Below are 69,005 nucleotides of genomic sequence, written 5' to 3'. Positions count from 1 at the left end.
TAAGGCGTCTAATAACTCACTTCGCTCCTTCCGATTTGAGAACATCACCTGTAATTAATGATATGTTGCTCACAGAAATAAGGTAGGTTTTTTTTTTTATACCTATGAGGAATTATTATATGTTATGAAACTATGCAAGATTTGTCCATAGTCAAATTAAATGGAAGTTAAATAAATGCGGAATGATAGATTGTTAACGAAGTTCGGCCAATAATGTCAACTCTCTCCATTGCTGCACATCTCTTTAATAAAAAAGGGAGATATATGTGTTTACAACTACTCCCAAGAATTTTTTTTAAAATTCTTTCACCGAGTTTTCCTCCAACTATCTATTGATACTAGTTGTGTTTTGCTTCTGATTGACTTCTTCCTTCCAAAATGCACATCTATTTATAGAGGCAATGAACCGTGAGAGTTGATAATTCATGCACTCCTTCATACTAATTAGTCGTATATTTCTTAAGAAAATTTATTAGTATAATTAATGTCTCTATGTTGGGGTTAATATTACCCATATGCATTGGGTCATAGACACTATTCACCAACATTATTTTATTACTAGTCTATTCACCAACATTATTACTAGTTAATGGAGTATACGACTAGTTGGTGAACACTAGTTTTCACCAACATAACTTACCACTATTCACCAACATGAGGATACCACTATTCGACTAGTAGTTAAGATATGAGGAATTACTTCATCTAATTATATATCTCAGTTTATTTAGCGAAACATGTTAGCCTTTTCCTTTATAGGCAAAAATACGTACTTAGTAGTATTCTATAGGGATAATGGTTAAACTTAAATGCATTTAGTTTTCTTAATTTATGTTACAACATTTCTTGAATTGGGAAATGATATGTATCCCGAGAGGTTTTATGCCGACAAATTCACGACCATATTAAATTTGCATTCCATCAATTCCTTTCCTTTTTTTTTTTTCTTTTCAGCAAGTGTATTCCAAACAAATCCGTAATCTAACGGTTGAAAGGATTTCAGGATACTTTCGGGAAGATTTTCTTCCCTTTAAATAGCAGCGCTCTTCTTGAAATACATTGATGTTGAATAGATTACCTACAATTTATCAATTGAAAATCTAGGCTTCACCCTTATTTAAGGGTGTTTATAAAATAACAACGTTAAATTTGGATTGATAAATTGACATTTGTTTATATTTGAGTCAAACAAATATACACTCCTTCTCTTCTTACATGCATGTTTCAGTTTAACAATGTGTATTATTTATATCACTTACTTTAATTATATTTTTTTACTTAAATATAAATACAAATGTTAGTATATGAAATATTATTTGATTGGCTAAAAAAAAAATCAAAATATCAAATTTTAATCATTTTTTACCACAAATAACTAAAAATTGTAATGATCAAATTTATGTATTGATACGTGTGTGAAGTGATTAATTGTGACCTATATTTAGGAATATAGAAAACACTATATCTTTTTGTTTAGACAAATGTTAACTTGTGCCTTTAAGAGCACATGTTAAGTAACTCATTATAGAAATATACATCATCTGGTTACTAATATAAGGAAAAAAACTATATTTTATGTTCATTCATTTAATGATGTATGTGGTCTATAATAAAGATCATGTGCATCATTAAATCGATGAACCTAAAATGTAGTTTTTTGCTTATATTAGTGACTGGAGGGTGTACGTATTAAAAGTCTTACATTCAACTTATTAAAAGTTAAACTATCATGTTTTCCAATGTAAAATTGCACTTTTTAGATTTTTTTAACACGTGTCATTAGGTCACAAGTTAGCATGACCCTTTTATTTATAAGCATGTCTAAAAGAGTGCAACACAACTTTCCATACAATATTTTTACCTTTTATAGTTATTGCTGTTTAATAAGAATAATACAACTAAAATATCATTTTCTGTATTTTATTTTGACACTTATTCAATATATATAAAATTATCAAAAGATATGTTGTTATGAAAAAGATGGAGTACTAATAAGAAGATGATAAGTTTTTGTAGGAGAACTAATCATTAAGCTATCCGGTCCTTAATTTAAACCCACAAATAAAATCTATCTCTAGTATAAAAAATCTATCTCTTGTTATAGAAAATTGATTAATAATGGGTTTGTGTTTTTATGACAAAATAATGGCTGTGTTAAAAAACAACAACATACAAACCTTAAGAAAGTCCTTGATGAGACGGTTGGGAAACGGAATGTTTTTGTAGAAACCAACAGAAAGAAGTGTCTTCACTCCTTCAACAGAAGATGGCATTAACATTTCCGAACAAGAAGAGAATCCAGCATCTTCAACTGCCTTACTAATCATAGACTCTTTTACAGCCAAAACTGCACCACTTACTACCACGGCTTCAACCAACTCACTATACATCTCAGCCATTTTAAACGCCACCATTCCACCATAACTGAATCCAACCACAACACATTTCTCCACCCCGAGTTTCTTTAACCCCACAGCCAAGCACTCGGCTTGAAAAGCCAGTGACCGGTCCGACTTATCGGTAGTTGAGCCACCGAAGAAAATTAAGTCCGGTACATAAACGGCGTATTTTTTGGCTAAAGGGTTGATTTGGTACTGCCAAGTAGCAAGTCCATCACCGCAGAAGCCATGGAGGAGAACCACTACTGGCTTCGTGGGTTTGGATATGGGTTTGGGTTTTAGTTTGGACTTGGAAATGGTGTTAGAAGGAACCCAAAATCTCATAACTGTTCCTGGTTCTATCTCTACTGTGTGGAGCTTTAAACCTGCCATCTTCACTACCCAACTAACCAATGTCCAAATTACGTTCACCGTGTTCACCATGTTTGATTATATTTGTTTGTGTCTATTGTGATTGCACTGGCTTTCTCTTTTGTATTAATGTTTTAAGCAATGAAGTATGTGCATGCCACTTGCTATAGTAGTAAATAGTGTGCTACGAATTATTTGTATCTAGCTACCAACTAACACATTTGAGTAAATGGAATGCATGAATGCGACGTCATGCCCGTATGGATGAGGCATTGGTAAGTGTGTTGATCATAAAAATATAATATCCCACTTGAAATGGTTAGAAAACCCATACTTCCAATGATTCAATTTTTTTATTTTTTCTTTCGCACCGGTTTCCAATCAACCAACGGTCGACGGCTAATCTGACTTGTAAGTAGAGATATGTGCACTGACCAAACGTTGTTTGTCCTGAGAATCGAACTCGATATTCCTCGGGTACGTCCTTAGAATGATCTTCTTGCCACCAGAGCCTAACCAACTTGGTTAAATTGCTTTTTTTTTTTCATTATAGAGAAAACTTACACCCGAAGGTTTCACGTATTTAATACTTTTTCTGGTCTTTATTATAAAAAAAATCAAAAAATATTAAAATCAATACAATCATTAATTAGTGAATTTTTTTAAATACTTTTACAAGAGTCATGCTAACAAGTGTTTTGGGACACTAGTTAAGGAATACAAAAGTACTCCCTCCATTTCAAAATGAATGTCGTTTAAGATTTTTACACACATATTAAAAAAATGCATTAATTAAAATAAAGAGATATGTTATTTTACCATATTATCCTAATCAACTATTAGTTCGTTTTTCATTAAAGAAAAAATAATACTTTGAAAGTAGTGTATATAATATGGGTCTTGCTAACCAGTGCCCTAAGGGCAATGGTTAAAGATCCCATTAATAGAAACTTTATCTTGAAAATACAAGTCTTTAATTTTTTCTTAGCAATCATTACGCCACTTTTCAATGGAAACTTACTTATTTAAGTACTTTAACCAATGTCCCAAGGGCAATGGTTAGCATTCTCCATATAATATTAATTAAAGGGTAGAATTGAAAAGAAAAAGTTATTACTTCCTCCGTTCCTATATATAACCACCCATATGACAAAAAAATTGTCCCTAAATATAAACCCCTTTTCAAATTACTAGACGCATTTATTATTTTTTTCCTAAACATATCCCTAATTAATACTGCTAACTTATCTTGAAATATGAAAAGTCAAATTTAACACACATACAAACAAATGATAATTTGGAAATTAAAAGTGCACTCATTTTAAAACAATTATTTTTGCTAAAATGACACTCATTTTGAAACGGAAGGAGTATAAAATTTTACATTCAAAAGAATATTTTTTACACTTTTAAAAGTTTGACAATACAAGTTCCAGGAATTTTCTTTTTTACAAATATACCCTTATAAAAAATTGTCAAACATTAAATACACCCGCTAATATTAAAAACAAAAACATTAAATAATTGATAGAAAAGTTTTTTAAGTAATAACTGCAATTCAAAAGTAGCGATATTTTCTTATAATTATGACCAAAATTTCTTTTGAAAATTTTCTCATATCTAGTTTCTCGGTGGGAGTACTAAGGTCATGCTAAACAATTTTCTTAATGAGACTTGTGAGTGATTCCAAAAGAAAAAATATATTTGATGTGTTTTAGGTAGAAAAAAAGTTGCTTTTAAATATGGAGTCTTTGTAAAGAGTGTCATAAGAGCATTTTTAAGGAATTTAAATTAAGAAACGGAAATGCTTCTTATAGCAAAAATCTATCTCACGAAGTTTTATCCTCAAGAGTTGCACTTCATATTAGCTATTGGAGCATAACCCTTATTTTCTATCCCACCATCCGTTTTGTCCGACAAATGAGAATCAAACGTCGGAAGTACCTCGTGATTACTTCGCTATGTTATAAACCATATTATAGCACTACTCGTTAAAAAATTACTCACTTCGTTTCTTTTTAACCGTCACTTTTAAAGAAAAAAATTTGTTTTTATTTAACTGTCACTGTCAAAATTCAATGCAAAATTCAATGTTGTTTTACCAACATTATCCTTATATATTTATTGCGGAGAGAGAAACATATGAAATGAAATATTAAATTAATAAGGCTATTATAGTAAAAGCAAAAACAATTGTATCAAAAGTAGTACTACCTCCGTCCCTAATTATATGGCCCTTTTGAAAAAAGTAACGGGAATTAAGATAGTGGATATTTGTATTAAATATGTTTGTAATTACTATTGTTTTTACAATTTTATCCTTTAAAAAATAGGGTTGGGTTATATTTTCAACATTCTATTTATTGCTGATTGAAGAAAAAGATGTATAATAAATAGGGGCATGTATGTAAAGAAATAATTAATGTAGTTGAAAATAAAAAAGGGGTCTTATAAAAAGGGACAAAATTTTTTTTTCAAAAGGATCTTATAATTAGAGACGGAGGTAGTATCATTTATTGATTGTCTTGATTTATGTAAAATTTGAAAAAATGACAATTAAAAAGGAACGGATGTAGTATTTATTAAGTCAAATACTTCAATTTCTCAAACATTAAATATATAGATTTCATAAAAAATTATTATTTTAGGTTCTTAAAGAGCGTCATTCGTTAGAATTTCCTTTAAATTTTAATGTGTTGACTACACAATTCGATAAAATTTCCATTTTGAAGCATTTCCTTAAATATTATACTCATTTCATTCACTATTATAAACAAAAATTCACTTTTTAGATTCATTATTATAGACCAAATATATTATTTATTCAATAAATCTAAAAGATAAATTGTTGCTTATAATTGTGCATAAGGGAGTACTAAGTAGACAATTTTAACAATGCAAATTATTTTGAAGTGCCAAGTTAAATGAATTATGTGCTCAACATCCACGAAGTGCGAAGCTTCACTAAAAAGGTCGGATCAACCACTAGCATAAACTATAAATTAAATGTGTAAATCATCTATACTATATATAAAGAAAATAGAATGATTTTGAATTGAAATTTTTGTTATTCCAATTATACCTTTAAGTAATTTTTTTCTATAATAATGTTTTATTGTTGGTGTTATTAAAAAGATAAGAACATTCTGTCAAAAAAAAAAGAATTTTTATTATATTTATTATAATATTGATGTCATTGAAAATGATAAATATGGATTGTTGAGTTTGTTACATTTAAAAATCATAAATATCTATACTTATAATTTTAATCTATATCAAATATTTTATATAAAATATCATTTGTAATTTACACGCAAAATTTCTATAAAATATTATTGAAAATTTATACGCATTGACGCAATAAAAAGAGCAGAAAGATGGATATTCAGGTGTCCGTCTTTCCGCTTGTATTGTTTAAAAAAAATTATAATATGTTATAAACACAAAGTTAATAACCAAAAACTAAATTACATCCGCTCCAAAATAAAACTAAGATGGATACTCAAGTCAATATGAAAACAAAGAGTGTGAGGCATTGAAATAATAGAAATGGTGTACATTGCTTTTGTAATGAATGAGGCCTTTCTAGGCATTGGTAAGAAGTCGTCTGGAAGTTAGTGAAGGTCTGTTTCGATCGATGATTCTTCAATATTGGGCTCAAGTGATCGATGAAGAATGAAATCTATGGTTTAGTCATTGAAGCGTTGTACATGATGTTTCATATCAACGACTATCGGCTTGGATCCCCACATGTTCGAGCCTTGTGTAACGAGGATTCTTATCCTTGGGCTAATCCATAACATAAACCAAAGACTTGATGGCCACAAAGCCTCGAAATTCTGCTCTTCTCCCAATACGTTTGCTCGCTCTCAGCCAAACTTTCGAAAATATTCATGCGTGAGTTAACTCGCGCATGTGTTAATCCAATGCAAGTTAATTCACACTGCGTGGCACACACTGAAACCCAGCGTGAATGTTCATGGATTGATACGTGGAAGAAAGATGCAATGGAAGCATGTATACGTGTGTGAATGTGTTAGCTAAAGACGCAATATTTCGATCCACATAATATGAAACGTAGACCATTGTTATTATTATGCAATGGCTAAAGATGCAATTGAAGCATTTTGCAGCTGTTTTGACATATGCGGTGCCCGCTTTTTCTCAAGAAAAAAATGGAATATGGGTGAAAGAAACTTCACACTGGGTTTTAGTTTTCAGTGTGTGTTTTCAGCATGAGTTAACTCACGCATAGACATTTTTGGAGGTTTGATTGGGAATGAGGAAAATGTGTTAGGAGAAGAGCAGAATTCAAAGCCTCGTATAAACATTTGAATTCTTCTCTTCTCCCAGCAAGTTTCACTCCCACCCAGCCAAACTGACTAAAATACATTTGCGTTAGTTAATTAACGCAAGTATAAAATTAACATGAATTAAAATTTTGTTTGTTTTACACATGCGTGACTTAAGTCACGCCACATGAGTTAACTCACGTAGGTGTTATACCCCGGGTGAGTTAACTCTATTGAAACACCTAACAGTTTTTTTTAATGTTAGTATTTTCTTCATTGTTATTATTCAAACTCTATATTTAATTCTTTAATCTAATAATCTCTTAACTCAACTTAATAAGATTAATAATCTCTTAGAAGAGAGCTATGAAGTCCGGATACAATATGATACGGGTATGTGGATACACGAAATTTTTAAAATTCAGGATACGATACGGTTAATATATGTTAAAAAATATTTATACTAAAATTTATATGCATGTAAAATACTTGAAAATACTCTTCAATACTATATAATCATAAAAGTCACAATTTATAAAAAATAATATGTGTGGTCAAAATAAAAAAATGTAAATTTTTTGTATAAATCATTATATTTTCATTCATATGTTAGAATATCAATAAATGCATCAATAAAAGAACTTAAAACGAAGTTTGTTTCATGTTGATTGATTAAATCTCCTCTCTCTTACTTTCATCCACCAAAAACATAATTTTTAATTGGCTAATCGAAAAACAGTTATAGTGATTCATATCTTAAATTGAATCATATACATATCCGTTGAATTTTCACAACACATCCTCACTTTATTAACTATATTTATTTCTGAGATACATCTCGGTGAAGTAAGTATTTGAATTTGTGTGACGAGTATCTTATAAATATCCGATAAAATATATATTTTAAATCAAAGTAATTAATTTTGATACTCCGTAGGTACGTACCGCGAGTATACGCGACGTATCAGTATATCTATACCTATCTAGTACGTCTTGATTTTAGAGTATTTGAGCTTCATTGGATGAGAGTGTATGAATTATTACTAGTACACTCCGAAAAAATGATCAAAAGAAACCACAAGTAGTTAGCAGATCACAGTTGCAACTTGCAAGTTTCTGAATTACTACTACTACGTCTATTTATGCTTAAAAAAAATATATTGATAGTCGTTGGCAGTTGACAATCACAGCTTATGTTTCACATGATCACATCAATCAAATAGGCATTAAAATAAAAATAAAATAAAACGCATAAGTACTACTCCCTCTATTTTAAAATAAGTGTCACTTTAGTCAAAAAAATTGTTTTAAAATGAATGTCACTTTATATTTTCAAAACAACTTTAATTTTTTTTCTTCAAACTTTACCTCAATAAATACTCCAACTCTGACGGATGCTGAGTTTCTTTCGAATGAATTAATTGACTACATTGTTAATCCAATTAATATAGGGACAATTATTGATGGATATGACTTTTTTCAGTTTCGTGGAACTCAGTGTTTTTCAATAACTATTGCATTTTTTATTTTTAAATGTCGTGAAACTCAAGTTTTATTCAAATAAAATTATTGTTTTTTTTTTTTTTTTTTTGCATATGGATTGAATTCAATATGTATTAGTTTTAAAATATTTTTTATTTTATTCATACTTGAGCTCCTGTTAAAAAAAAATTGTTAACTTCGTCACTGATTTAAAGCGATGTATCTTATCTTGAAATTAAAAGATAATAACAAAAATGGCATTGAAATAATAATTGGTAGAAACTCAATTATGAAAGTTTAGTTGTTGTAACTAAGGTGATACTAAAATACTGAGGTTGGAGGAGGAGGTAAAAATTATGGATTTGAAATGTGAAGATCATTTCAAGTATAGAGGTCCAAAAAAAGTAAGCGTTGTTTGGAGTGTTGGAGATGGAGATATTTTTAAAAGGGTTTTGTTAACCGGTGCCTCCGAGGCACGGATTATGGAATTCAAAAGTAAAAAAATCTTACGGCTTAGTGTGGCTATAGCCACACCAATTTTTTTTACATATGAAGGATGTAATATTAATAAATGTTAACGAAACCTTACGGCTTATTTTATTCTAATTAGCAATTATTAAGGTTACAAATGAATTCGGGACAGTAAAACCAGCTCAAATAAAACTACTAGGGCTATTATTTTGGATGAAATAAAACATAATATTTAATTTTATTGAATAAAGAGTTAATTAAGTTTTTAGTCCCTATAAATATTCACAGTTTTGTTTTTAGTCCCTACAAAATAAAATCACACTTTTTAGTCCCTGTGACATTTTCCTTAAGCATTTTAGGGACCAAAAATGTTGATGAAAATTTTTAACAGGGATTAAAAATACTGACGAAAATTTTTGACAGGGATTAAAAATACAACGTTTTTTTAATTGTGAAGTAAACCAAAACAACTGCAAGTGAATATTTAAGTAGTGTGATCGCAAGGTCTATGTTTCTGACACGCACGCACGCGCGCACTTGTACATATAAAAGCTTATGGACTCGTAAACTCATCATAGACTCGAGTCTATAAAAGTTTGCACGAGTCTACCACCAATCTATCAAGTTTTACTAGAGCTGTCAAAACGGACTATCCGATCCGTTTAGGATCGGCCCTAACGGACTTTGGGCTTTATTGGGTCTGGCCAAAAATCCGGGTTGAAACACGGTTAGAGCACGTACATGGTACATATGAATAATAAATTTACACTACAATTTATGTGCAACGAACTGCTACTTTCATATGTACCAAAAGATAACAATTCCAAATCATAATTTTTCTTTGATTCTTCAATTATGCTTTTACTGAACTCTATGAGAATGTATCATATTATGTAGTTCAATGTGTTTTAACACCAAAATCAAGAAAACCAAATCATAATAATCATGAACTAGTGGAGGAAAGAAGAAGCGTGAGTGACAACGGTGAGAAGAAGAGCCTGGTAAAAAGAAGATGGGAGAAGAAAATGATGTATATTTTCGAAGGAAATTATGTATATTAAACTGGTAAAAGAAATGAAAGAGATAAGAGAACTAGATTATCATAGTATTAAACTGAAACAAAAATATGCAAATAAATGAGCAAAATGGTCATGCGATACCTACCTACCGAACTGTTTGGTATTTATATACCGAATGTGTTACAAAGGCTAATTTAGTAATTTTGGGGGGCTTAAGGAGATTTAGGAGGGCCTAAAGAGTAACTACCTGAAAAATACTACCAGAGTTCGGCCCTAAACGTGTCGGCCCGTATTAAAAATTACTTCTTTTTTTAAATAGTATTATAAAATACTTATGTCAAATTTATTATAGATAAATTTTTTTTGGTAGTGTTATAAATAATATTTTTAATGTTTAAATAATGTCTAGCATAAAAAAAAAATTATAAACATTTTTCGTACAAACGTCGCAAACCAAAATCGCGAGAAAAACAATTTAAAATAAATTATGTACGTTATGGTTATAGATATTTATATACTCGATTTTTAAAATTATAAGTAATGAAACAAGTAAATATAATTTTATATTACTTTTATATTTGTGTGTTAATTCATTAAATTTTCACTTTTATTTTTTACTGTAGTAATCAACTAAGTAAAAAAATTATTTAAAAAATATATATAATATATAGAATTTTTTTTGTTATGCGGGTTAACGGGCTACCCGCGGCCCATGCTGTAACAGCCCAATTTTCGCTAGATTTATTTTTAATTATTTTATTGTGTGTTTATTTGTGCTTGTGTGTGAATATTCATCATTGGGTGCATTTTCATGGGTTTCCGTGTTAGAAGGGTAATTTAGTCATTTTGGACTCAGAGGTATTTTGGTCATTTTGAATGTAAGAATAAATTGGTGATTTTTGAAGAGAATTACTTTTAGTGTTTAGGGGGAACCATTATTTTACTAAGTTACTGGAGTAGTAATTAGTATTTTACCGTTTAAGTGACCATTGGTGATATTTTACCGTTAGGTAACCGTTAATAGTATTTTATCGTTGTGAGTGTAGAAACATTTTGGAATTGAGTTGGAGTGGGTTAAGTCCACTAAGCTTTAGGGTTAAGCCCATTAAGAGAATAGACTATATAAGGGTTGTCTTAAGTGAAGATATCACACAATTTTTATTACATAGATATTTTGAGAGGGGTAGAGAGAGAAAGTGGGAGAAAGAAGAAAAAAGGTTAGAGAGAAGAGGAACTTGAAGATTCAAAGATTAGAAGAGAGCTAGGAGCTAAAGTGAAGCTAGAGCCAGGGAATTGATCTAACTAAGGTAAGGGGGTTAGAATTCATCATAATCATTTTTGGTGTAAATTTTCATTTGTTGTATGAATAAGTGCTTAATTGAGTAATTGATTAATTGTTCATAATTGTTAGAATTCGTACTCCAATTATGAAGTTATATTTGAATGGATGAAATTGGTGATAATTGATTTGTTGTTGGTGAAATTTCATGTTCAAAGTATGAGAAAGTGATATATGTTGAAATATGCTCAAATTGTTGAATTATGCTATGTTGTTGTTGAATTGTGATAAGATTCATGTTCAATTGATGTTGTTGTTGCTAAGTGATGTTGTTGATGATAATTTATCGCTTGGGTGTGCATAATTCATGAATTGTTGGTGAGAGATGAGGTGTTGTTGGTGACTTTGAAAAATGGGTTGAATTGGTTCAAATGTCAAATGTTTTCATGTTGTTGTGTCTTTGTGGATCATTTTAGCTATATTGACCTGAAAACAATCTCTGGAAACACATTTGGGCTTTGGGAGATCAAAATTGGGGATTTTGGGTAAAAAGGGGTTGAAACCCGTAATATTTTTCTGCAGAATTATGACTGTTCGCTTAAGCGAACGCTAAGCGAACAGCCACAGTGGGTTCTGTGACTGGTTCGCTTAAGCGAATCGGAACCGGAAGCGAACAAGCTTCTGGAACTTGTTCGCTTAAGCGAACAAGGCCGTCGCTTAAGCGAACGAGCCCAATTTCAGCCACTTTTGAACTTTGTTCCGGGTCTTAGGGGGCCAATCTGAGCTTTGTAAAATGATTCTTTCAACATGTTTAACTACTATTTGAACCCCTAAACCTACTGGAACATGCTTAGCTTACCTAAACTTGAAATTTTCCATTTTGGTTTGAACTTGTACATTTTTGGGAAACTCAGATTTTGGTTGATTGAACTTTTATGAAATGAATGGGATTACAAGTTAAGCCTACAACTCATATAGACTTATGTAAGGCTTGTAACGTTAGTCAAACATCTTAATCATGATAAACGTGAATTTCGGGTGGGAATGTGGAAAATGTTAACTTGGGTTTTATCATACGATCTTAAGCTATTCTTTGAATTAATGTTTAATAGTTTGTAAGTGGCTTAAGCTCTTGGTTACATGGTTGATTAAGATTGTTTGGTGAGTTTTCAAACTTTATATTATTACCTTACTTGAGGGTTATAAATGTTGGCCGTTTGCCACTTGATATGGTTCATCGGGAATGAGTCTTTTCAAATGAAATATCTTATGACCTTTGGTGACTAGTTTTATATAACTACATAGAGATGTGTGAATTATTTGTTATATGGAGATATGATATTTATCATGTGATGTTGAATGATGTTGATGATTGTGGTGATAATGTGATGTTGACTCTTAATTGAATTATGGCTTTGTGTGGACGTAATTTCTTGATAATGCAAATGTTATGGAGATGATCAATATAATTGGAAGTTGTCCTTTATATTGTTGTGAAAATTGAGGTGGTTGCATTGTTGAGTTCTTACAGTATGTCCATGCATCATAGTCATGTTGAGTCTTGTAGTTGTAAAGGGGTTGAGCTATTTTACTTCGGAGATTATGTAAGATGGGTGTGAAATCTTACATACGATGTTTTTGTTGCATCGAAGGTGACGACCTTGAGGTGATTCGGTACCACATGCATTTACGTGTCATGATTAGGGACATATCATTTGTTGCATGAGTCCTAATTGTGGAATGATTGACATACTTGTGGTTGTGAGTGATTGGTTGTGATATTTGGATTTATCATTATGTATTATTATTATCATTGATTAAGTACATGATATTTGAATTGAATTATTCATGCTTAGCTGTTATCTGGATTATGATGATGTAATACTTACCCCCAGTGGTTTTGACCGCCTACCTGTCTGTATAGATGGGTAGACGATGTGCAGGATTAGTTGCTCTGGTGAGTTGATTGTTGCTTGGTGGATATCGGGAGCTATCTCTGGTATCAGTTTAGTTGACTCTATGATGGTTCTGATCTAGGCGTCTGTTAGATTTCCTAGAGTTATTTGTTTGGATTTTATTCATGTTGGAGATTTACCGGTTGTTGGGATTTGGAGATTCATCTATGTTGATGTATTATTTGGTTCATGACATGTATATTCGAAGTATTCTGGTTTATATCCGCTGCGACTATTGAGATTATATGCATGCATGATGAATTTGAATTTTGTATGATGATGTATCATCTATTTCTTGAATAAATGTATTATTCGCATGTTTTATTGCTTTAATAGAAATAGGTTGTTACACATGCGGGCTAGCCATAACGGATACCTGGCTTTTTAGGGCCGGACTAAAAAGTCCTATTAAAATTTGGGCTCAATATTTAAGGCCCAAGCTCTACAATTATTCGGGCTTATCGGGCCGGTCCATTCGGGTTGGCCCGTTTTGACAGCTCTAATTTAGACTATTGAAAGATATGTTTGATGATCAGGATATGATAGAGATATGATGTGATATGGAGCTAGAGAGAGAACCATTTATAATGAGAGATGAGTGGGTGAAATAATGACCCTTGGATTAAATCAAATGGTTGTAATTAAATTCTCTTTTTACTGACTCACGTGACCCACTTTTCTCAACTTAACAAATGGTTGTAATGAGAGATGAGAAGGTGCATGTTATGTTTGTTAGAGGTAGAGAGAAAGAAATCAGGATTGCAAAAGGGGTTTAGGTTGGTGATACTATGAAATAATTGTTTTACTTAAGGGTGTGTTTGATTTGCAAAACAGTAAGTACTAGACATAACAGTACAAGACAGTACATCACAACACAAGGTAGAATAGTATAGGACAAATTTTTATGGAATTGAATAATTTTTTGTTTTATACGATTTTTGGGGGACGAAATGCTATTTTGGATATTTAGACAACTTATACGTGGGACAAAAAGTTGTGTTGTGGTTTAATGAAGGACAAAAATATGAGTTTTTGTCATGTCCCTTGCATCCAGTTTGTTCTGCACCTGAAACAATTTTACTAATCAAACACTGGACAACTGAAGTTGTTTTGTCCTGTCCTTAATTTTTTAGCAAATCAAATACACCCGAAGTGTTTCATTATACTATAATGTGTATTTATACAATGATGTTGTCTTAGGTAAAATATCTCTAACTTGGGCGTCAAGTATCTTAGGCATCAAATATCTCTAACTAATATACAATATACTAATAATTTATACAATGAATATTTTATATTCTAATAGTTTAAAGAGTTCCCCCGAGGCAATCTTTAGTAAGACTCATATAACTAAATGTCAAAATTGCCTTGTAATCGTACTCTTTTTTTTAACCTTTTTCGTTTGTGTGTAATCTTTTCTCATAAAAAAATTTGTGATCTTCTCCAATTTGATTCACCCAAACTTAGGTATTAGATTGAATCGATCGCAAAAACTATAATTGTTTAATCCTGTGTCACCATTTGAATTTGACAGGTGCTCTGTTTGCTTCTACAATGAGTTGGAGTTTTTGAAGGAGTGAAAAGGAGGATGAACGGATTTGGGCTTACAAAGGAAGGTATTTGTGTCTTTTTGGAAATGGGGTAAATAACCTAGCAAATAATTTAATTCAAAATAACCTATCAAATAGTTTGATCCAATTTCTTACACATCATCAATATTTTACACGTGAAAATTACTAACTTATACACCCTCCGGTCATTAATATAAGCAAAAGTTTGATTTTTAGGTTCATTCATTAAATGACGTATGTAGTCTTAGACTACATACGTCATTTAATGAATGAACCTAAAAATCAAACTTTTGCTTATATTAATGACCGGAGGGTGTACATTATACAGAGACATATACATCAACAATCTATCAACCATTTTGTGTATAAGTAAGCATAGGGGACTAGACTAATATGGTAGTCGATCCCTATGACTGTAAGAATTATTTTAGACCTTTCTTTATGTGATGGACTATTTGGGGTCGTCATGAAGTTTTTCTTTTTGTTGGGGACTTAATTAGGATTTAGGGGTGCTACTCTAAAAAGTTACACAATTTGTTGATTTTGTTTTGTTAATACGTAAGACATGCTAATTTTGATGCTTAACTACATGGTAGTTGGTACTCTAAAAAGATAATACCGGTAATGATGTTAGGTTTTTACAATGAAAAAGTGACCTGAGTTTGCAGGTATAGTGCAACACTAACTTCATTGGATGATTAGATTCTACGCTCGGTATTCTAAAAAAGACATTTCAGTTTTACTGTTTCTGAACCCCACAGTGTTCAGTTCAGAGACAACAGTGATTCTAAACAATGGCATTGGATTTGGACCATCAGATTTGCTTCAAACCAATTAAATCCAATCCACCATCAGTACTGTACATACCTATCTGTATTCGTGTATATGAACGTGTGTGGTGTGGAATTCAGCAAAAATATATATAAATAAAAACAACAAATATGTATAGTATTTCATGCACACTATAGACTTGCAATTGAGATAGTGTATATGCAAGTCTTTGTGAAAAAAAAAGTAGGTTGTTATACATCTAACTGAAAGAGAAAGTTAATTAAAGTAGTCGATAAAAAATAAAAAGACAAACTAAGAATATAGAATTATCTCACATTCTCACTCCATCAAAGGAAGCAAATAAAATGAAAAAAAAAAAAAAAAAAACATCATGTGACGATACCATAGAACCATCGCAATCAAAAACATCTTCTACATATCATTATCATTGGTCTTGACCGTCCTAGCTGCTTTACTAAATCTATTACTATTATAACATTATTATTAATATTTTTCATGAACGAGGCTTGTTCTATCAGAGTCTCCAAGAGAGAAATGGAATGCCATTTTCAGAATCATGATTGGTTTCATCAATGAAACGGAACTCGTTAGTAATTGCCGGAGAGAAACACTGCATCTTCTGGTTCTGTGGTTGTACGTACCATGAGTTGTTGTTGTTGTTGTGATGGTGGTGGTGGTTATACATCGAAGCTGACTCCATTACGCCAATAGATGGCGCTGTCGCTGTGCCAGCGGCAGAAGTTGCTCTTCTCTCTTCCTTCTTGAATCTGATCCCACATGCATTGCATAATGACTGTAATTCCATTCAAATTGAAACTATCAAAAGATTGAAATAAAGTTATATATAGTTATATTATATTTAGAGTATTTTTTTTACCTTTGGGCCTCGAGGGCCGTTCCTCCAAAGCGGTGTGGAGGTGGTGTCACAGTTTGCACATCTACGAGCAAGAAGAGAATCATTGTTGTTATTATTGGTACTTGCACGTGTTGCCTTTGTTTGAGACTGAGTACTGTTGTACTGTTTAGGTGTTAACAAATCCCAACAGAAATTTTTGACAGAACGACGTTCATGATGTCGGGTTCTTTTCTCTTCATCTTCAGTGAAACGAGTGGATGGTGTTCCAAGTGAAAGAGTACAATCAACAGAAGAAGATGAAGAATTAGGAGTGAAGCAATATGTTTCAGGTTCATGATCATAAGGTGTAGAGGAGGAGAATAACATTGAGAATGAGTTGTTTTGTCCATGAAACATACCACATGAACAGTGTCCCATCACGTGTTGCCCTTGAGATGAACGATGCATCATTCTTTGTGAAAAAGAGTAATGGAAAATGAATGATTTGAAGGGGTTTTTTAGAGTAGAGAAGAGTGAATTGTTGTCTTGTAGTGTTTGAAGATAATAAAATGTCGAAATACTAGTCAGCACCTGCAGTCCACGTTGTCGTGAATTGCAAATGGAGACATGTACATACAAATACAAAATATATATAGTAAAGGAGATAAAATTATAAAGCATAAGAGAGAGAGGGACCCAATGCAATAAATGAAATGAAGGGTAAGTCAGGGAGTGAGTGTGTAATGTAAGCAAGTGTTTGAGTTTCTATTATATCTCTGCAGAATTACTACTGTTTATGACACCCTTCATGTATCATTTTGATTTCTTCTTGAATAATGCATAGTTTCAATTTATACTAGTAGAAAGATCATAAAGATAAAGAAAGAGAAAGAGAGGGTTGTGTTGTGTTGTGTTGTGTTGTATGATGGGTTGGTCAAAAGAGCCCACGTGACTAGAGGGAACGGTCTTCAAGGGATCTATCTATCTGCAAGGTTTTTCTCCGATCACGAGGCTTTATTAGTGTCTCAAAAACCTCTGTCCGTATCCGTATCTCTGCCTCACTCTGTCACTGCCACCCTCCCAAGGAAAATGGAATAGTTTTCCCTCCATTCCCTAACCTTATTCTCACGCTCCTATCTCATACATTCACTCTCACGCTCTAATCCCAATAATGCTTATTTACATTACATATACTCTATGTTATGCCTCATTTTGATTAAGAGTTAATGTTATTTGAACAAGGGTGATTCTAATTAGTGTCTTGCCGCAAGGAAGCCAAAAAGAAGTAAATTTTAAGTTGAAAATAATATTTTAAAAGAGTTGATTATACAAGTTTTAATGCAATACAATTATATTTGTTTTTTTTAACCGGTGTTTCAGAACACTAGCTAGTTAACATTTCTCATATTTTATAGGTGACAATTAGGGTACCCATGGAAGAATGGTGGGTAATTTACCCAAACCAATACACATTAGCCACATAAGCACATTTTTAAGTGGTATCCATGAACTATCTTGACCCCACCAACAAATTGCTCATTTTCATTGGTTGGTGAGTAAATTACCCACCATTCTTCAAAGGCAATCTAGAAAAAACCTATTTTAAAATGACAAATAAGACAACTAAATATTTAAATGTGATACTTAATCAAACCAAATCGACTCATCCAAAAGTGTTTAAATGAGATGGCACATGTCTCGTTTAGTTTAACCAAGGTGTTGAGTTCGAATTCAATCTTAGGCATGTAATATCGTTAAAACTCTAGAGGAGAGATTTTCGCTCATTTAAATTCCACAAAACTCGATGGATTATTTTCTGCAGTTGTGCGTATGAAAAATATCCAATTTATAAGAGAGAAAAAAACTATATTGACGGTTTTTTTTTCCTTCTAAAACCTATAACTCACACTTCTGCTCACATAAAATATAAGGTTTTTAGTAGACTTAATGTTTTTTACAAAGAGTTTTCTTTTGATATATACCATAGAGATATAAGGATTTTATTATGCTTTATTTTATTATTTTTTACAATGAGCTTTCATTTGATAAGCAGAGTTGAACTTGATTTATGCATGCGATTCAGACTCTCTGTATAAACAAAAAACGACACATAGCATTGAAATGATAAGAAATGTTATCAGCACACATTTTAACATATATTTTTTAACATGCTTGTTCAAAAAAAAAAATAATTTTTAACACACTCTCTTTAATTGGTTATAATTCACATAGGACCCACCAAATTTATACAAGACCCACATAATTTAGTAGGACCCATGTGAACTTTAACCCATCAAAAAGAGTGTGTGTTGAAATATATTCCATATGTTTTAAAATGAATGTCGTTTAAGGTTTTTATACACATATTAATAAATGCATTAAAAAAAGAGATGTTATTTTAACAAATTATCCTAATCAATTATTGGTTTGTTTGTCTTTAAAGAAAAAATAATACTTTGAAAGTAATGTATATAATATTGATTGAATGATACAATTGAAAAAAAAAGTTATTATTGCATTGAAAACATAAAGTGATATTCATTTTGAAACAATTTTTTTAATTAAAACGACACTCATTTTAAAATGGAGGGAAATATAGAATTAGCATGATAGTGAACTTTCACACCAACAAAATGATAGTGATGAGGGTGCCAAAATAATTGTGATGGCTTGCATGGATGTGTTTTCCCAAAACTGCAATGACTTACTGTAATTCTTCCAAATTCACCATTAGTCACATAACATGCATGAAAAAATATTTGTGTTTGCAACACACATGATTAACGAGAGTGTGGGATATGCCAAATTAATGGCCAATGGGAAGTATCTTTTATGTACATGAGACATACATATTTCAACATAACAATGACCACTCCTCAAACATCCCCTCCGTTAGTAGTTATAATAGACCATCGCATCCAATCCAGCAGCAACAAACAATCACAACAACAACCAGTTGTTTCTTCTACCTATGGCCACTCGTACAATGGGAATCACGTGAATGAATCTAAGCCAAGTTCGTCATGATAGTAACCTCGTGCCTGGAATCTAAAACCCATCACAACTTTGCTTTTTTGGAGCAGTTGCTTATGCGAGAACAGTGTCATGCCAGTACGTAGTAGTATAATACAAGAATGCTTTTAAAAGTTAGTTCATAAATTCTAAACTGAAAACTCAATGTCATTCTTGACAAATATCTAGAGTGAAAACTCAACGTGATTCTTGACGATAATATGTGCCTAAAGAAATTAAATTAGATGTAGGAAAGAAAATTGGTATTCTTGGGGCAGGGTACAATAATGCATATTCTCATATCCGCGTTTATAAAAAAATCTTGTACCCGAGCTCATATTATTCTCATGGGCAACAAATTTACTGTTAGTCCCCGTAACTTATGGGCATCTAAGCACTCGTACTCGTGTCATTACCTGCAATTTAACAACAAAAGGACAATAAATAACAAAAACTAACAGAACTTAATTAAAATATGATCTAAAATCTCATCAATCAATTTATAGAATATTATACATCGTAGTATTTAGCCAAATAAAAAGTATCAAAAATATATATATAAAAAAATACATATTAAATTAAATATCAAAAACTAAGGATTTATTAACTAATTTTAGTATTACATAAAATTATAATTGTAGTATATATAATCTGCAGGCATGGGTCAGGTTGAACACTAGAATGTATGTACCCACATTCATACTCTTTCAAATTTACCGGTAATTACTCAAGTTCATATCCATACCCAACAATGTGGATATTTATCCGTCCATCGTGAGTTTTTTTTCGGGTACCCATTAAACTTGTTCAATTGTCATCCTAATTTTCTCAAGTTTTCTCCATTGAAATCTCAACCATCAAATATGAGAGAGAAAATGAGTGTTAAATTATAAAGAAAAGTGGTTAGTGATTTTTAATGGTGGATATTAAAAATGGAGAAAACTTGAAAAAGTTTTCAATGAAGAGGATCCAAATCCGACAATGTTAATCAGGACGAAGTTATTCCCATTTTTTTAAAGACTAAAAATTAAATATACTGTCTCTCAAAAAAAAATTAATTATACACTTCCTTAATGACTAACTTTGATTTCACGTTCTTGTTTTCTTCTTAAAGTCCACAATAGGTCTTCGCTCTAATTTTAATTACAATCACATTAGTAGATTTTTTAATGTAACATTTATTTTGACCTCAATCCACATTTGGAGTCTTGTATAAATCCCTCGCGATTTTATCTTTTGTAAACGATGTGTCGATGGATTTTTGAGTGTGAATGTTACTTATAAATTAGGGAAATATTAAGCTGTGCTTTCGGACACTTTTTAAGCACTTTAAATAATAAGTTTTTAATGAAAAGTTGTGTATTGAATATATTGGAAATTGTAATAGTTGATTTTTTAAAAGAATAATTTTTAAATATGGTATGCTTAAAGAGTGTCCCGGGGGCACTCGTTAAAAAGACCCTATAAATTATCATTAGTTTTGATTCTTAAGTAATATGAGACGTCTTTTATGTGTTTAAATAATAGCCCACGATCGAGGTCAAGTGGCTAAAGGGTTTCTCAGCTCTCTGTGTTGTTTAGATCTTCATTTCTCACAAACAATCGTTAATGATTCATGTTAGATTTGAGGGATCGGCCGGAGTACATTCATACGAAAACATCAATTTCATCTAACAAGACGGTGACCGGAGAGTCCTGTGGGATCTCAACCACTCATTTTAGTTTACTAGACTCTATATAATTTATTGAAAAGCAATTTAATTGTTGAGATTGTCACTAGACCAAGTACACTGAAAAAGGTACCGGAGAGAATCCTTATTCGAAGAAAGAATAAGCTTCACTAAATACCGTCAATCTAATCCCATGATCTAGATTAATTGTCTACAAAATATATAGATACTTTGTACGAATAACATTATTAATTAAAACAAACTAGTAACTCCAAAAACATTTTCAAAACAAAATAATTATAACTCTTTTTTTTTTAAGAAAAAATAAGGGTGTTGCTAACCAATACTCTAATAACAATGATTAACGAACATGGAAATATAAATTTTATCTTAAAAATATAAGATGTTATTTTTAATGAAATAATCATTACACAATTTTTTTCATAAAAACTTATTTATTTTACATGTTTCTGTGAGGACATTCTCCAAAACATAATTATAACTCTTATTGGCCAAGTGTAATAATAATTTAATAAAATTATAGATAGATGATGAGATTTTGATAGATCTTGGATGGCAGTAAGAAAAAGATACAAAGAGAGAAAGTGAAAAAGGTATCTGAGATGGGATACTCTGCAATGATCAAAGCAACGTTGCTTCAAATACTTGGATTACTGAGGAGGAGTGTCATGTCCACTAGAGAGAGAGAGAGAGAGGTTTCTTTGGGTCAAAGATAGTAGTAGAATAGAACAAAGAAAATAACAAAAGTGTAGCTAAACTATAGAGTTTTTTAAAAAGAAAATCAGAGAGAGAGAGAAGTACTATACCCCACCACATAATCAATCATAACCAAGCCCAAACAAAAGAAAGTCCTCTGGAATATCGATAATTCGATGGAAAGATTCAAAAACATTCATTCACGGAGAAGAGTAAAGAATCAGATCGTATTGAGATTGATGAAAAAACACAGTTCGACAAACGGGACGACCACCGCTTTTCAAAAGATGCTCTCTATTCCCTTTGTAAACTACGATGATCAAATTTAAACTAGTACAATTCATTACCCCAAGAAACCAATTCACGTTACATTACATTATCAACACTTTTTTTATTAGGTTAAGGTTCATATGTATCTCATTGTTTTGCAAATGGGTCTCATAAATGATCCTACAATTTACTTCCTCCATCCCAGTGTATAATACCATTTTACCGAGAATTAAGAAAGTTGATATTTATATTAAAGTTGTTTGTAATTTTAAATCGGTCTTATAATTAAGGAAGGAGGTAATACATGATAAATCTTATAAGAATCCGTATTAGGAATAAAATAACAAATTATTAGAAAGCTAATGTAATAACCTATAAATTAGCTAGGACGGCTACATTCACAGCTAATCCTTGTGTGTTAGGGTCGAAAAAGAAATCTAATACAAATCTTTAAGACTAATAATTTGTGGGAACTATATTGTCTGAAAATGTGAAGTTAGGGTCTCTGCATTTCTCAAAGAAATGAATGATTCTATATGAAGAGATGTACACATATACAAACTTATAAATATTTAAATATAAATTGATGATAATGAAACTCACTTGATAGCGAGATTTAACTTATTTTTACATATATCTCTCTTTAAATTAAATTCTTTTATAAGAAATCAAAGTTTGTTTGTTTAATTTATTTAGTTTAAATCATAATATCCATTTGATTAAATCTCTTTAAATATTCAATCAAAAATGATTTTAAGTTCTCCCTATGTTTGGAGTATTTCTCAATCTAGGATTTGCTTAAAATATAATATCCATTTGATTTTCATTGGATTCAAAAGATACTAGTACTAATGTACAAACCGAAAACGAGGGTGAGCGTGCATGATGCCACTACTAGTCACCGCCTCACAATATGTAATGCTCTTGTTAATCATCATGTTACGTGGCTCGTTGGATTTTGTGGGACTCACCTTATATAGTGTTCCATTTTCCCAATGTATTAGGCCACATAGCCAAAATAATTGCCAAAATCGTATCTAACTCCTAATCCGATGAAAATCTTAAAATCAATCATTTCAATAATCAACAATGGTAGTACTCATGGAGTATGTGTACGTTTTAAATACCGATCATGCTAACAAGTGTCTTAGGATATGCGTATGTGTACCGTTTTTATAGAAAGTTTGTATAGATATTAAACTAGATATATGAGTCTCTCTAAAATATAGTGTAAAATATGAGTCACTCAATTTAGCCGAGTCAACTGATTTTAACAAAATTGTGATTGAGGCGATGTCTTCCTGATTCAAGTGCACCAAACTGGTTGAATAAGTTGACAAGAACGACAATAGATCTAATTTTTTGTTGAACCGATGTCAGTCTCGTTTAGTTTTTAAAACATTGAGCTAGCACTCTCCCTGGAATAAAATACAACAAAATATGATTCGAAAAATCAAATGTTAGTGAATATGTTCAAGCGAGGCGGGAGTATCGGTGAAGAAATGGACGCCAGTGAACTTCTTGATGAACGCCCTAGATGAAAGATCGACATTTAGACCAACAGATGTTATCGTGTACATATTGATAGGAGGAAAACATGCATTTGTAGACTTGACTGTTTCACCACTTGTGATATTAGAGATTGGCGCTTTTATGGTGGAACATACAACCGTCAATGTCGTGTCAAGCAAAGTGGTCAAACAAAAGACGTATTATGACATTCAATATGTTTCTATACCATTTGCGTTTTGACACTTTTGGTTTTCTAGCACCAGAGGTTGTTGGTCTTTTACATAAAGTTCAAAGGATTATGCATAACAATATCATGTCTTTGTAAATGAATGTTCTGTTTACGATGATTGATTTTGTCATGTGATGAGAAAGATAGATATAAAAGTCATGACAAAAATAATTTTAAGTTCTACACACACACAAAATTGCTCTTGTCTACCTCTCCTTTAACATAGGGAGAAGAAGGAGAAAGAAAAATCAAAGGATCCAAATTCTATAATATCATCAACCAAAGTGCTACACAAAAATAACATATACCAAGATGCCACGTGGGTATCGTGGAAGGATTTCTTATACTGCATGCATGCAAATGTATTCAACATATTTTTATTAGAAATGTCATGTGGAGTAGTATAAAACAAACAACACAATTATTACTAAAATAAACTTTGGGAACGAATAAAATTGCATTCCTCAAAAGCAACAACATACAACTGGAATGTTTGTCTTAGTAGGGGTTAGGGATATTTTTATTTTTCCTTTTGGGTTCAAATTAGATCCCATCGAGACCATACACCTTTTTAGCTTGGTAAATTGGGATTTTAGTGGTCCAGTTATTATGTTGTTGACGGGGATATTCTTCTTTGGCACAGCCATTCAGTATAAGGCTTTCAAAGTATACCAACATTGAAGAATAAGAATAACAGAAGTTAAAAAAAAAAAAAAAAAAAAAAAAAACAAAAAAAAAGTAGTAAACCAAGGGGGAGGCAAGGACCAACATTTTAGAAAAGGGATGAGAAGAAACCTCTAATAGGGGCATCCTACCTAAAAAGTTTGCTTATTGTCCGTACCATAACATCTGAGATCACAATCTGTAACCTCTAATTGTCTCCCTCCTCTGGTGTGATCTAAACTTTTTGGTCAAAGGTTTTTAAACATTGTATATAGTAATATATATGTGCCTTAAAAGAACATTTCTTTATCTTTTCCGGTTTTTAAGTTGTTATTATATTGCCATTTGTCGTTCATGTTAATTGGAGTGATTATGTTTAAAGACTTATACAAATAAGTCTTTTTTTTAGCTTGAGTACTTTGGTTCAGGTGAGTATATATCTTTGAGCAATAATTGATTTTTTGTTTGACTAAGTATGTGTTTTGTATGGCGGTGGTAAAAATTGATTTTGATAGAATTGAGTTTGAGAGAATTGATTTTGGTTAAAAGTGAGTTAGATATGAATTGATATATGTTTTGACACACTCACTTGAAATTGATTCTTATAAGTTGATGTTGTTTGGATAGTTTGAATTAAAATTGATTTTGAAAGTATAATGACTAAATTATCCTTTTAATGTTATTAAAAATAAATATCTCATTTTCATTTTAGATAATTATTTGAACTTATCATATTTGAATTTTTATTGCTTCACAAATTCATTTTAAAATAATTAATTTATAACATTTATTTTTAATATTATTTTTATCAATTGACTAATTTTTAATATACTATAAGAATCAAAAGGTGTAAAGAAAATTGCAGCGTATGTAAAAAAACATAATAGTAAAATAACACTACCATTAAAGAAAAAAACATTGGCCCAACCCATAGTAAAAAAAATCTAAGAAAATAAGATTATGTGCTCTCTTTCATTTCTCCAGCATCACTCTGATTTCTCCAGAACCCTCTTCTCCAGTGTTTCTTCCATTACACTTTCATTTCGATTTCTTTCCAAATCTCTCAATATTATTTTCCCACTCTACCATCTCTCCATGACCCAATTCTTGCAAGATGGCCTCAAGCTTATAGAGGGGAAAGACAGATCTGTATGGTTGTGGGTTTTGTAAGGAGTGATAGATCTGGGTAAATTGGAGAAGAGGTTAAGGGTAATTAGGTAAAATATGTTTGTTATTGAAAATTATTGATTGGAATCAATTGTGCTTTGCCGCAGAAGCTCCAATCTATAGCTTTTCACAGACTCGCGTTTGGAAGCAAAACCACGTTTTGGAGAATTGATTCTGCAGCTATCCAAACATAAAAAAAAGAGGATGAAACCGCGTTTGAGTGTCAGACTCGCGTTTGGGGGCCATCAAACGCGGAACCAAACAGACACTAAAAAACAGCTTTTAATCATTCAAATTGGATTACGTTGAATACAAACACAAATTCAATACCGTTAAAGACGAGAAATTATGAATTTGCAAGCGAACCCGTAGTATCTATATGTTAATAACATAAAACAACAAAATGCATAACAAAATCAATGAGACTGAAATGCTTATGTTTCTGGATCTGTAAATTGTTGACGTTTAAATCGTTGATTGTATATCTGCAATTGATCAAGGTTGATATTTCAATTTAAACCAAACAACGAAGCTTTAAGACGAAAAACAAAACAACACTATACTCAAACGACGAATTCATGAAGAAAAATCCAAGAAAAAAAATTAAAACTTAATTTACGTAAAACTACTTATTTAAATTAAAAGAGGTTAGAAGTTTAATCATATGTATGATTTGAGATCAAAAAAGAACCAATGTCACACTATCTCAAGTGAATAAAGAAAAAGGAAGTGAAAACTTATAGAGAATGCAGAAGTTCTAAGAAACTAGGATCGGGTGAAAGAGAGAAGTAAGTATTTTTTTGTGGTGGTCGGGTTTGAACTCCAAACCTTGCATATATTATGCATTATTCATATCAACTGAGTTAAACTCACGAAGACATAGAGAAGTAAGTATAGTTAAATAATAACCGGCCCCCCTGTTAGCTAATTTTGAACGTAAAATCAAATATACTCCCAAGGCAAAGCAATAATAAATGAAGTTTTAAATAAGTAAGGGTAAACCATTTTGAATGTTGAATGGGTGAGATATTGTCATTATAGTGTTGGAATGTATAGAGATTTTAAATACATTTGTAAATGTCTCTTTTAAGGTATTAGATATTTTGGTCCTCAAATATGTTTTTGGGTGATCAAATTAATTCTCCATTATATCTTTCATTGGTAACTTACTCCATTAATAAAAGACGAGTTAGGGGTGTGTTTGCAATTTTGATATAATTAAGGACTATATGGACAGCATTTCATACATTCGAAGATCAAATATTTTGTTAACTTATAATTAATGAGTTAAGTAATTTGTATCTAAAAAATCATCACCATGAAAATTTTATCTTTGTAAAAATAAATAATTACACTGCATTATTTTTAGGTTTATTTGCACTAATTTGGTCCACGCTTACGATAATGGCCTCCTAATTCTAAGATTGAACTTTTTTTATTTCTCAAGTGTCATATTTGTTGTTAAAACAGATTGTGATTTTTGGTCTTAATTATATTTAGAAAATAATTATAGTGCTCGATTTCTTAATTTGTTTAAAATATATATATATATATATATATATATATATATATATATATATATATATATATAATATTTGTTAAAAAAAGTTTAAAAATAGTTAGTTTAAAATGAGAAAGTTTAGCTAAAGGAGAATATGAAACGACTTTATGATGATGAGATTTTTTTTTTTTAGGCAAACATCACATGAATATTCATATACACAAAAACAAAATCATGAGTTTGAGCTTAGGTAACGATGAAAAAATGTCAAGTCTAACAGTTTAGATAATGTCACTTGAGTCAGGTCTTACAAATTTTTCCCTTTTCTTCTATAATGCAGAATTACTATTAGATTATTTTCGGTTCTAAACAAATATTAACATTCAAATTTTATTATATTGAAGTATATGACATGTTTTTTTCTCCCTTCAATTGCTTTTTGGGATCAAATTGCTTCGATTGTCGGAGATTTTATTAAGAGTTGTGTTATTTCTAGCAAAGGAAAACATAGTGAATCCTATCACAAAAGTTTAGAGTCAATAAATTTTCTTTTCAATGGAATACATGGATGGCTTTGATCAGGCCGACCCAACAGGTTGAGAGGTCTAAAACAATTTTTATTATAAGACCTTGCAAACCTTTTGCAATAAGAAAATTACATAAGTTTTATGAAAATAAATAAAATAAATTTTAGATTCATTGGAGTCAAAGAGTTAAACCTTGAACAAAGAAATGTGAGGACTTCTCTTTTACCAACTCAACTTACGAAACATTCATTCATAAATTTTCATATTATATATTTATAAGCAACTTAAAATATTTTGAGGCCTTTTTTCAACCAAAATTTTTGAAGTCTAAAGCTCTTGCTCAGGTCACGTGGTCCTTGTGCCGGCCCTGGCTTTGATTGTGAAAGAGTTAATGTTGAAGTTATAATTGTTCCCTCTTGAGATTGTCGTGAACAAGTCTCTCGTAGCATTTTTCTTTCATTAATTAGAAGCAATCAATTATAGTGGTGTTGTTAGATTGACATTTTTTTGAACAAAAGGAAATAAATATTTGTTGAAGAAGTCAAATTAGTCCATAAAAATCAGTACCGAAAAGAATCGAACTTGAAAACTTGGTTCGAAAGTTTTGGAGGGGAAGGGAGGGAATATTTTAAATTTGACGTGTTTGGTTCAATTTTTGGAAGGGACTCGGAGGGGAGCAAAATCCTTTCAAGACCCACTTTTTGCTTCCCCAAATTGAAGTTTTTATGAGGGGAGAGGATCTCTTTAAAAAATTTATTGCATTGTCAAAATTATCCTTAGATTGATTTTAAATCTTAATATTATCCATGTAACAACTTTTATTAATTATGTTGTATTATCCATATAACAACTTTTATTTACATATATTATCCTTGTAACAACTTTTATTATTGTTGGAATATTTTTCTTCAAAAATTATTGTTAGGATTTTTTTTTTTTTGAAATAAGGTTATGCTATCTTTGTAACAACTTTTCGTCGGTCTATGAAATCGTAAAAACAAGCATTTTCGTATATATAATTTAGTTTAAGGGTAAAACGGTAAATTAATTTTAAAATCTCTCCCTTCTCCTTTTGAACCAAACGTATTTTTAATTAAAATCTCTCTCATCCCCCCTCCCCACTTTTGAACCAAACATATATTTAATAAAAATATCGCTCATCCCCCTCCTCCCCTTTCTCTCCCCTCCATTAAAATCTCGTCTATCCTCTCCCCTCAGTTGAACTAAACGAACTCTAAGAGTAACATACTCCATGGTCCCAAACCAACACCATTAGACCAATCCAAATAGGTTATGACGGATTTGTACTATTCTTTAAAAAAAAAATGGTGGATTCGTACCAAAATGGTGGCCTTAGTTTTTCTTAGGCAATGATGGCTTTATATTTAGAAAATTGTTCTTTCTATTGCTTGAAAACACATGAAAATTATATATATAATCTCAACGGTAGTTAACTACTGTTCAGTTTCCTTTATTTCCTTTGTATCCAAACGATAATTAGCTACCGCTAAGATTAAATGTGTAATTTCCATATATCTTTAAGAAAAACCGAAGTGAAAACAACAATGATCGTATAAAGAAATTTTACCGGTATATTGGGCTTGTCTCTTTACATGTAATCAAACTCGTGAGCTAATTGCTCTTAGCTCAAATGGATTAGGCTTGGGGCAAGCCTATCAACACCCCTATTTTGCTAAAACGCCCTGTTCTCTTTTCTTATATTATTTTTTAAATAATGTCATAAATACATTATATAGCATCATTTCAACATACTCTCTTTTATTTATTGAAATTTATGTCATTATGTGGAACCCATCATATTATATGGGTCACTTGAATATGGTAGATCCGTATGAATTTTATGGAATAAAAAGAGAGTGTATTGAAACATCTAGATTAGAAAATGTGTAGTTAGCATTTATCTTTTGTTAAATTTATTTTCGGTCTCTACAAAGTTGATGGCTTATAAGTTTAGTCTTGTTTAACTTAGTTTTTTTTTTTTTTTTGAAGAAAACTTTTTATTGGTTTATCAGTCTCTTATAGTTGAGTTGTTTCTAAAATTGGCCACTACTTATTTCTAAAATTGGCCATTACAGTTTACTTTTTGTTGGTACGAAAATAAAATGATGTACTAATGAGAAGATTTATTAATTTTTCAACTTATACTATTAAACATTACTCATTTAAAATAAATAAAATTTGTATTAAACAATCTAGTAAAATTTTAATTTGTTAACTAAATCAATTAATCAAAACATGAACAAAAGAAGACATAGCAACGGGTGGGGGTGGTGGTGGTGAATGCACCAGACATGTGACCGGAGAGAAGGGAGGGTTAGGGATCTAGTGTCCTTTTGATTAATTGATTTAGTTAAGGGTTTATAGTGTTTTATGCCCCTGTAATATTGATTATTTTCGGGTTTATCTCATGTAAAAATTTTGTTTTGGTTTTCGTCCTTGTAAAATTATTTATTTCCAGAATACCCCCTTAATAGGCTATTTTCAGAATTTTTTTTCAGGAATTTTGGTTTTTAAATGACCTATTAGGGGGGTATTTTGGATTTTTTTTTTTTACAAGGACGAAAACCAAGACAAAAATTTTACGAGGGCAAACCCGAAAATGACTTATATTACAAGGGTGTAAAGCACTATTAACTCTTTAGTTAAATAATTGAAAAAATATTAAATTAGTTTATTGATAATTTTATTTCAATTAGATGAGATTTTTTTTTTAATCATAGATGAGAAAATTTTGTTTAATGAGATAAAATTAATATGACACTTTACATGTGGAGGTCACATTGTTTATATTCCCATCAATCGAATCGCATTTTTTAGAAATACTAAACATTTAATTCATACAGGTAAAGTGATCTATACCTTGATAAGAAAAAGAAAAAATGTGAATAGTTATTGGATTGATGATAAAATAGAATCCTGGATCTTGAACAGTGATTTCATTGTTGATAAAGAAAGGGAATTCATGGTTCGGATCTCTACCTTAATGTTAGATAAAAAGGATTGATCAACTCTTATTGAGTCCGACTAGTAGTGACCGTTTATCAAAGAATAACTCTGGTTATCAAATGATTGAGCAATCGAGAACAATTTACTTACGAAATTTAATTGCATTCATAAAAAGTATATACTAAATTATGAGTTCAATACATCCTGCTTAGCAGAAAGACGGACATTCCTCGCTCATTGTCAAACAATCACTTATTCAGAAATCCGTGTGAGGCTAATCGTTTGGATTTCCCATCTCATGGAAAATCCTTTTCGCTCCGCTTAGCCCTATCCCCTCCAAGGGGTATTTTAGTGATAGATTTTGTAGGAACTGGACGATCCTATTCGGTCAAATATCTAGCGACAAACTCCTATGTTCCTTTAATTATAGTATCTCTAAACAAGTTCCTGGATAAATATCCTAAATGTTTTGATATTAAGGATCTTTTTTATGATGATGATGATGATCTTTTTTATGATAGAGATGGTACCAGTTACAGTCTTTTTACCTAGGAACGAGGATAATTGCTATAATTTGGATAGATATGATAGTGACTATCTCGACCGTAACCATGATAGCCATTTGGAGTTTCTAAGTATGGAGGATCTGATACCTGAGGATATCATACCAGAAATAGACCGATTTTTTCTCACGCTTCAATTCAAATTAGCAAAACCAATGTCTCCTTGAATAATTTTGATTCCGATCATTCATGATCTGGATGGGAATGAGTTGAATGACTTAATCCTGGGTATATTAGTGAACTCTTTCTAGGGATTTTGAAAAATCTTCTCCTAGAAATGTTCTTGTTATTGCTTCGACTCATATTTCCCAAAAAGTGGATCCCGCTCTAAGAGCTCCAAATAAATTAAACACGTGTATTTAAATATGAAGGTTTCTTATTCCACAACAAAGAAAGCACTTTTTCAGTCTTGCTCGTACGCGAGGTTTTCACTTGGAAAAAGAAAATGTTCGATACTAATGGATGTAGGTCCACAACTCTGGGTTCTAATGTACGAGATCTTGTAGCACTTACCAACGAGGCGCTAGCGATTAGTATTATACAAAAAAAATCCATTATAGACACTGATGTAATTAGATCCGCTCTTCATAGACAAATTTTGTGATTACATACCTTTTATGCATTTAAATTTAACAATTAATTTGCACATCTTTGTTTATCCTAAGAAGAAAACTTCGAACAACATTACTTAACATTAATCCAACGAAGTTAGACACATCTCTAAATTGAAAATTGGCATAGCAACTTCTTTCATTCATTTCATAATAGTAGTATATTTTCCAAAAGAAGTTACATTAAGACAGTTTAAATCAAATTGCACAACATCATCTATTACAAATCAAACTACACAACATCATCTATTACAATCATCATATTTCAAAGACATATGACTCCATGTGGCACTAATACTGCAGAGTAGTATTGTCCTTAAAATCATGCAAACCCAAAAGCACGTTAATCCAAAAATCGTAGAAATCTTCAACCAAGATCTTCTATGCTCCAATTCATTCTTCAACTTCTGATTTTTTGTGAAGCTTTACAATCTTCAAATTCCTATCATCATCTACTTCTTCATCAATTAACTTAAAAAACTACAACCTTTATCAAATTGATTTTCATAGTTTCTACATACACCCCCATAATTTTTTCCACAGTTGGGATTTGTAATATTAGTGATAGTACGAATTACACTTTCTTCCCCACACCTACATTATGTGATTGTTCTTCTTCTCAGATTTGAAACAACAAACCCAACTGATTGACCCATTTGCCACAATTTTGTGTTTGTTTTTGCCATTCTTCATATTTGATGAGGAATGAAGAAGAATGGAGAATCGATTACCAAGAAGAACGAATCGTAAAAGAATGGATCAAAGATAAAAGGAATTGAAGGAAAATGATGGAGATTTAGAAGAAGAGAGAAGATGAAGGATGGTTGCAAAGAGAAGAAGAATGAAGGAATGGAGAAGAACCTTAATTATGGGTTCCTAAAAAAGCACATCTTTTATATGTGCCTTGTCCAATTCGCCGCGTGTGCACTCTCTAACGGTAGTTTTAATAAATTGACGGAAAGAAAGACTCTGACAAACAGAGGTGAACTTGAGGGACGTTTTAAAAATTTTGAGACTAAAATGAAATAAAAAATTAGTTAGAAGACCAAACGACCAATTAAACCTTATTGTTTTTGTCCAACCCTTATTAATTGTTCGTCTAATCCAATTTCTAAATCAATTAGAGTAAAAAAAATTGTCCAAGTCCATTTTACAAATTAAACACACTTTAAAAATATGAGTTTTTTCTTTTTTTTAGGAAAAAATCCTCTGAGTTAAGAACCCTCCAAATACAAATTACAAATCTTGATTGTCAAAAATATTTAATTTTTTTTTTTATTAGTCCGTTCGTTTTACAAATTTACGAAATCTTTTAAAATCTACAATTTATTTTTTTAAGGCAAAATCTACAAATTTTTTATTTTGGCAAAATAATCTTTTATAATCTCATTCCACTAAAATTTCTTAAAACTAAATTATTTATGCCATCATAGACCTAAGTTTAGTTTTCCTCTACTCTCCCGTGCCATTCTTCCGCCACAATACGCTTCCAGTTCAGCCGCGTAATTCTTCTCCGGTTACACCCTAACCGTCTGCCTCCGTCTCCGGTGACGCTGCCGCCATACTGTCACTCCAGTCACACACACTTTCATCACCCGCTATCTCTCCTTAAACCCTAAACCCTGAAAACCTTGTTCAATGGATTCAATGGATTTCAAGGCGAGTGAACTCTTGAAAGAAGTTCAAGTAGATGATTACTCACAGATTTCTAAACCCGTTGATGACGCCGTCGCCGCTATCGAATCTTCCATAGACAGTATCCCTGATAACTATAATGTTACTGCTGATTTGGCACCGAGTTTTGTTAGGGATATTGGTGCTGATAAAGTGGAGTTCAAATTTAAGAAACCATTGGTTATTCAAAAGGGTGGTAGTTACTCTATTGAGAGTCTTGCTAGGCCTGAATTAAATTTGGATCTTATTATAAGGTTACCTAAGGTATTATTCAATCTTTTCAAATGGTTTATTTGTTAATTGTTGTTTAATTTAGTTTAGAGTTTAATCTGTATGCACCGGCAATAACTTTGTTGAGCCAAAAACCGCACTTAGGGCCTGTTTGTATAAACAACTTATTTGCAGGTTATAGCACAAGTGCTTATCATGATAGTACTTATGCATAAATAAGCTTACATAAGCTATTTTTATAGAAAAAGAAAATGTGAAGTTAAATTGTTTAAATAAGCTATATTGGAGAACTTGTGAAAATAAGCCGAAAAAAGCAGGTGAAAACTGTCATAAGCTGTTTTCATAAGTTCTCCCAAAGAGCGTCACAAAACTTATGCTAGTAGATATGCTCAAATAAGTCAATCCAAACAGGCCCTTAGAGCAAGTGTACTCTATTGCAGAAGTAGTATAAAAGATTACTGAATCCACATGTTAGCAAATACCCAACTAATTAAGATTTTATATTATGTAGACTAACAAAAGTGGTTGAATTGTTTGCGATAACTAAATAGAAAGTAATTAAGAACAATAGTTGTAAATCAATGGAGATAGAGGTCTAGGGTCTTTGCTCTGGCTTCAGTTGGTCCCCCGCTATTGACGGTGGGATTGGTCCTTCGGAGCAGTCGGTCATTGGACCGGTTACTGAGTTTCCAAAGGAAAAAAAAGGAGGTCTAGGGTCTTTGCTCGGGCTTCAACTGGGTCCCCGCTAGTGACGGTGGGATTGGTCCCCCGTATTAGTATGCCATGGGGCTGGATACCGAGTTTTCAAAGAAAAACTTGCAATCTTTGATTTTGTATGTCAGTTTTACTTGAATTTCTTTATTTTAATTCAATTACCAATCCCTTACTAAAGCTATTAACCTGTTTGGTCTTTCATGACCCACCAACACATCACAACAAATCATGTGTGACTTTAAAAGTGGTTATGATAAAAGTCAAATGTTTCCAATGACCTGACTGTTATGATTGATTGACAGTGTATACTTTGATTTTGTAACCGTAACTTCTGTTATGACAGGAGTGCTTCCATGAGAAGGATTATTTGAACTACAGGTACCATGCCAAGAGGTGTCTTTATCTCTGCTTGGTGAAAAAGTATTTAGAGAAATCTCCATCTATTGGTAGGGTTGAATGGTCTACCCTGCAGAACGAAGCTCGAAAGCCTGTATTGATTGTGTATCCAGGTTAGTACTATGTCTTAGCATTTAAATTCCAATGCATTTTGGTTCACAGACAATATTTGGAGACTAATGGAGAATTTTTTTGCAGCTGCAAAGCTTGTTGATGTTGATGGTTTTTTTGTGAGAATTATTCCATCGGCCAAGGATATCTTTAGCATACCAAAGTTAAACATGACGCGTAATAACATTCATAATTCAAAGAATGGTTTGTACCTTTGCATTTACATTCAGTTTCTTTTAGATTTTAACTTCTTCTGATACAATGTATTGATGATTGACTGTTAATGTTCAGAAGGAAGTTCCGTTCAAGCTACACCAAAGTATAATTCTAGTATTTTAGAAGACATGTATATGGAGGATACAAAATTAATCAACGAATTTTTTCTTGGATGGAAGCAACTAAGAGAGGCTTTAATCCTACTTAAGGTTTGATATTTGAATTTCTTTTGGGCATTTGTGCATCATATTAAGTAAAAAATTAACGTGGAAACACTGAGTTTGATGCCGCTCTTCCGAATTTTAGGTATGGGCTCGACAGAGAAGTTCAATATATGTTCATGATTGCCTGAATGGATTTTTGCTATCCGTCATACTGGCACACCTTGCTTCTAGGCAACAAATTAGTAGGTCAATGAAGGCAATTGAAATAATTCGCATTACCTTGAACTTCATTGGTATGTATATATACTCTCCTTTGCAGTTTTGGCTCATTTTATTTAGTGCTTTGATGACCATAGGGAGTTTGCGTGCCATATTTTGGTATTCTCGATTCACTATCGTTGTTTCTGTTGACTAGTATATTTGAATTCCATTGTAGTTTCTTAGTGAATTTGTAGGCAATTTGCTACTGACTTAAAAATTGGCTTAGATCGGAAGTGTTGGGGGGGGGGAATTTTTAAAGCTTTCATATTAAATAGATACATTATTGTGATTGGTTTTGCAGCCACTTCAGAGACATGGAGTCGAGGTCTCTACTTTCCAAAGGAAGGCGAAGGAAATATTACTAAAGAGGTCCAGATCTCTAACCTTGTTTTGTCTACCTTTGTAATTCAATTTTGTATGTAGTTTGTGTTCATGTTCCACTATGATTGTCCTGATATCTGAATCTCTGTTTATACTTTATTTTCTTTTATGTTTTTCTTTACATTCACGTTTCATTCGTTTTTAATTGATATGCGGTGCAAAATTTTAAATAAATCATATTTTTGTAATACAATATCACCTTTAACTCTTCATTGGCAAGTAGCTTTGTATTTTCAATCACTTGCACCACGACGGATCAGTCTTGGGTTGATGAAAATTTTCTTATGCACCATTTACTAAGTTTTCTTAAAAAGTTTCCATTTATATTCGGAGCTATTCATTGTTTTGTTCATGATTCCCATTTGCAGGACAGAATGCAACTTAAAGGGTCATTTCCAGTTGTCATGTGTCATCCATCGGGGGCATTCAATTTGGCTTTTCGAATGTCTAGGATTGGTTTTTCTCAGGTATTTTTTGGCCAGCAACCACCTTTGCCTTTTATTCTCCTTTATTATAATATATATCTCACAATACTGATTTTGATTATTCATGTGTATATTCAGCTTCAAGACGAGGCTGCTTTGACACTTAAATGCATGGAGAAGTGTAGAGGTGGTGGATTTGAGGAAGTTTTTATGACCAAGATTGACTATGCTGTTAAATATGATTATTGTATGAGGTAATGTTTTTTCATCTAGTGTTTGTTTGTCATTGATAATCCATTTGGGGTATTTGATTAGAAAGGTTTAGGTAAAGTAACTTGTATATTGAAAGCATATAAATTAAAATTATAATGATGTAAGCAAACAGGTTTGTAGGACTCATTATGATGCATGTGTATTTTTGTGTTGCATGATAACATTCAGGAGACTTGCATTTGCTTTTCTTGGTGATAAATACCATATTGATTCAGATGTTGTATTACATGATGGATTATTCAGTTGATTCATTTTCATGATGGTTTGCTTCATGCTGTAAAAGCTGCTTAGTTTATTACATGTTTTGCTCTTACAGAATAAACTTTAAGGGAAACAAGGAGCTATATGCATCAGGGTTTTGTATGGATGATGAATGCTGGAGATTGTACGAGGAGAAAATACATGCTATTTTAGCTAAAGGATTGAATGATAGAGCAAAATTTATTCGAGTAATATGGAGAAATGCACAATGCCAGTGGAGCGTGAATGATGTATGGTTTCAAGCATGAATTTTCAGTATCTCATTTGAAATATGCTTCATGTTTTTCCTTATTCCGTTCTGTCTCTGATTGAATTTACAACTTCAGGGCTTGTCAATTCTTGATAAAGAGCCCTTGTTCATAGGAATTTCAGTCAGTGATTTGGAGAAAGCATTTAGGATGGTTGATATTGGTCCGAATGCTGAAAGTAAAGAACAGGTACATTCTTTTGTTCATGTTCACTCAGTTTCTCCTTTCGTGTTCAAATTTTTGTTGCTTTGAATGTACCACTGTCCTTACTCATTATTTCAAGCAGGCTCTTGAATTTCGGAAGTTTTGGGGAGAAAAATCCGAGCTTAGAAGATTTAAAGACAGTAGAATTGCAGAAAGCACAGGTGAGGCATCTATTGTGGCAATTCACGTATTTAGTTGATCAAGTATGACTAGCGTAGTTTTCTTGTCTTGCTGGCCAAGATAATATGTCTAACATGGCAGTGCTTTTTTCTCTAAAATAGTATGGGAATGTCAGAAATGGGAAAGGCATCTGATTTTGAAAAATATAGCCGAGCATGTGCTTAGTCGGCATCTATCTCTATCCAAGGAAAATATTGTAGTAGTTGTGGATCAACTTGATTTCTCTTTGGCTCATGGTGCTGTAGGTAAACCATCTTACCTAGCCTCCTTTTTTTTACCCCATTTACTTATATCATTATCAGCTGATGTTCTTTGAAATGATTAACCCACAGATCCGATAGCACACTCTGGAAATTTGCTCGAGGCATTTGATCTTCTATCAAAGCGTTTGCGTCTTATTGAAGGCCTCCCTTTGAAGGTGTCTAGTGTACAGCCTTTAGACTCTGGTAATTTACCCACCAGAACAAATTATTTTTTAAGTCTTTTGTGTCAATGCTTGGTAATAAACCAAAACTGAAAACTTTTTGCCAAAGAAAAAAAAGGCAGTACCAGCGTTTCTAAGTTCTATGTTGTTGAATTTATTGAAGATCAATCTCATCCAAATTAACAATATGTGTTGATTACCATTTACAGCATTCAGGTTTACATCAGTCTTCCCTCCTGAACCTCATCTTCTAGCTAATGAAAAAATTGGATCTCTCAGACTGAATAAGTTGGTTCCATCATGCATTCAACCACTAGAAATTATGATTCAGGTATGACATTATGCTCCAGTGGTGCTCAATGAATTGACCTATGCAGAGAAAATTTACCAAGAGTTTATTTGTTTTCTCTTTACAGCTGGAAGGTTCGGGGCACTGGCCAATGGATGAAATTGCAATTGAAAAAACAAAATCTAGTTACCTTATTCAAATAGGAAAAAGGTGGGAACTTATGTCCTTTATTTGCTTCAATATCTTGTTCTACCTTTTCAGTGTTTAATATGACGTGATTCTGTTATTATGGCAGTCTTCAAAAGAAGTGGGGGATGACATGCACTGCAACTGAGGAAGATGTGGATGTGTTAATGTCAGGATATGCATTTCGTCTTAAAATTTTGCATGAGAGGGCCCTTAGTTTACTCAAAGAAAGTATGGCTTACACTTCTTGCATGATTATTGATGATTTAAATGGAAATGCCATTTTTGAGTTTCACTTATCAAACCTTTTTAATATGCAGTTGGGAATGATAAAAAAACGCGGGTACATTCGGCAGACAAGAAACTTTTGATTCGTGGTCAACATGCTAGCATGATTAATGGACTACAAAGTCGTTACCCAATATATGGACCAATAGTTAGGTGAGCGTTTAAAAAATTTATGTCAAGTTATGTTCGATTCCATTTATAATCTGTAACTCATAGGGTTCTTATTTGTCTAGACTAGCAAAACGTTGGGCTGCTTCACATCTATTTTCTGCTTGTTTGGTAGAGGAGGCCATTGAGCTTTTGGTTGCTTATCTCTTTCTTAATCCTTTGCCATTTAATGCTCCCTGCTCGCGGATCACCGGGTTTATGAGGTGTGTTTCTTAATTATTGTTACTCATTTACTTAGCAGATTTTGGGAGATATTGCATGTAGTAAGTGTACTCTTTAAACCTGATTTTCTTGTGGGAGTCTCAAATCTCATTACCGCGGTTATGTTGCCATTCCCTTGGTAAGGGGTTTCACAATTGGGTGTGAAGTTGGGACATACAATTACCCAAGGAGGCCAGAACTGAGCATCCTTATTTGAAATTGTGGTTATTGATTTGTTTGTACACATTATAACACTTTTATTTCCTTGACAGGTTCCTGCAGTTGCTCTCAAACTATGATTGGACTTATTCTCCTTTGGTTGTTGACATAAATAATGACTTGAGCCCGAGTGATAGAAAAGAAATAAATGTAAGTTGTGTATGTCTTAGTACATAATTAAGTAAAAACTTGTTGATTTGTTTGTAGTCTGTTATTTTTGGGGATTTCCTCTTCAATATAAAAGAAAGTAAAACCTTGTTACTGTTAGTCTTTAGGAAGTATATGTTCTTGATGATAACTGTGTGGATTTTCAGGATAACTTTTTGCTAAGAAGAAAAAGTCAGGGAGAGAATGAGCAAGCTGTAGGGCCAGTGATGTTCTTGGCTACAGTTTATGATAAAGCATCTGAGGCTTGGACTGGATTATCACCTAGTGCACTGGTTAGTTATTCTCTAAATTGGATATAATTTGAGTTCTGTTATATAATTATTTCATATTGCTGGAGGTTTCTTGAATGCATCCCTCTCTGTTAATTGTAATGTAATGTAATGTCTCTTCACTCAGTTGTTTAGTCACTAAATTCTAGGAATAATTTCTCTACAATATATGACTGTCTTTAAGTAACAATAAGTTTAGAGTGATAATTAATAGTCACGACAGTTCGGGTTCAGTAAAAGTTAAGTATACTATTGTTTTGATCCTTGATGTCAACATTTCAATACTGTTTAATCTAGCAAGTGCATGCTAATTGATAATGAGGTGTTTGTTGTGTTGTAATGAATCATTAACAGGAACTTAAAAGGTTAGTTGCATATGCTCGAAGCAGTGCAAATTTGTTGATGAAACTCACATTTCAGGAGGAAATTGGTCCATACAGATGGGAGGTAAATTGAGCAGATTTTTTTAGTTTATTTGTTTCAACTTTCATTTGTAGATTAGAGTTTGATTTCCTTTAAAAGACTAATGAATTATTCAAATCTTGCTGCAGTGCCTTTTGCGAACTCCTTTAAATAACTATGATGCAATCATTCTTCTCCACAAGGACAAACTCGCATATCCTCAGAGGCTTCTCTTCTCATCAGAAGTTGGTCACGGTATGGTTCTTAATAGCTGGTAGTCTGCAGAATTATACATTCATAAAATGGTTCATGGGTGAGGGGGATATCATAAATTGACAGTGAATAATGATAATCATTTGTAGCAAGGCAGTGTACAATTTCATTAGGCATAGCAGGGTTTTCTGTGTGCATGATAAAATATTCTGGATTTTCGAAACGTATAAGACAAGGATGACATTGGTTTCAGTATGCTTAGAAATTTATGTACAATCCGACCTTTCCCTCATATCGTCTTCATTGGCACAAGCTTAACTAATCAAATGATATTCTCGTTGGAAATGTAACAGGAACACAAGTTGCTAAAGGACATGCTGGTAAGTTCTTCCAACCCTTTTTGTTGCCTAAAGATTTGAAGGGTAGGCGGCCTGAGGAACTTAAAAATAAGTTGCTGGTAGACTTTGATCCATCAAGGTGCTTTATCAAAGATTTAGAGGTAAGTACAATTAAAATGATTTGATTTTGAACATACTCGTATTGTTTCCATTTGGTGGCATCCTCTTTACCAATCTCGATATCATCACTTATAACTTGCAGAAAGAGTTTTCCACCAAATTCCAATTATGGCGTGATTCTTTAGGAGGCGATGCCATCGGCCTGACGTGGGAGAAATCGTATCCTTCCAAGGTATACAATTTGTGCATATATTGTTGATTTAGTGCAAAGTATATTTATGAATTCTTAAATCCATGCAAATGGATCTTCTGATCACTGTGTTTTCTTTCTTTTTCAAAGAAGCGGAAACAAGAGGAAGTGGTCGAGGAAGGATACGACCCTCGGAAGGTGCTAAAAGCTGTAGGTGAAGTTGGAAAAGGGTTTGTGAGAAGTATATACTTTCTCAAGCCACCAAGGCTCGCAAATTAAAGTCGATTATGTATTAATGAGAAAATTTTGCCTCTAGTCAATTTTATCAATTAGAAAAGAAATTTTGTCAGCGCAAAGAACACAATTGATTGTAGTAGGATCGATCCGGTAGAGCACAAGAGTTTGTGTAAATTGGTGTACTTGTATTTTCCTCTCCCACCTTCAGAGTTCGGCAGCCCAGAAAAAATGAAGAGTTCCAGATTCTTATATATTGTAAAGAAGCTGGTGTAGCGTGGCTTAAATTATGTTTTACGAATTTTTCAGACTCTAATAGGGGATATTTTTTAATTTATTTTTTAATTATCGATGAAAAGTAAAATGCTTAAAACCAGTTTGTCCTAACACAAATACATAAGTCAAAACGTGGAATGATATCAAATTTTCTGATATTTACCTGCGATATTTTCTGACAACACATGGAGTTATCCCTAAATTAATGTGTTTTCCGAATCCATATGTTTCTTGCTAAGTAGCATCTTCTCTTTAAAACATTACGTGCATGAACATTTTTGAAGAAAATCGATAATTACGTTGATCAACACTATTTATTTAGTAATTAAAGGAAAAAAAAAGATAAAAAAATCTCGTTTGTTTCTTTGTTTATAAGTTGGACTTGTTTCACTTGACATAGTTTCCATGTGTTTGAATGTGTTAATTTTTTTTATCAATGTCGCACTCCAATGCTCTTATGAAACAATAAATGGAAAATTCAACTAAAAGATTCTTGAAACACAAAAACTATCAAGCAAAAAAATAGAAACACGAAGCAAACAGTAAAACACAAGATTTACTGAGGCTTGAAGCAATTGCAACCCCTCCTCATTTGAACACTTTTGTCTCTTTACCAATGATTCTGAGACATCACTCTTACAAGGATATATCAGCTTATATACAAGTAGCCAGCCAATAAAGTAATTGCAAAGATAATTATAACAAAAAAAATATTAACTTAAACCAACAGCTGGACCTTTGGTTGATAAAAACACAATATATCGAACACAAGAGGAAATCGCTTTTATTTTAATTTTTTTTTTTTTTTTAAAGGCCTGGCTTCAACCTCGCTAGTCACTACAGTGTGCGGCGAGACAGTAAATACTGCATACGACGTCGTTGGTAAAATCCCTATTCATCACTATTTTTTTTTTATTTCTTCTTCATCAGTATGATTATTATCTTTTTTTTTTTACCTTGTATATATTTTTCAGAATCGCACGTTTGGTGATTTTTTATGTTGAGGTTTTTCTCTTTCCACTGCCACTTATTTTCATCACTCTTTTCAATTTTTCTTCTATTGTTTACACAGTCACACATAGATGTTTTCTCGTATGATTGTGAGTGAATAGTGATGTAACATTCAGAGAGGTAAATTTGAACTTTGAGTGTGATAAGAAATGTTTGAAGAGGGGTGCATGTAAAATGTTTGTAATAAAAGCATGTTTGAACTTTGAAAGACTTCATAGTTCATATTTATAACTATGGTGCGCACACGTGTCCTGTGTAGTTACATTCAATTAATTTATGACACATATTATTACATTCAATTAATTTATTTTCTTAAACTTTTTTAAAAAATAAATTATTTTCTTAAATTATTACAGATGTCGGATGGTGTCTGTGTCGTGTTTCATAGCTTGTTGGTGAATCAAAGTATACACCCTTATTGTGACTATGTCTAGTTGTTGGCGAAAGGGGGGAAACTCCCTTTCACGCAACTGATTTGTGACTGGAGACCGTGTGTTTGAGTCGTGGAATAAGTCTCTTAGAATTACAAGATGAGATTACCTACAATAGATTCAAAATGGGTTTGTGTAGTGTCAATTTGAAGCTAAAGGTTTATTATTATTATTATAAGAGGTTTTATGATAGTAAATATCTTATGCGAAATGGTGTACTAGTTTTATTGTCATACAGTTTCCAACATATGAAATAAATGGAAGGGAAATTAGATGCTTTAAAAACCAGTTTCAAACAAGATTAACTTTTATACTTAACTATGTTGATGTCAACTAGATTAACTTTTCTTCAGGTGTTAATGGATTCAAACAGCAACCAGACTGATGAAAAACCACAAGTCAAGCCAGCACAAATAGTCACATTCTGTCAAAGAAACAAGTCCAGGGATGGGAGTTTTGTGTCTAAATTAAGAAATCACTTTCATGAATTTATCCATGCATCCGTTGATGAACACAGGAGATGCTTGAGAAACACAATTCAAAATGTATATTTTCTACCGTGGATGTATATACATCAATAAACCCTTCGATTATGATGCTAACAAGTGCGACCTATTATATATTGTTTGAAACAGATATTTAATGCATCAAAGGATTTTGGAAAAAACAGTGAAAGTATAAAAGAAGATGAAAACTCCGTACAACTTCATTCATCTACAAAGAACTAGAATGCTTCTATGAATCGTTAGTAGATGACAGAAGTGTTGTGTAGGTTTATGATATATACTTAGACCTTAGAGAACACATTATTGACTATATTGTCGTTAATGTATACAATACAATTGTTTACACTGCTTAATGTCTAACATTCAAGTGGGATTCTACGGTTTCATATGATTATCATGGAGTTTGTATCTTTGGTTAGCATTATAAACTCATTCAGCTTTAACTTTCTCTTTCGGTTGTAAAACTTTAGGCCTCTTATGAACTGTTTGAAATTAAGTCAATTTGTCGTAAATCGTAATAGAAAGTTGCAACAATGTGAATTTGAGCTTTTTATCTCTCGATACTTAATGTAAGGCGCGATAGCGAATGGTACACATAGAGAAATTAATTGCAGACAGCTAAAAAGAAGTTACAAGGTAATGGCCTCAGAAAAGTAAAAAGAAAGGTCTATGCTCCTAACTGTTAAATAACTTCTCAGAAAATGGTGTTCAATAGAGCTCCAAGTTCCTTAGCCTGCACATAATTTGTAACAAAAAGAACACGGTTAGTAAGCCAACTCGAATTGTTATCTTGTGATCTTGTTTTTACTTTTGTTGTGGAGTATACTTATCAAATGTCATCATGAAGTAGATTTGTCATTAGTCCAGGAGATGTATAAACTATAAACAATGAGGGGATATATAAAAGTTTGTCCGGTCTTTGTCTCTTTCTAGAGTTGCACTATTTAGGTATAGATTTTCTGATAAATACCTAATTATGTCATGGATCCGGGTTGTGTGCAGACACAATCCTGTAATTACACGTAGTCCTGCACATCTAGGTTGTCCGATCAAGATTTTGAATAGTCCAGATTTCAAACTAGATATTTTATATTTAATAAAAAATGAATTCTGCTTTAACATCTGAACCGTTTGATCTTGATCAGATGATCAATATGCGCACACTGCACCTAATTGAAATCCATAATCCCATAACATCTTGCAGGGATAAACTTGGTACAGAAGAACTGTAAGATTCATAATAAAATTGAGTTAGAAAAATATGTAGATTCTTGGATTTAGTTGTTGTGCTATGTGCATTGTAATATAAGAGGTGTGGTAGGCAACAAACTTTTAGTAAGAATCTCAAGTTGCAATTACAATGAGTTTTTAAAACAAGACCTTTTAACTTGTAAGTTTAAAGTAGTTTAGGAAGTAAAGGATTAAAAGTAAAGTGTTAGTTTCTTTGATAGAGGAACAATTCTAATTATGGAGATATATAGTTGAAAAATAGAATTTGTTTTGGCAATGTTGTTAATGGAAGAACCAGATCTGTTACCTTAATTTGCACTGCTGATGTTTACATTGCTGCATCCAGTATTTCTTCTTCTGTAAGCAGGTAGGGGAACTTTGCCTGACTCAATGTTTTTGATGTCTTCTTGAAGTATCTCATAATGCTTCTTGATTTCCACTTCAGTTGTCCCTCCAACAAACATGGCTATATTGTACCAACGGTCAGAAGTTTCCTTGTCATATATTGCCAATGCATTTTCAAATAGTTTGTTCTTCTTGGTTGTCCATTGTAGACTTGAGTTAGGAGAAGAAAGCATGTTGGATGATGTCTTGGATGTCATTGCAAAAAAACAAAAAATCACAAGAGGGTTTTAGATGGGAAGAAACAGGTGTTAGGTTTTTATATTGATCTAATTCATCTTTAATAAAAGACATGTTTGTGAGGAGGGTCACCCTTTATAAACTATTTTAAGCCTTATCTCTTTTTAATGTGGAACTTGGATTTTTTTTTTTTCTTTTCAATATAACATCACTGTTCAGTACCATTGGATTTGGTGCGATGATAATTTTGTCGGTGGCTCGAGCAGACAAACTCCAAAATTATATTACATTTTTATATTGGCTCTGACTCATTCTTATAAAATCGACTTATAGGGTGATGAGTGTCACTACTTATCAACTATTTTTAGATATTATCTCTTTCAACTGGATTTTGAATTTTTCTCGATAAGAGGTACCAATCCTTTGGCAACTAGTCACTAAATTAGAAAGAATCATCGACTATAATAAGGAAGTGAATGAGTAAGAAAGCAATATGTGGAAGGCTATTGGGAAGCACGGGGAACTAGGAAGCTAATAAGGTGAATATTTTAAGTATACTCGATTCAAGAGATGACACTATGAAACTAGTAATTGGTGTGGCATTTAAACTATTTGTGGCAAGTTTCCAAGATGTCCAACAAAAGTACATGTGATAATACTATCCTTATATACTATATGATGATTGTGCAGCTGGTACATTAACAAGAGTGATTGGTTCTAAAGAAATACCCTGTTGCTTCATTTTTCAAGTCTTTTTTTGGTCTCGATGCTTTCATGTTTGTTCTATTGGTTTAGAGCATCTCTTGTAGTGAACACCATTTAAGGTTCTTAATCTATTTTTAATGGGTCTTACTTAGCCACAACAGTTGTTTTAGCAGCTTTTTTCTTTTTAAATGAACACACTGAGAAATTATAACAAATTAGTTTTTAATTCTTTTCTACTAGAAATTGCGTTCGATGCACATAATTTGTAACAAAAAAGAACACGGTTAGAAAACAAACAGAAAATATTATGTGGTTATCTTGTTTTTGCTTCTCTTGTGGAGTATACTTATTAAATGTCATCATGAAGAAGATTTGTTACTAGTCCAGTAGAAGTATAAATGACGAGGGAAGCTGTCATGAAACTGACTTTTCTAAAAAAGTTAATTTTAATTTTAATGTTTGATTCATTTTTAAATTGTTGATTACTGATTAATGAACAATAGTAATTCATCTAGTAATGCTTGCAACATCTTAGACTTACAAGTATTATTTTATCGTTGACATCTTTAACATGCAAACAGAGTTGCTAATATCATGTGAGTGTTACACTTTGTGGGGTGTTACACTTAAAACAAGGTAAGATAAAATTAGATTAAGCGTATTCATGTTAATCTAATGAATTGATGATACTAAGAGGATTGAACTTTTGATGCCACTGTACAAACAGTGGGATGTTACTCACAACACTTTTGATGTTATAGTGTTAACTTCACCAGAAAAGTCATTTTAATGACTTCACCATAGAATTTTCCAATGACGAGAGGGGATAAAAAGCATGTCAACTCAAGGGTAAGACTACAAAAATCCTCGTTCTAGATCCACCAACAAAAAAAAATTATTTTCTATTAGATTTTATAAACAAAAAAGTCTTATATATGCCTTAAAAAAAGTCTTATATGCAAACAAAAAAGACTTCATATATTAAAACTTAATATAAAAAGTTGCTTTTTTTTTTTTTTTTGTGTGTAAAATACACAAATAAATAACTTTTGTTAAAGTTGTTGAAACCTACTTCTAAGAATTCTCGGCAACTTTTTTCTAAGATTTCCCCTTCAAATTCCATTGAGCACATTTTATTTGATTTCTTACGGCATGCATGTGGTCTACAATTGCTGTTTATTGTTTTTTGTTTGTTTTTACCATTTTTTTTTTAATTGCTATAATTTGTTTAGATTAAAAAATGGTTATCTTTTATTACTGGTATTAACAAATTAGTTATACAAATTACTATTCACAAATTGGCATCCTGGTACTTTTTATTGACAATGCGTATACTATTTTTTTTTAAAGGAATGGTATATCATTTATGACGTGCTCTTTGTAAATTCATAGGTCCATAATGTATGAATTTTTATAAATCTTATTCACCTCTTTATATATAATATTTTTATAATTTTTGATTCATTTTCCCCTAAAATAAATGTTTGTTTCATTTTAAAAATATTTTAATCATAATTTATTATGAAATATGAACTTTCTTAAAATAAATTCATTTTTGTTTAAAAATATTATCAAACACTTTAACATAAAATAGATTTTGAAATAAAAAGAAAAATTTACCAAACAACTTAAACTTAATTTCTAAAGCTCATATTTTTAACTTTAAGTTTAAAGTAGCTTTTATGTCTCAAAAAAGTTGGGCCAAACACCTAATAATCTTATCGTCATGGGTATGAGCTTTGTGCAGCCACAATCATGTGACTGAAATGCATCTCGGCCATTTGATCAAAGGTCAGACGGTCTAGATGTAAAGCTCGATATTTTGGATTTTAACAAAAAAAACAAATTTTGGACAATCTGATCTTAATTGGACATACAAGATGTGTGTGACTTTGTGTAGTTACGTTGCACCTAATCCAAATCCATAATTTCATCTCATCTTCGAGCGATAAACTTGGTAAGAGCAGTAAGATTCAAAGTAAAAAATTTGAATCATATATATTCATTACAATTAAAAATCTATCTTAAAAGCATGCAAATATATTAATTCTTGGATGTAGCCGTTATACTTTGTACACTGTAATTTAAGAGGCGGGGTAAGCAACCAACTTTTAATATGAATCTCAAAGAAGCACTTATGATTCATGACAAAAAAAATATTAAAAGCTTTTAAGGACTAGTCTCTAAATGAACAATAAATTTATTTTAATTGAGAAACTCCTATATATGCAGCATGAGTTCTCATTAATGTTCTTATGAAGTATAAAGGATTAAACGTAAAGTGTTAGTTTAAGCACGAATTCAAATCGCGAAAAGCTTTTAAAAACTGCCACTAACCGCTCTCACTTTCATCAACAGAACAGAACATCACTTTTCTATTATGATCTTCTTCTAACAGAAAAAAAAAATGAAGATACTACTCATTCTCATTTCACTTTATGTTCTCTCTTTCTTCCCAATATCATACTCCACAGGTTAGCAGTTTACAGCAAAATGGTTTTAAATTGCGGTCGCAATATAAACTTTGATATTACGATACAATGCGGATAAATATGACCGCAATTGTATTTTCAATGTCGTTGCTGAGACCTCTAAAAACTTTTTATTACAGCCAGAGAATTGCAGTTGCAGACCGCAATTTAGAACTATTAGCATTGCAATTCTTTTGTCTTAATTTTCTTGTTAAGAATATTATAACAAGTTATGAAGATGTTTATCATTTTTATTGTTCTATCACAGATAGATCACAATTGCCTATGATTGCTTTCAGTTGGTGGGATGATAAGGGGACATTTAGGGCCGGTGAAACTGCAACCATTAAGGTTAAAGTACTTGAGAATGGTGATAAAATTGACAAAAATAATTTCCATCTCATACTTAATGTCAATGGAAAGGAAGGGAATAGTTCCTATGTATCAACAGTGTTGTCGAATTTCGAAGGAGATTTTGATCATTGGAAGATTTCCTTCACTCCTATTAAGGTTGGACTGTTCAATGTGCTCATTAGTGAGGATCGCTACAAAGTTTTTGATTCATCGTTGCATTTCCAAGTTGAACCAGGTATAATCAAAACCCTTTACTTATTTGGCAGAAAGACAAGCATTTTAGTGTGTGCTTATCTACATTTCTTTGTGCGTATTTTATTTGATACATAACTATCACAAATTCAGGCATTACCGTGTTTGCCTGTCTGCATTTTCCTTGTGTATATTTTCTTTAGGGTATTTTAGTTGCTATTTTGACGATTTCAGTAAGACATGTATGAATTATACAAAATGTAGGTAGGTTTGATTTTCGTAGGTGTTTATTAATAAGCTAGAATGAGTTTGATTATATGGCAAAGTCGGGCATTGACGTGTCTGTCTGCAATTTCTTTAGGGTATTTTAGTTGCTAATTTGGCGATTTGAGTAAGATGTGTATGAATGAATTCACTAAGTTGAATTAGTTGGTTCATATCATGATGTTATACATAATGTAGGTTGATTCAGTTTCGGTACGTGTTCATTAATTACTGTTTTATGTTAATATTGTATGACTGAAGGGAACATGTATCCATCGGTGTGTGTTGCATCATGGAAGGGGATGAAATATGAGTTTGAAGCTGGTTCAAAAGCTACAATTATGGTGCTCCTTAAAGATGCATTTGGAAACGGCATATCTGAGACGACTCAAGTGTCATATATGCCTGATTTTAAGTTATCTATGTTGAGCGAAAATGGCTCTATTGCAACTGAGCCTGATATCTCTAACATGGGGTGGAATGAGTTTGATTATATAGTCATTGAGTTCGTAGCAACCAAAGCCGGAAACTTCTCTATGCACATAGAAGGAGGAAATCAAACATTGAATGGTTCTCCCTTACCATTAAAAGTGAATCCAGGTTTTGTGCTATTTGCTTCAATACACATTGTGATGTGCATGTTTTTTGTGTTGAATTGAATTTCTTAGAAGGATTTAATTCTTATACATCATCAATGTAAATATTTTTTATATTCTCATTCAATTATAATCGTCAATTCATTAAAAACATTTGATTTAAATCATATAACATTTGATTCTTAGAAGGATTTAATTCTTATACATCATCAATGTAAATATTTTTTATTTTCTCATTCAATTATAATCGTCAATTCATTAAAAACATTTGATTAAAAACATTTAATCGTCAATTCATTAAAAACATTTGATTTAAATCATACCTATTTTTAAAGTCATACATATCGGTGTTTATGTATTTGAATTTGAATTATCTCTCCCTTTAATGCCAGGTGTTATAGATACTTCTAAATGTGTTGCAAAATGGAACATTGAACATCATGCATGGCAATTGTCTTCAAAGATGGAAATCTTTATACATCAGTTGGATCAATATGGAAACCTGGTTTCTGGATTGTATCCATTTGATGTTGAAGTTGTTGAAAGAGACACAAATTTGACAATACCAATAGCTGATCTACATTTTGAGGAAGTGGATACTGGAATTCAGTTGTTTTCCTTTGGAAATTGGGAACCAGGGAACTTTATATTAACAATATATGATGCTAAACATAGTAAAAGCATTTCCAATATGTCATATGTTTATACTGTTTTTGTAGGTAAAGTTTCATGCCTAGTCGTCTTCCTCTCTCGTCTGAACTTTCAGTTTATTGCAATGTTTACATATTTCTTATTGTTTGATTATTTACTATTGCTGTTGTAACATTGCAGTATTTAAATTTTATTATTTTTAATTTTGTTTTGTCTTTTTTCTTCTTCTTCGGATCAGGTTATTGTGACGGTGTAAAAAGTGTTGTCAATGGATCTGGTTTAAACGATTCAGTTGTTGGGATAAGAGCACAATTCTCGGTTTATTTGAATGACATGTATCAATATCCTTCTCCTGTTGAAGAAGGCATACTTCAAGTACAAATCTTAAGAGATGATGACTCCTACAGTGTTTCGCCGATCATATATCCCATGTTAAACAAAACTGGTATTTCAAAGGATAAACTCTTTTTGATTACATTCCTTTCTACATTTGATAATTGTATTTTGCTTGTTATAATATACATTGGTATTGATATTAGGGAGTAGAGTGGACTCAGGAGTGAGATATGATGGCATCGGTCGCATGGAAATCGCCACGTCACCTTCACCTTCAGTAGAGCTAGGCAACAATGTGAGGAATACAAACATAACTTTTTGGTGTACAATGTTCATAACTTGAGACCCTAATAATGATATCTTATCTTGGTTTCAGTCAAATGTGAGTGGGAGTTCTGTAATTACCAGTGCATTTCAAGTGGAATACACACCAGAGAAAAGTGGCTTTTATGATATTAATGTGTATTGTGGAAACATATTATTGAATGAGGGTCATTCATTCAGAAAAGAGGTAAAAGCAGGTACCAAAGTGCATTTCATGATTTTTCAAAATATGGTTTGATAAAGTTGGCATCCTCATAGGTGATAGAGAAGGATGGTTGGCAATGAAATGTTTATTGCTTCTAAATATCTAATTGTTAGTTTTTTTTTTTTTTTTGAGGGATAATTGTTAGTTATTTACAGTGCTTAGTTTAGCTACAAAATATTTCCTTAGGAATATATTTGTTAAATATTTATTATAAGGCTTATCTCAGGTTTTGTTAGGTAATTTTTCCATGTATTTATTAAGTTTAATGGAGATACATTGTCATTGTAAATCAGTTTTACAGTGACATCTATAATGAAATACTTCTATTTTCCAAGTCATGCCATCATTTTCAAAATTCACGTACAAAAGTGAGATGATTTATGATCTATATTTATTAATACTTAAAATCATTTCTGATCAGGCGTCCTTAGCTTGCTGCAGGTGAAGTAAATATCTCCTTGTCGAGTGTTGTGAGGTTTTCTTCAAAGGTAGAAAAGATGTCAAAAAATGAAGTAGTTGTGCAGCTTTTGGATTCCTATTTAAACCCGGTCCTCTCGCAACAATTAAGGTTAAAATTGGAGATTACTTCAACTAATAGTTCTGAATTTTCAACATGGGACACCATGGATAATAAGGATGGATCATACAGCTGTAGCTATATGGTTAAAGATGTTGGCACTTATGAGATTTCCGCTTCTTTTGACGGCAATCATTTACTGCCATGTCCTCTCACTATCAATGTGTATAGTAGTAAGTTCAAACATTGTGTTATTTACTAATCTAATTTTGGTAAAATATGCTGCTTTGTATGCCTTAAGGATTCTTTTGTTGGATGACATATAGGTGAATATTTTCCTAAAGCCAATGACGATGCATTATCTATTTGGGAGGATGAATCCATTGCCTTCGATGCCTTGGCAAATGATTCTTTTGCTGGTGATAATGCAAGTATAGTTGAATTCTCAAAAGTAAGATATGTTATCAATTCATTTGGAACATTCTCCTAGCCTTCTTGTTCCTGTTATTCTATGTTGATTCTAACTTTTCTCAGTAGAGACTCTGAAATCTCATTTACATTATGGGAGATCATGGAATGATGGATGTTAACAAAGAAATGATTCAATTGTTGCAGCATTTAAATATCCTTTGATATTCTGGCAATTCATTCAATATTCACCTCAGTATTTATTCAGCGTGCGATGAATAATTAAAGTAAGACATGTTCCGCCATATTCCGCCATCAATCATTGATAACACTGATCAAAACCCTATGACAGAAGCCAGCCTTCGGTCCAACTCCCAATCAAGCTAACATAATTGATCCTTGAGAACATGGGACATATTTGTTGCAAAAAGTAAATGACCAAATCGACACTGAAAATTAAGTTAAAGGATAGAAAGAAAAGTAACTGTTTATATTTGTGACAGCCTTTATATTAGCCCTTTTAGTCCTTTTTAAAAATGTTTGAAGTTATAAAATTATAATTTAGTCATAATTTCCATTATATTATCTATTACCTTCATCTTGATTTCTTCATATTCTTTTGGAATATGATAAATGGCCCTTCTTGTGCTACTTTGTCAGTCAGATCACGGTTCACTTATACAGAATGGAAGGATCTTTCGCTACACACCGTATGCAGATTATTATGGAAATGATTCTTTTTGGTATACAATATCTGATATAAATGGAAATCTTGCTACAGCTTCTGTGTACATTTCTGTTCTCAATATTCCACCTCAGTTTGCTTCTGTTCCAAGTCAACTTCAAGCAACGGAAGATTTGATAAGCCCTAGATTTGGGTATGTATCTGCATCATGTATAAATATTTATGAAGAAATTAAGTAATACTGTTTAGTTAGTTTTAATTGATTAGTTTTTCTCTACATTATCTTATCATTATGATCTCTTGCAGCGGTATTTCAGGGTTTAAGATAACGTATTCAAATCTATCAGAGAATATTTCTGTCAATCTGAGTGCACAATATGGAAGTATATTTCTGTCTCCAATGTTGATGCAATTTGGAGAACCAAAGTGGAGTGAACTTACAATCAATGCAGGAAATGAAACATCAACCAGTTTAATACTAGAAGGTTCTGTGGAAGTTATTAATATTGCGCTTCAGTCAATTCAGTACCTCGGGTAATTTTTATATTTGTGATGTAATATGTTGAAATTTATTGAAGTAATAAGCTTTTATTGTTTGGTAAGTTTTGTCAGTTCCAATGATAATGAAATAATTTATGAATTGGTAATGTATAAGCCACATGAATCTGATTCTTCGCAACATATTCAATCAATGTTCGCAGAATTTACCATTTTTCATAAATAGTAAAATGCTGTGAAGCCTTATGCGTCCAAAATATCTCACAAACGAAAAGAATTTTTTGTGGAAGCCTTACATAATGTTGTTGTTGTTGTTAATTCTTTTTGTTTTTCAGAAATGAGAATTTTTACGGTGCGGATACCATTCAAGTCTCCGCAAAGAATAAGAATGGTGTAAATTCATTGGGCGTTCCAATTTTCGTTGATCCTATCAATGATCTTCCATATATAAGAATCCCTTACTTCATCATATTGAGGAGTAACGAGGATGAGAGACTTATCTTTGACAAAGATAAAGACAAGTTTGACTTTTACGTTGGAGATCCTGATCTTCTTACCTTCCCTGGTACGATTACAAATTCTAGCAATACACTCTTGGAGATTCATATGAAATTTAACTAATAGGAGAGTGTATTAAAAAGATAGTATTTCCGCTTGACATAAATTTTAAATTATTTTGAATAGTTTTAGATTCTGATAGACTAAATGAAAACATTGTGATTGGCTTGATGCCTTCTTCAAGAAAACTTGGAGGCTTAACATTCTGTTGATGGATCATGTGTTAGGTGGTGAGGCTCATTTTCTAGTGACATTTTCTATGGAAGTAAATGATGGACTATTAGAAACAAATCTTCCATCTCACTTGATAAACACAACTGAACTGAAGCACATGAATAACTTTCAGTGGCAGCCTCTTCAAACATATGTAACTATCTCAAAGCACTTTATGGTCAAAGCCAGTGGAATCAGATTTCAAGCCACAGTAAATGACTGCAATACTGTTATGCAGCAACTCTATTATCATGTGAGTCGTGTTTTTTTACCTCGAGGTTTGAGGGGAAATCACTTGTTTTCATTTTTCAATATGTTCCCATAGCCATTTGTTTACATAGTTTATGTCGAAAGTAGTAGAACATACAAAACTACTTATATAACCTGAAAACTTCAACTATCACTGTGTTTCCTTTTCTTTTCTTTTTTGTCCAGGGAGATGAGCATGGAGCTACGTTAACATTGACATTGAATGACATGGGAAATTATGGTTGTTATCCAGATTGTGAAGAAGGAATGTCAATGCAATTATATACTGAGGCTATCGTTAACTTAATGAGAAAGCAACCAATGGATTCATTTCTTGCTCACAGTAAGTTGCAGATTTCATAATCTGAGTTTAATTGGAAGTATTCATAATTAAACATATCATTAAGTTCAATAGAAAATAGAAGCATACATATGGTTTTCTCTGCAACTTAAAATCTCTTTTTATTTGTGCAACAGCCTTAGGAACAATTATTGTCATCGAGTTCGTTATCATTTTCTGTCTCGGATTGTTGCTTCTATATTTCACTTGTAAATGTGCAATTCTCCTTGTGCATGAAAGAAGAAAGAATGAGAAAAGAACTTCCGAGGCCTCTACTGATCAAAGTTCCGAAGGACAAACTGTAAGTGCACAATGCATCGATGTTTTTGTATTCAGGAATGGATTTTCACATGTTAAATTTTAGTATGTAAGATCTTGTCACGAGAAAAATTTGTGCTAGCTCTAAAAAAAAAACTCATTTGTCGTTTCTTTTCTATTTTTAACCATCTTCTCTTGCCTTGTTTCACATTTACATTCAGTCAAGCATGACCATACCTGAGAATGCTACTAATTTCACTGGTTGCTGTTGGATCTCTTCCCTGCTTCGTTTCCGTATGCAATCATTCAATTTTCGCCAACGGTAAGTACTTTCATTTCGTATACTGCAGAATTGATACAGTTTCTCGGAGACAAGGATATTAATAATTTTGAATATCAAAATACTGCAAAACACCGAAGAAGAAAAAAATCTGTTACCATAAGAAGCATTGCTGAGCAAACCAATCGAGTATGACAAGTAGTTCTTATAAGGTTTGGAAAATCTTCACATTTTTAATTATCTTTTAGATAAAACAAAACTTATAGTATGATGATAAGTGTAGTTTTTAAAATTGATATTTCAAAATAGTTTGAGTAGTTATAAACTTTTTTTAGCGCGAAACAACATTCACCACTTATGGTTATTCATATGATACAACTGTTCTCCTTAATATTGAGTTAGACCTAAAGCCTAAACTTCCAGAAGCATGCATAAACTTGAAATGGAATTTATTTTCGTTCAAACAAAACTCGGTTACTACATCTGTTTGATCCCTTGAGTAACTTCATATCCAAACTTTCAGGTCGCGTCCTCTATTTGAAGTTGAAGAACCAAGCAAGGCAGCGAATCCATTTTGAACAAGTGAAACATTACATACTGTTATGCCAACCTCTACACCTCTTGCATTTTCACAAAAAATATAGCTTAAGTTAAAATGACTGATCCATTTTCATTTGTGAAAATTGAAAAAGACTGAGGGAAGAGGTTGTTATACTGTCTGTGAATGGGAAGCTGTTTATATTCACTGTCACAAATTAAACAGTATGAAATCGAGAAATCAAATATTCATGTGGCATGGTGAGTTCTTAGTTTATGTACTAAGTAAGTATTATAGACTTTAATGAGTTAGGTTCTTTTATTATGAATGGAAATTTTGCTGTATAAACTAATAAATCAACTAACATAATAATCATTTTCTAAGGTTAGACATTAGACTTCAAGAAAGTGTATAAACTCATTTTTTACTAATAAGGCATAATCAATCAAGACAAAATTTACAGAAGTATTCTATATAGATTGTTCTCTTATGGTACGTTATCTTATTATCTATGCAACTTATTTCAATTACCAACAAATGGCTGAAAAATAGATATTGTAGATACCAGATTTTCCATGACAACTTCAAAAAAAAAAACATAGCTCAAATGGCTGAATATCAACAACAACAGACTAAATGAAAAAGAATTAAAGATTTTAGGTCCCACCGAGACTTGAACTCGGGTTACTGGATTCAGAGTCCAATGTCCTAACCGCTAGACCATGGGACCATTAGTTGCCAACAATGTAGTTCGAATAATATTGATAAACTACATACTCTACACAAAAAACTGCCTTTGTATGCTAAACGTCACCGAAAAAGAGATATGAAACTTAAATGAGTTTAACCAAGGTATACGGACGGTGTAAATTAGTTTTTATAATACCATCTTACATGTAAATATATATTGTGTAAACAAAAAAAATGTAAATATATATTTCAACTGTTTTTTTTAAAGGTAACAATCAACTTTGTAATTTTTATTGGACGTCAGTTTAAAATTAATTTACACTTACATACATGTTCCCTTTTCTCAACATAATTATATGGCTGTTTGAGTTTTTGTAATTAATTTAAGGTTGTTTTTTTTTAAAACAACAAATTTCATTTAACTACCCGGTTGGTTCCTGCTCAAGACGAATGTAGACGGGTGAAACTGAGAATACAAATTAAAGGCGTCGTATATAGGCGGAACATCCGAAAATAAGCACCCAAAAAATACTTATGAGAACAACACCCACCAAAATACACATCACCACCTAAAATAGACTCTTTCACAAAAACGACCACCGTAAAAACTTTATCTCGCACCATCCATCGTCACTACTCAACCCCAATGAAACACCCCTCAAAATTAATCTAAGGGCTTTCCTATATTACGAAAGAATTGTGCAAGAATGGCAAGAATTAACACCAGGAAGAATCTTAAGCAAATTGATTGTGATTCAGTAGGTATTTGGCGGAATACATGGGTTAGTGGGCATAAAATTAATGGGTGGGATTTATTCTTGTGTTTCTTGGCTGCATACTTTCTTGCAAATTAACATTTTCCTTAATTTAAATATCTCGTTATAAAAGGTAAAAAAGTTGTACTATAACCCTTACTACCCATAAAAACAAGCAGAAATGCGTTAGATTAACAAAGGTAGGAATACTCTTTTAAAAAAACCAAGATTTGTCTTCTAGAAAAATGCGTCAATTGATTCTAATGTGGTGTTGTTTGAGACATATTTGTCTCGGTTCAAACATTTGTCAAAGCTGATATGTTTAGGATAACTACTCCTCGGCTAGACTTCTCCAAAAAAAAAAAAAAAAATACTCCTCGGCTAGTTGTAATGTAATTTCTCCCTTTTCGTGCCATTGGCCCTCTCTGTAACCAGAAAAAAAAAAAAAAAATCAATTTACAATTTGTTTCATTAACAAAGGCTTTTAAATGTGTAAATGAAAATTTAGACCACAATTCAAAATATGATAATGCTATGATTTTCGTAACAGAAATATTTCGTATATATCATCACCTTTTAACAAGAACGTGATTTTCTCTTATGAAAAATGACATTCGCACAACCATTTTATACTAAATTTTAAACAACTCTCTCACACTTGTACTCTCGCTTTCTTTTTTTCTTTTTTCCTTTCTCTATTGTGTTTGATCGTTAAGAAAAAAAATAAAAAAATTGCTCCAAAAGTTGTCACGAGATGATGTAAAAATATCATTACTCATGCGTTTGTAAAAACTTCAAAAGGGGAATTAAAATCCAATGGGAAAAGAGATATTTGATTATTATTAAAAAAAAACATGATCATTACGTGCCCGTGTTTAGGATTAAGAACAATACACCATGTAAACAATTTACCACTGATTTTTATTTTTTTTAAATAGAAATAACAATACTACATGTCACAATAGAAAAGTCTCTTTAGTCAAAAAAAAATGTAACAATAGAAAAATTGAAATAATGATGCAATTATACAACACAGTTCGAAAAGGAGGTGGGAACTTCCAAAATGCCCGACCCCTGTAACCCAATATTTACAATCACAAGAAAACAACAGATAAACACATCACGCTCTTTACATATCAAATTTCACTTTTCACAACAACAATCTCACTTTTTTCCCCGCTGGTGGAAGGTGGGATTGATTCCCCAGCTTAGTCGGTCCTTAGGCCGGATACCGAGTTTTCAACAAACAAAAAAACAATGCAATTGTCATCATAATCCACCAACCAGCAAGTACCATGGGCAAAAATGACGCTAAAACAATATAGCTTGACAATCAATTGGTATAGTCTTTCAGTTTAATCATCGCTTCCTCAACTGAGACCCTTTGGTCACTGCTTTCATTTTTTGAGAATCTTTAAAACAGACAAAGTGCACAAGAGTGCTCCCGTTGGGGTAGACAGCAAAAACACTAGTCCCTATTTTCTTTCGGCACAGAGAACACATGCTATCGCTGGTTACCTTCACAACTGCTTTCCTCTGACAATACAGTTCATCTTTCACCTGTGCAAAACCAATTGAATCATGCTCTTGCTAACAAAACAGAAGTATTTGAAATTCTCAATATGTATGTTTGTGGCACTTTTGCCCTGTCAGTCTCACGTTGCAGCCAATAGTGCTTGTACTAGAAAATAAGTAATTTTGTACAATGAATCCATTCAGGAGCTAACTAGTATTCACTACAGCCATCAATCGTACAAACTCCCCCAAAATATTAAATAGTATGACATTTTCATTATGGGACGCTTACCTGAAGGTTTTCGCTCTGTCGCAAGCTCTTGATCACTGAACAGTTACGGTACATTTCACTAGATTTTCTCAAAAGAGGCCCAAGAAATGATTGCAAATCCTGCAGATTACAGATACACTTAACAGAATGAATAAACAAAAAAAAATGTCTGATAAAAATTTAAACTTTCTCCTAACATGAAAAAATTCCTAAGAAAATAAGTTAGACCGGTAAAAATAGTTGAAGTGTGGTTTTTCGTAATGATGCAGCTACAAGCAATGATTACCTGTAACTTAGTCTCTCTCGGTAAAAGTTTAAGGGCCTGAGCTCCATTTATTCTATCCCACCTGCGGCTCAACAGATCAAGGACCTCATCAAGCATGATAGTAGAGCCACCCTCATTAAATTCATCAACATCACCATCACTCTTGCTACTGTCAGTGCTGCTCAAACTAACTTTTGTGTCCTCTGCACCCTCAATCTCCGCAATTTTCTTTGATCCTCGGCCCCCTTTACTTTTTACGGATGGTGCACTACCTCTAGAAATGGCTGTATTTTGTGGGGATAATAGATTTGTAAGTCTCATTTCAAAGCTTGCTGTGGTCTTTCGAGGATTCAAATAGATTTGCATAAGCAATAGGTATATGTTGCTAGAATTTTTTAGAGATGGCTGATGCTTGGACTCGTACACCCGATCACAATATGATAATGCCAATTCTGGAACATGAAGCTACAAATGAAAAGTAGACTTAATTATTATCATATTGTTATTCGTCAGTTTAAAAGCCATGGTTTATATGACAGTGCCACCCTTGTACAAAAAAAAATGAACTTAAGTGCATTTGGGATATCAGAAAATGACTATACCAAAGAAACTCCCCATCAGAGTAAACAGATGATATTATGATATGATATATACACGCTATACCTTATGAACATACAGAGATAATGCAAGTTCATGTTGGTTCATTTTTCCCAACAATATTGCACGCTCTTCATATAAAGCATCTTGAGGAAGACGTTTCAGCAGAGCCTCTGGATTGTATCCCGATATGCCTTCTAAAGCCGACAATAATTTTTTCCTAGTTGGGGTATGAGTTTTCTCGTCCCAATTTTGTTGAGCATTTAAGTCGGCATGCCAATCAAGTACGTCAGATAGGTAGATGTTTACCTACATTGCAGATTACTGTAAGTGAATACAGAATTATCTCTTATTATTGATCATATATAAGATATGGATGACAAAAGAGCAACTGAGCTTGTACATTCATCACCAGCTGAGCTTTTACAAAACTTTCAAAAGCTATTGCTATGAAAAAACCCAACCCTTCTCTTCCACAACCAAAAGAAAACGGAAAACTGATTCATTTCTTAGAGCCTTTAAATAAGATGCAAGAGGTCCTCACCATTTCATTTTGCAGATTGCCAGATATGGCATTCTCATTCATTGCAAGCATGAGCTCCAAGTACCTAGCTTGCATGTTTGGAGAGTGCTGCTTCAAATATGAGTTCACCATATCAGCTGGTATATTTCCAGACAGAAAGAGCTCAATAGTTTGGGATGGACAGCTTTCAAGAACAAGCATTGAGAATTCCAGAACAAGTATGGGGTCCGTCTCACATAGCGGCTGCATCAAAAACCCACCAGATCAAAAACGTCACTGAGTTGAAGGTTATGAGTCTTCTGGCAAACTTAAATCCATACAAAACGGAAATTAAACATTTTTCTAGTTAATCTGTAAGTGTTAATACACAAACGACATTTCCCCAATATATCTAGATGCAGAGGAAAAAGAACTGAATAAGCCAAACATGAAAAACCTAAAACAATTCCTGTTAGCATATCAATGCCACAACCAATAAATAATCATTTGTTAAATAGTTTCTCTTATGGTTTCCACAACCAGAAAGAAAAGAAAAAGAAAAAAAGAAACTTCATGTGGTCTCCAATTGCACAAGAATCTAATGTTGATAATATCAACCAACAAATTGGCCAAAACCTTCGTGAAGAGTGAGTAGACTTACTCTATCTGATTCAAGAACTATAGGACATTTAGCCACTACTGCTTCCTAACTCCTATGAACCAACCCGAGACAGTTCTTTAGTCTATATAACAACAACAACCAAGTTTTATCCCACTAAGTGGGGTCGGCTACATGGATCAAACTACCTCATAATGTTTATTATAAACCGTATTTCGATCCAACTCATTAATCTCTAGATCTTTCTAAATAGTTTCTCTTATGGTTTTACTAGATCTTCCTCTGCCTCTAGTGATCTGACTATCCTCCATCTACTCTCCTTACTACAGAATCTACATGTCTTTTCTCTACAAGCCCAAACAACCTAAGCCGTTTCCACCATTTTTCTACTATAGGTTGCTATCCCAACTCTCTCTCCCCTCTAATGTTGTCATTTCTAATCCTATCCTATCTAGTCTTGCCACAGATCCAACGCAACATCCTCATCTCCACTACACTTGTTCTATTCTCGTGTTGGTTCTTCACGCCCAACACTCCGTTCCATACAACATCGCTGGTCTTATAGTATTGCCGGTAACAGCCCATTATAATCAACTAAAAGAACACAATGTTTTTAAAAAAACGTTACCTTGAGATACTCAACAATGTCCTCAGGCTTGAACCTTTGGGTAATTTCAGACTGGCTAGATCTTGACTCGTCCACCAGCTTGTGAAGAAGTTCAAGAGCTTGCCGGTGCAATGACTTGCACTTGTAAAGTTCTAATAAAGCCGCATTAAGGTTGCCTTTTCGAAGTATTTCTTCACATATTTTCATATCACAGTAATTGACACCTCTTAGTATTTCTAAAGCTGCTGAAGATTGTCCAGTAAGAAGCAATGCTTGGAGTAGAGCAGTGTCTAATATTGAAGCCATCTCCCGAGCTCCAGAACCAACCGAAATATTACCACGCCCCTGACACCAATAATTTCAAAATTATAACTTCAGTAACAACTGTGATAAATAATAAATTATGATCAAACAATTTTGATATTTCAAAATGATCAAGGACATCATGCTATGAAGCACCGACTCTCCTCGGATTAGGCGTGTCCCGGTGTCGGACATGTGACGTGTCAGACACCGACACGACACCGACACTTCTAATTGCACTGAATTATGTGATTTTTTCAAATTATTAGCTGTGTCGGTCCGTGTCCGTTTCCGTGCTTCATAGACATCATGTGCCCAACAGTTCATCAATCACCATTCATCCTGCATATGTTCTACAAATAAATCCAATAGTGTGTGTGCATGCGGGCGCGAGCCTGTGTGTATTTGTCAATAAATCTTTATATGGGCATAACATTTTCCTAGTTAGCCTCCAACCAAAGGCATGAGTTGCCAGTTCAAAAAATCTACCCCATAATCATTGTCATCGCACATTGGAGATATATTAAACAATGAATAAGAAATAAAAAAAATAGCTTTTTCACCTTGTTTGCTTTCTTAAACCTATTGTAGGATGCATAGTTATCGCCAACTGCATCTAAAACAACTTCTTCAGTTCCCTCTGCAGTAGCCTTCTCAATAAAATTGCCTCTCTTCTTCTGCAAATATTTTATGAGAGCCATAAGCATATTATGATTCGTTTTTTTGGATTCAAGTGCTGCATTCTCATCGGTTGGTAAGGGTTCCATATCATCTGAAACACCTGACGAAACTCTGGAAAGATAGGAAGCATCCCCATCAATGTCCAACTTCTCTGGCTCATGAACAATAGTTGTCTTTGGAAGGATAATGGATGGATAAAGAGAAAGCACATAGGTTATATCTACTTGAGATTCTAGAAAATGTTCCACAGCCTCCTCATAGCTCCCATTTTCAAAAAGATAGTGGGCATATCTGTAACAACATGAAATGAACACATTCAACAGCACCTTCAGAAAAATGCAAAGCAAACAATGATTAATATGTTAAGCTTCAAGTAATTTATGAAAGGAAAAGTCATCCACTAAAGAAAGTTACAATCATTATCACTACCGTGGGCATCACTTAACCCATATTAATGGAACAGGTGTACACATATAGGGATAAAACACTTTGTTAAATGAGCTCGTACAAAGTCTCATTTCAATATCTTAATTATTTACACAAATATATGAACACTAAACATAAACTTTAATTTCTTGAAACATGGTAATATTATAAATTTTCTATATCAAATTGAAAATGTTACTTCTATAGAAAGTTGAGTTTGTATAATTTCAATAATCGGAGTTCAGAAACATTGATCATGATTATTCAATGATGCAATTGTCATGGAATAATAATGTGAACACAATTATACAATTAAATTACGAAACTTCAACAATTGCTATCAAATAAACCAGTAATGTATTCAATATAGATAAAAATTTAAATCTTATTATGATTTGATTATAATTCTCTTTATCCTCTTTGTTTATTTTACCTCTCTTTAAATTTATGAACAATGATCAAAATGATTATGCCCAACATATAGTTTGAGATAGTTCTTCCAAAATACAAAGATTTTATATGCATTGCACAGACCACACTCTACCTAGATGACGTCTGATCAAAGACTTTTTAGTTAGCAATTGAAGTCTTTTTATCCACTAATTGGCTACTGTAAAGAAGAAGTATATTAACAAGATATTCGAATTACATCCCAACTTCAGCTAATATCTAAAACCAAGCTAAAGTAAACCTTTACAAGGACCACCTACAATGAACATAACAGGCATTACAATTTTCTTTTTTGGGCTTACATTAGCTATCATGATCATATTGATACATAGTCCACATCAACAGTCAATCCAAACTTAATCCGCCAGCTACTCGGCTAGTAGGGGGGCTCAGAAATAAGATGAACTTATAAATCAAAGGTATTCAATTCAATAGGGGAAAATTCCATAGTCTGTTTCGTTAGAATAATCCATAATGGCAAATAACCTTATATGAATTGATCCCTCTTTTGCAGCACGAAGACTTGAATCTTCAGGTGGAAGCAGCTTGCACAATGACAAGGCCTCTTCAAAGTTTCCAGAAGCAGTTAGTTGGACAATCTGCAAAGAAATATCAAAATTCATAACTTTCACAATCTGCAACTAAATATCAATATCCCTAACTTCAAAATAACCAATGATATGCACAAATACAAAATTTTGATAACTTGGTAGTGTAAAATTCACATGTTTCACTGCTTTTCCATTTGCATTAGAATCCAAAAATAAGAGCTATGGCAAAATGCGTCTATCATTTAACAGTATTTACAGTACCTGGGCTCCAAGAGGAACCGGAAAGAGACCTTGAATAGAATTATCCAAAGCAAGTATCACGGAATTACTGCTTTGGCAGAGATGACGAACATTGCGAAGAACAATAGTTTGTATCAACGGATAAGGTTGTCGAAGAGATCGAATCTGCAAAACAAAGGCCATATAAAGAACATAGATCCACAACCTCTCACACATTAAGAAAGAACCACTTTTTTTCTTCCCAACAGTCGGTTACCTCCACGAATCTAGGCAGCAAAGCTATAGCATACGGCTTCTGAATCACGACTTCCAAGGGTGCCTCTGACCAACAAATCCTGCCTTCAGGAATAAGTTTCCCATTTTGATCCACAAAGACCCCGATGTTCTCCTAAAAATGCATCAACAAATCAAACTACTTCCTCTAACCTAACAAAAACAAGCAATGAAAACAAAAAATCACATACATACACATTCAACGAAGATAATAATACCTTTCCAAGAAGCAGCTCTCCCGACGGAATAGGCACTACTAAAGGCGGCGCTAGTCTCCCAGAAGTAAAAACCTCAGACAAAGCACCATTTGAAGCATTCAAAATCACATATTCCCTTCTAATCCCCAAACATATATTCTCCCCACACCAACTCATGGACTTCACCATGTCCGGTACACCAAACTCTTTCACCTCCACAAACCCCCTACCACCTACATCCACAATTTCAGTTCCAACTTCAATGTCAATTTCAAACTTCAATTTCAACTTAAATTTTACTTTCAATAGCATATAGCAAAATTTGAAGTGATTGCTATTCTTCCGCAATAAACTATTTAGAACCTATTTGGATTGGCTTATTTGAGCTTATCTACCTACTTAAGTTTTGTGAGACTGCTTGGAAGAACTTATGGAAACAACTTATGACATGTTTATAAGGTGTTTTCAGCTTATTTTCACAAATTCTCCAAGATAGCTTATGAAAACATTTTATGGCTTATAAGAAAACAATTTAAATTTATTTTATCTTTTGGTATAGAAATAGCTTATATATAAGTGCTTATCATGATAATATCTTATACCTGATGCTATAAGCTAATGTATTCAATTGTATCGATCTTATAGATTACTACAGGTATCGACGTGTCCGGTGTTTATGATCCATAATCTATGAATATCTATCTACAAAGAATTTAACAGAGATAACAAATTCTCACCATCATGTCTAAAAATGCCAACACGCTTTTGTCTCGCAAAAGCGAGAAAACCTCTCCGATCATCCCAGCAAAACACATTAGCTCCTTTAGCTTTCGTAATAACCGCTATAGTTTCCAAACTTGGTAATCTATGAAAAGCGATTGATTCAGAAAGCGATAGAAGAAGCTCTCTCGATTCTACAACTTCCATTGACACAACAGGCTTCTTCGCGAAATTGACGAGATTCTTCTCGAGTGTGTAAGGTTTGGAATGATCGGAGAATTCTGTTTCCGGCGAGTAGATTCGGAGAGATCCATCGGAGCAACCGAGTAGAAGTTTTGGACCGTAGGATTCAATTGATTCGATCTTGCCGTTGAAATTGGGAACGAGTTCGAAACTATCGTACGCACTGTGCACCATTTTGGTTACGAAATATTGAAGTTGATAAATTAATTCTTCATTTTTATGGATTTGAAGCTTTTACTTGTTCGTATTACTTCTGAAACCCAGAAACTTTTGTTGTATAACAAAAAATATATATAAATGCGAAGAAAAAGAAAAATCGAAATTATGGTCCCGGCGGGGCTCGAACCCGCGACCTTCGGCTCATAAGACCAACGCTCTAACCAACTGAGCTACGGGACCGCGTTGATAGTTTATTTGAACTTTTATATATAGTTTACTTTTCGCATTCCAATTTCGCTGCTACACGTTAAGCGCCAACCAATGCCTTTGTTTGGAAATGCATACAATCCAATTTGTTCCTTATTTTTTATACATCAGGTAACTTGCTGGCTATCGATCCTTTTCACCTAAAAGCATAAATAAATAATGCCATCAACTTAGCTAGAAATTTCTTAGTTTTCTCTTTTACACCAATGAAAACCAGAGTTCCTTTGTAAAACACTGCAGAAGATTGTGAGTGCTTTCCCCATTTGCGTGGATTTCAATCATTAAAATCTAAACAGATGCACTGAAAGTAATTGTATATGAATTTGATTATTGTGTAACTTGTCAATAATATGATGTGTAATTTTCACCTCTAAATAAAATGCTTTGCTTTTTGCTAAAGTTAGATTCGATATATTTTATCTTGCTTTTATATAGGCGAAAAGTATCTTTATTTATTAATTTTGTTACGTCTGCAGCAATTTAACCTAATTTTTTTCCCGTTCATTTGTTTTATTAGGTTTGCAATTATTTAACCTAACAAATTTCATCTAAAAAAAATGCATCGCATCAATTTCATTCATATTCTCCTGCCTTTTTTTTTTAAAGAAAATATTTTATACATTTATCCTTATTTATTAATTTTGTTACGTCTGCAGCAATTTAACCTAATTTTTATTTATTTATTAGGGTTTAGGATTTAGCAATTTCTACATTTATTTGATGATGCACGTTTGTTCTAGAAACTATGAGCATATCAATGATCACGTTTGATGCCTTCTACTTTATAGTTTTTTTCGGCTACCCTAATTTCTATGTAAACTTGGTTATCTATACCCGAATTATTGATAGAATTACCGAATTTTCTTTTATAATATTTTCATATTTCATACATTTTATGAAGTGTTTTATTTTGTCTACTATGGATTATCACGTGTTATTTTTTCACCATTACCTATTATATATTGCATTTTATCATTCGTATGTCAATCCCTATACAATAAACCCGAGCGGAGCACGGATCAAAAATCTAGTTATGTTTTTAATTTTGTATTCAACTCTCTAACCTCTAATATGATTCCTCCCTTGACTCTCCAAATAGGACTACAACATCTTTAAAAAACATACATCTCGATATTAGCACTTAGATATGTTACATTAGTATATTCAAAACAAAAGTAAAAAGATAAGGTTTAGAGTTAAACTTTGTTGCATTGTCGTACATATATACCAAAACTTTGATAATAGAACAAATGAAGAGAATAAAAAATAAAGAGGACTCTCAAAACTTTGTTAATATATTATGTGTGTCTAGAAATTATTTTTTTCTGACCCTTTTGTCCAAAAAAAATACAAGTCTGACCTCCTTTGAAAAAAAATTCCCAAAATGACCTGCCATTTGAAACGGCAGGACTGGCCGCCGGTCCGACACGTGTCACGATCTGACAGGGCAGCTTTTTTTTTTTTTGTTTTTTTTGGGCCATTTCAAATGGCGGGACCGATTTTTTTATTTTTTTTTTCGTTTTTTGCTTTTTTTAATTTATTTGAGAAAAAATTTCAATTTTGCACCCAGGGGGAATCGAACCAGGCGCATATGGGTCAATGCCATTCAGTGTTACCACTAAGCCAATATACATTTGATGTTAATTTTCGCATCCAATAATATATATACCATTTTTTAAATCAGTTTCACACACCATGAGGCATGAACCATCCAATTTTTCATTTTTGTTCCCTCAAAAAAAAAAAAATCATTTTTGTTTTTTTAATATAAGTCTTATAAAAAAAAATAAAAATATAGGGTCCCCATGAGGTTAGATTTTAAAGTGAATTTCTCTAACCACTAGGCTATTTGACAAAAAAAAAATATAGGAGATTTTATAATTTTAATTGGATTCTATATTTTATTTTGAAAAATTACTCGAATATGAACAAAATCTAGATTTTATTTTGAATATATATATCTTGAAATAATATATATATATCATTTCGTCGGATAATTTGTCGGTGAAAAATATATATTTCGTCGGATAATAATAATAATAATAATATTTCGTCGGATAATTTTTCACCGATAAATTATATATATATTCGTCGGAGATCCTAAATTATCCAATAAAAAAAACAAAAATGAAAAACTGGATGGTTCATGCCTCATGGTGTGTGAAACTGGTTTTAAAAAGGGTATATATATTATTAGATGCAAAAATTAACATCAAATTTACATTGGCATAGTGGTAACACAGAATGACAATGACCTATATGCCTCATTTTGGGATTTTTTTTTCAAAGGGGGTCAGATCTGAAAAAAATTTGGCCAAAAGGGTCAAAAAAAAAAATCGTGTGTCTAACATATTATTAATTGTTCCTATAAAAATATTATTAATTGTTGTAAAAGTTAAAGTTTGTTGATTCAAAGCCGTCTATTTTTAGACTAACCGAAGTTAATATAGATAGTTGGAATGTCTTTATTTTTTGTGGTGATCGGGGTTTGAATCCTTCTTACATATCTTATACATTGTTTCTATCAACTGAGTTAAACTCACGAGAACCATAGCTGGAATGTCTAATCACACTTTTTTTTTTTTAAGGAGGAATGTCTAATCACACTTATTGTGACTTTAGTTCGTAATTCCTAATCGGTTGGTAGTTTATGAACAGGGCCGTCCTTAAGAATTCGGAGGCTCGGCTCTGGG

The 69,005-nt window shown here is 32.4% G+C and overlaps 6 protein-coding genes, 1 long non-coding RNA gene and 2 other non-coding genes across 13 annotated transcripts in view; 3 read left to right on the top strand and 6 right to left on the bottom strand.

Moving 5' to 3' along the window:
- LOC11409564 (putative 2-succinyl-6-hydroxy-2,4-cyclohexadiene-1-carboxylate synthase) overlaps nucleotides 1-2,915 on the bottom strand; it is a 3,658-nt gene extending 743 nt beyond the window's left edge. Inside the window, exons 1-2 of the mRNA XM_003611958.4 lie at nucleotides 2,178-2,915; nucleotides 1-48 (exon numbers count right to left, since the gene is read on the bottom strand). The exon at nucleotides 1-48 is cut by the window's left edge and continues 42 nt beyond it. Coding sequence (XP_003612006.1) covers nucleotides 1-48; nucleotides 2,178-2,822 — 693 coding nt within the window. The 5' untranslated portion in view covers nucleotides 2,823-2,915. The remainder of the gene's footprint in view (nucleotides 49-2,177) is intronic.
- A 12,994-nt stretch (nucleotides 2,916-15,909) lies between these two features.
- LOC11405635 (GATA transcription factor 19) lies at nucleotides 15,910-17,271 on the bottom strand. The gene is made up of 2 exons (XM_003611956.4): nucleotides 16,489-17,271; nucleotides 15,910-16,404 (listed from the first exon to the last, which is right to left on the bottom strand). The coding sequence occupies exons 1-2, from the start codon at nucleotides 17,125-17,127 to the stop codon at nucleotides 16,126-16,128; spliced, it is 918 nt and encodes a 305-aa protein (XP_003612004.2). The 5' UTR covers nucleotides 17,128-17,271; the 3' UTR covers nucleotides 15,910-16,125.
- Nucleotides 17,272-33,273: 16,002 nt separating this feature from the next.
- LOC11413629 (nucleolar protein 6) lies at nucleotides 33,274-41,675 on the top strand. The gene is made up of 25 exons (XM_003611952.4): nucleotides 33,274-33,793; nucleotides 34,818-34,983; nucleotides 35,069-35,185; nucleotides 35,273-35,406; nucleotides 35,504-35,654; nucleotides 35,924-35,991; nucleotides 36,372-36,470; nucleotides 36,567-36,682; nucleotides 37,018-37,192; nucleotides 37,289-37,399; nucleotides 37,497-37,575; nucleotides 37,696-37,839; nucleotides 37,927-38,040; nucleotides 38,228-38,349; nucleotides 38,435-38,517; nucleotides 38,603-38,724; nucleotides 38,814-38,934; nucleotides 39,015-39,152; nucleotides 39,423-39,519; nucleotides 39,684-39,809; nucleotides 40,161-40,253; nucleotides 40,358-40,463; nucleotides 40,775-40,920; nucleotides 41,022-41,111; nucleotides 41,220-41,675. The coding sequence occupies exons 1-25, from the start codon at nucleotides 33,494-33,496 to the stop codon at nucleotides 41,346-41,348; spliced, it is 3,147 nt and encodes a 1,048-aa protein (XP_003612000.1). The 5' UTR covers nucleotides 33,274-33,493; the 3' UTR covers nucleotides 41,349-41,675.
- Nucleotides 41,676-42,323: 648 nt separating this feature from the next.
- LOC11408050 (uncharacterized) lies at nucleotides 42,324-46,087 on the top strand. 5 transcript variants are annotated; one of them, XR_003012240.2, is made up of 3 exons: nucleotides 42,324-42,461; nucleotides 43,375-43,566; nucleotides 45,125-45,551. XR_003012240.2 is itself a non-coding variant. In XM_039834130.1 (3 exons), exons 1-3 carry the CDS (start codon nucleotides 43,147-43,149, stop codon nucleotides 43,747-43,749), a joined length of 318 nt encoding a protein of 105 aa, XP_039690064.1. In that variant the 5' UTR covers nucleotides 43,002-43,146; the 3' UTR covers nucleotides 43,750-43,916. The 5 variants fall into 5 exon arrangements, 1 of the variants encoding a protein (XP_039690064.1); XR_005646207.1 differs by lacking the exon at nucleotides 42,324-42,461 and adding an exon at nucleotides 42,525-42,584 and having other exon boundaries at nucleotides 45,125-46,087; XR_005646206.1 differs by lacking the exon at nucleotides 42,324-42,461 and adding an exon at nucleotides 42,959-42,995 and having other exon boundaries at nucleotides 45,125-46,087.
- Nucleotides 44,060-45,199, bottom strand: LOC11412140 (uncharacterized). Its single transcript, XR_003012239.2, has 2 exons — nucleotides 45,065-45,199; nucleotides 44,060-44,260 (listed from the first exon to the last, which is right to left on the bottom strand). It is a non-coding gene; the product is annotated as an uncharacterized lncRNA (long non-coding RNA).
- A 2,497-nt stretch (nucleotides 46,088-48,584) lies between the features above and the next one.
- Nucleotides 48,585-56,384, top strand: LOC11416683 (protein GAMETE EXPRESSED 2). The gene is made up of 16 exons (XM_024784693.2): nucleotides 48,585-49,104; nucleotides 49,587-49,925; nucleotides 50,314-50,640; nucleotides 50,811-51,017; nucleotides 51,112-51,203; nucleotides 51,285-51,429; nucleotides 51,879-52,187; nucleotides 52,281-52,405; nucleotides 53,023-53,240; nucleotides 53,354-53,581; nucleotides 53,881-54,110; nucleotides 54,331-54,569; nucleotides 54,752-54,908; nucleotides 55,043-55,206; nucleotides 55,385-55,485; nucleotides 55,967-56,384. Exons 1-16 carry the CDS (start codon nucleotides 48,585-48,587, stop codon nucleotides 56,019-56,021), a joined length of 3,456 nt encoding a protein of 1,151 aa, XP_024640461.2. The 3' UTR covers nucleotides 56,022-56,384.
- Nucleotides 56,385-56,639: 255 nt separating this feature from the next.
- TRNAQ-CUG (transfer RNA glutamine (anticodon CUG)) lies at nucleotides 56,640-56,711 on the bottom strand. The gene has a single exon. It is a non-coding gene; the product is annotated as a tRNA-Gln (tRNA).
- Nucleotides 56,712-58,380: 1,669 nt separating this feature from the next.
- LOC11430244 (vacuolar sorting protein 39) lies at nucleotides 58,381-66,169 on the bottom strand. Its single transcript, XM_024783876.2, has 12 exons — nucleotides 65,661-66,169; nucleotides 64,945-65,156; nucleotides 64,710-64,841; nucleotides 64,475-64,618; nucleotides 64,149-64,261; nucleotides 62,669-63,077; nucleotides 61,824-62,147; nucleotides 60,619-60,840; nucleotides 60,141-60,383; nucleotides 59,499-59,942; nucleotides 59,234-59,332; nucleotides 58,381-58,986 (listed from the first exon to the last, which is right to left on the bottom strand). The coding sequence occupies exons 1-12, from the start codon at nucleotides 66,058-66,060 to the stop codon at nucleotides 58,786-58,788; spliced, it is 2,943 nt and encodes a 980-aa protein (XP_024639644.1). The 5' UTR covers nucleotides 66,061-66,169; the 3' UTR covers nucleotides 58,381-58,785.
- Nucleotides 66,170-66,211: 42 nt separating this feature from the next.
- On the bottom strand, nucleotides 66,212-66,285 carry TRNAI-UAU (transfer RNA isoleucine (anticodon UAU)). Its single transcript has one exon. It is a non-coding gene; the product is annotated as a tRNA-Ile (tRNA).
- Nucleotides 66,286-69,005: the final 2,720 nt, after the last annotated feature.

Source organism: Medicago truncatula, chromosome 5 (assembly GCF_003473485.1).
Source record: "Medicago truncatula cultivar Jemalong A17 chromosome 5, MtrunA17r5.0-ANR, whole genome shotgun sequence".
Classification (NCBI taxonomy): Eukaryota; Viridiplantae; Streptophyta; class Magnoliopsida; order Fabales; family Fabaceae; genus Medicago; species Medicago truncatula.
Note: the sequence above shows the minus strand (reverse complement) of the source record. Positions and strands in the feature narration are given on the sequence as shown.

Excerpts from the sequence above, each read along its gene's own strand:
- LOC11405635 (XM_003611956.4), bottom strand. The coding sequence starts at position 17,127 with ATGCTTTATAATTTTATCTCCTTTACTATATATATTTTGTATTTGTAT. Across the intron at positions 16,405-16,488 it reads ACGGCCCTCGAGGCCCAAAG|TCATTATGCAATGCATGTGG; the intron begins GTAAAAAAAATA and ends ATGGAATTACAG.
- LOC11413629 (XM_003611952.4), top strand. The coding sequence starts at position 33,494 with ATGGATTCAATGGATTTCAAGGCGAGTGAACTCTTGAAAGAAGTTCAA. Across the intron at positions 34,984-35,068 it reads TGTATTGATTGTGTATCCAG|CTGCAAAGCTTGTTGATGTT; the intron begins GTTAGTACTATG and ends ATTTTTTTGCAG. Across the intron at positions 41,112-41,219 it reads AGAAATCGTATCCTTCCAAG|AAGCGGAAACAAGAGGAAGT; the intron begins GTATACAATTTG and ends TCTTTTTCAAAG.
- LOC11408050 (XM_039834130.1), top strand. The coding sequence starts at position 43,147 with ATGGGTTTGTGTAGTGTCAATTTGAAGCTAAAG. Across the intron at positions 43,180-43,374 it reads GTGTCAATTTGAAGCTAAAG|GTGTTAATGGATTCAAACAG; the intron begins GTTTATTATTAT and ends ACTTTTCTTCAG. Across the intron at positions 43,567-43,656 it reads TGAGAAACACAATTCAAAAT|ATATTTAATGCATCAAAGGA; the intron begins GTATATTTTCTA and ends TGTTTGAAACAG.
- LOC11416683 (XM_024784693.2), top strand. The coding sequence starts at position 48,585 with ATGCGGATAAATATGACCGCAATTGTATTTTCAATGTCGTTGCTGAGA. Across the intron at positions 51,204-51,284 it reads CAGTAGAGCTAGGCAACAAT|TCAAATGTGAGTGGGAGTTC; the intron begins GTGAGGAATACA and ends TCTTGGTTTCAG. Across the intron at positions 51,430-51,878 it reads CAGAAAAGAGGTAAAAGCAG|GTGAAGTAAATATCTCCTTG; the intron begins GTACCAAAGTGC and ends AGCTTGCTGCAG.
- LOC11430244 (XM_024783876.2), bottom strand. The coding sequence starts at position 66,060 with ATGGTGCACAGTGCGTACGATAGTTTCGAACTCGTTCCCAATTTCAAC. Across the intron at positions 64,842-64,944 it reads GAGAGCTGCTTCTTGGAAAG|GAGAACATCGGGGTCTTTGT; the intron begins GTATTATTATCT and ends ATGCATTTTTAG. Across the intron at positions 60,384-60,618 it reads GCAATCTGCAAAATGAAATG|GTAAACATCTACCTATCTGA; the intron begins GTGAGGACCTCT and ends TCTGCAATGTAG.